General features: G+C 51.2%; 1 protein-coding gene across 2 annotated transcripts; it reads left to right on the top strand.

The window, feature by feature from the left end:
- The first annotated feature begins 15,062 nt into the window (after positions 1–15,062).
- On the top strand, positions 15,063–60,203 carry PTP4A3 (protein tyrosine phosphatase 4A3). 2 transcript variants are annotated; one of them, XM_074898360.1, is made up of 6 exons: positions 15,063–15,179; positions 47,158–47,961; positions 49,645–49,737; positions 53,899–54,029; positions 54,682–54,756; positions 55,410–60,203. In XM_074898360.1, the coding sequence occupies exons 2-6, from the start codon at positions 47,857–47,859 to the stop codon at positions 55,525–55,527; spliced, it is 522 nt and encodes a 173-aa protein (XP_074754461.1). In that variant the 5' UTR covers positions 15,063–15,179; positions 47,158–47,856; the 3' UTR covers positions 55,528–60,203. The 2 variants fall into 2 exon arrangements, with proteins under 2 accessions (XP_074754461.1, XP_074754460.1); XM_074898359.1 differs by lacking the exon at positions 15,063–15,179 and adding an exon at positions 46,616–46,787.
- Positions 60,204–70,245: the final 10,042 nt, after the last annotated feature.

Consider the following 70,245-nt stretch of genomic DNA (forward strand, 5'->3'; position numbering starts at 1 on the left):
GATATGCCGCTCCTCACTGGATCTGTGCTGGAGCAGAGTAAAGCCGAGATCCATGGGGCTGCAGGAAGGTCCTGGACACCAGTATTGCTGTCGCTCTGGTGCTGCGGGACTTCCAGGTGCACGGAAATGTGGTGAGAGCCCCAGATCCAGATGAAACACCAGAAGCTCCATGGCCTTGAGTGGGACTGGGCTGGAAATCTGTCAAGTTTTCTCATGAGATTTCCTCTCTCCCTCCTGGTTCTGTTTGGGCTGGAAACACCATGAGAATAACTTTCCTCCTTGCATTTCAGCAGTTTTGCTTCCGGGCCTGGGCTAAACAAGGAAGTGCAGAGGCGTGGGAACTGAGGGGAGACACAAACACACAAGAGCACGGTCTGAACTGCTCCAAATCTCTATGTGTGACTCGCTGCCTCTGTCAAGGCGATTCTCCTGCCAGCTTAACTCCTCTGCCTATGTTGACACCTTCAGGTGGAGATGGTTATCTCAAGCCTTTCCTGTAGGCCAGATCCTGTTCTCCCTTAGACAGCAAAACAATCCCAGCAATAGTCACTCAAATTTTACTGGTGTGAGACAAGAACTTTGGGACCAGCATCCTGATGCCTTTCAAAGACACTTCACCTAGCCCACAGTGGAGCAGTGGGACACAGAGCCCAGACCTCCAGAGAGCCTTGGTCCTTTTGCTGCCTACCACGAGGTGTGATAAAAGGGCTTGACTTCTAGATGCCCTCAGCATCTCAGCACCCTGAGAACAGAGAGCATTTCAGGTGACTGAAGTTAAACTGATAGTGTGGAGTACCACAAATCATCGGCACTTCAGGTGAGATTGACCCATTCCTCCAGGATCCAAATTTCTTCACTGCTATGTGCCTTCAGCACCCACTGACAAAACTAGGTGTGCCCACATGAGCAGGTATGGCATGTAGGGATGAATAACGCTCCTCTCACTCCATATGTATTTCAGGATAAAGTTCAGGCACCACCACAGGCTAACACACCACCTAACATACATTTAGACCAAACATTCAGCATCTCAAATCTACAAAGTTTGCGGAAATAGAAAGGAGTTTTTCCCATCCCAACCAGCTTGCAATTTAAGGCACGCTCTTTCCCATAAGTCTCCATCAGATTGGCATGGAAATCTCTTTGGGATTTTGAGGATCTGTTCAGTAGTTCAAAGGTTAATTCAAGCAACACCAGGGTTATGAGCACAAAGGAGGGGACAACTTCTAGCAGCAAGGTCACGGAGCTACTGAGAACATCCCTCTGGAGCATTCATCATTATTTAATTATTGCTGTACTAATAGCTAGTAAGATTCAAAGTATTCAAGGTCTCTTAGGCTTTGTGAAAGAAGCAAGCCTTTTGTGGTTTTTAAGGACCTCAAAACAGGGGATGGGTGTAGCAGCCTCCTAGCCCAGCAGACCCTGTCTCTAAGCACTGAGCACTTAAAGCAAATGACTGCACTTACTTGGCTATATGACCTCCAGGCAGGACCAGACCACGGGCAAAGAAGTTCAGGTGCACCTCAGGGACCCACAGACAGTGCCAGCACTGGCCAGGAGAAGATTCAGTTACTAGGGAGGCCACTTCCAATTTCATCTGAAAACCTGTCTGTATCTGCTATACTGCTCAGCATCGAGGGATCTCCGTCCTACCAGAGACTTCTCACTGAGCAGGTTACATCTGAATTTGAGCCCATCAGTCAGGGTTAGTACTGGCTGCAAAGCCACCTTCCCTTCCTGGACAGTACTACCTGCCCTTCCCATCACCTAGCCAGGTTCTGTTGCCCTCTCCAATACAGCAAACACCATCGTGTGCCTGCTCTGTACACTGATGTTAACTGCACAGCTGGAACTGCATCCCCAGTGGCATGTGCACAGCTTCTCCACGTCCTTAGCTCAGAGGGAGAAGCACAGCCCTAAGCAGTGTCCTCCTCTCCCTGTCAGAAGAAGCAGAGAGGTAGAGATGCACCCAAGAGCCATCCTGCGACTCTGGTCCCTGCCAGCTCTCTCTAATCTGCCCTGCCCAAGGCACTTTTCCCTGACACAGTCTGGCACATCTATTTCAGATCTCAAATGCAAAGGATTGCCACATATCACAGGGAATGAGAAACAGATTCCCACTGGGGAAGCAGGATCCTAGAGCACTGTGGCGTCAATAACATGCCCTTGAGGTTCAGAGAAGGAGGACCTGACTGCTTGTTAATCCTGCTTCCCAGCTGGTGATTTCTAGGGATAACCTAGCCAGGGAATTCTAGGGAAAACTTTAAAAGAACTTCTAGTAATGCACTGTGAGAATAAAATCCCCAGCATCGCAGCTCACAGGGAGGCAACGCTGCTCATTGCACAACAAAGCATGTGAACCACTGGACACAGATCCAAGGCATCAGGAAACAAGTAGGGAGTCTCTATGCCCTTCTAGCAAAATCACCTCTCTCTTTCATTGATCAGGATTAGAAACCTAGATATGACCTCCTGCGTTGGGGTAGATTACATGATGCCTTCAAGTCCACCTTTCAGTCCCATTTTCCATGATTCTAGGGTTTTGTCATGTTATCTTGTTCTGGGTGCTTTTCATCTTTGAAATAACTCATGTTCACATGTTCATCCCCACCTCATTCCCCTCCTTGCCCTTATCTCAGGCCTTCTTAACCAGCTTCCCTAGCCAGCATGAGCCTTCAGCCTGTTCTTTACCTCTCAGTATGGCAGTCGAGCTCTTTAGACTTTGCCTGTGGCTTTACCCATTCGCACTTTTTTTAATTCAAAGATATCTTGTCTTGGAGGAGAGAAAATACAGCAACCTGGAAGCACAAGGTAAGGCCACATGATTGCTCCCCCAGAAGAAAAGCACATGCTCAGTGGCCAGCTAGATGTTGCCTTGCATAGCCCTGCCAGTGGGGGCTAAGAAATGAATCAACAGGACAGTGTTACACCTTTACACAGGCAAGAAAAAGAGGCAGGGGTGAAGGTAAGTCATGAGATCAGAGCCGCATTACTCAGCATGGTCAGCATGTCATTGCATTGTGCGATCGACCACCTGAGTCAGAGGAGTGGAATTCATCTCACTTAAAATTAGACGTCTAAAACATAGAATCTTACGTCTGGCCACACAGCTTCAGCTTCTTTTATAGTCCATGATTCATCTGACCTCTCTGAGATACTGTTGTAGATTGAATCACACTCTGGTTCTTCCTATTTCCCTGCATTGGCAATAAAGGGAACCGACGGTGACTAGTTCATCTGAAGTCGCACATCTCAATGTTACATGCCAAAATAAGAGCAAAGGAATCCCACTCTGGGTATTGTCGTTTCTCCCTAATTGAAGGGCTTAAAACTTTCAAAGCAGAAGGACAATGACAGCTGAATTTGTGGTGGGGCTTTTCATGCCAACATTCAGAGACTGTTTCTTCTCTGCCAGCTTGCTCAGCTCAATTCATGGGAATGTCTAGAAACGGGAACCCCTGGAGCACAGCAAAAAATGAGCCAGGCTTTGGAATTTGTGTGAGTAACCAGTTCTTAATTATTTGACTAATACCAGCATTGTGTAGCAACCATATGCACCAAAGGGTCTGCAGAACTTTCTTTGCCACGAAGATCCACGTACAAACCTCCACATGGAAGGTGGGTCTAGTGTTTCTGCAGTGTTTCAGGTGCAAGAGGACAATGCCAAACTGCAACTCCTTTCAGGATGTTTCAGGAGTTTATAAGGTATAATGAATCTGCTCTTAAATGTCATTTGAGTCAGGAAGCATCAGAGAGCCAGCAAAGGTGGGTTAATGCTGGTCAACTAGGAGATGTATCACGGGCATGGTGCAAACCGTTCCATGTTCTGGAAAGGGCAGGAGCATGCTGGCAGCAGGAGTGATGGGGAAAACCACAGGAGTGGAATTTTCTGCATGGAAAGGAAACAATTACCCTGTGAGGAGGCTACAGGGCAAGGCAGCAAAGAGGCTTTCTGAGCCGTAAAGATGAAGGCAAAATTACTCATAAGCCCCTGGAGGTTGGATACCTGGGGAGATGGGGTTTCTCCCTTCATTAGGAGGTAGGTCAAATATGACTAGAAATGAGGACTTTATCATTTCAGCTCCCCACCCCCAGAAGTATTGCTAGCAGGGGGCTCTGAGGCAGAGCAGAGCCAGGAGGGAAGGAAATGTCTTGGGCTGTGCCCACGGGCTGCACTCAGACCCCATGGGGCTATGGCAGGGCCAGGAGGAGAGCACTGGGGAAGGAAGTCTTACGGCAAGGTCGGACAGCAGCTGTCTCCAGGAATGAATCCAGGAGCAGCGTCCTCCTGGGATGGGCCAGGAGGATCTTGTGTTGACTGACTGCCCTTCCTGAGTTTGGGAGGAAATTAATCTCCCACCGTGGGCTTCAGTTTATTTTTACATTGCAAGTTAGCCCAAAGGGGAAAAAAAAAATCATAAATTCTATTCCCTAAAAGGAATCACAAATTTCACAGCGACCTAAGGAGATCAGTCAAATCCCTGTGACCGTCAGCAGTTACACTTAGGTCAAAGACTGGCATAACTCAATCTCTGTGAGAAGAGAGGAGTGGCGTGGACTTCCCAGCTCTGCAGGCGGGCCAGCCTCTCCAAGAGGGCCCTTCTGCAATATTGGGAGGGAAATATCCCTTTTGCAGTCCCGCAGCAAAGAGGGAAACAGTCGGACTGGCCCAGAGTGCAGACAGCGAAAGGGTGCGTTATCTCTTGCAGATACCACAGTGAGACCTTCCAAGCTGGGAAGCGGGACGAGGACCAATTTCCCAGGCTAGGAGACATCAAAGGCTGTGTGAAACCTTCCGAAAATGCTCACCCTGAATTTCTCATGCATGGGTGGGCATATGGGATAACTCTCCATAGGGTCAGGGAAATGTAGAAAGTGGCGCAGTCGGGTTCTGATTCGCTTCTTGCTCTGGGGGAGAAAATGAAGAGAATTTAGCTCAAAACCTAAAAATAAACACGCCACCCGTAGGTTTGGTTTTGCACAAAAATTGGCCTGAGTTAGGTAACCTAGGGCCTTTTTTGGATTAAATCATTTCCATCCCCCAGCAAACATGTCTGTGTTAATGGGCTCACAGAGGCATCAGCCTTTCAAGCTGTGCATCAGATTTCATCCAGGGGATCAGTAATGTGTAGGAGCTGTGGTGCTGCTGCTGCAATGCACTCATTGAGCAGAGATGTTTCAGAGAAGGACATTGAGGACAATCTTTTGGATTATTCTAAGGAGATATAGGGCTTTCAGCTCATAGTCCAAAGTTTTAAAAATATCTGCCTCCCTCTGGGTGAGAGGAAGGACCCTCTTGATAGAAGCCCAACAGAAAGTCTGCTGCTCTGTTGTGTGACTACGCATTATTGCTTTACATTTGTGTCGTGAAGCCAAACAAGATGGGAAAGTCCACGGTGTCTGCCCTCCATTGCACAGAGGCAGGAGACTTTTGCGATTGTTTCCCTTTCCCTGATAAAGTCGCGGGTGCAGTTTTTAGAAGAAACTAACATTTTTTTTGCAATTCTTAGCTCTCCTCACAGGGAAGGTTGTTCTCTCATTGTGGCTTCTCTGCCGTTTGAACTCTTCCAGTAGTACCAGCCCTGAGGTTTTCAAAATTATGAGTCAAGAACTGGGAAGTCCTTACACTGATTTAGAAACTAAAGATTAAAAACAAAACAGCAAAAGACACCCCAACCACAGGGACTTTTGAGTTGCTTCTGGTCTTTGAGCTTTTAAAGGTCGAGAGTGGAACAGTCCTGTTGCGGTGTTTCCGGTACCATCACACCTGCTTTTCTATCTGCTGTTTCTTTTCTTCTGTTAAGAGCTCTCCAGGGCAGAAAGCATCTTTCTATCCTGTGAACGTGCACCATTTAGCACAAGGTGGTCTTCAGGTACGATGCAGTCTCCTGGGCACAGGGAGAATGAACGCAAATAGTTCCAGTCAGACATTTTACCTACAAAATATATAATCTGAGTGAAAAAATTTGGGGCGAAAGCAAGAGAGCAGATGGGATAAGGGAAGGCAGACAACACCATTGTTCACCACAGTTGCCAGCATTTTCAGTCTTTGGCATTTGCTCCTGACCTGGTGAGAGCTTTCATGTGGGGGCAAAAGGAACAAACAGTAAGGATGATTCCCATGTTTTTGGTGCACACAGAAAAGGACATTTGGGTCCAGTTTTTAATAGCTGACAATGAGGGAGACCCTGAAAGCCCTCTCCTGATCAGGTTCCTGCTTTGATCAGGGCTGTACCAACAAACAGGAGGATATTTCCACTCCCAGGTAACAGACTACATTCCTCTGAGGTGGGGCACAAAGCCGGAAACACGGTCCCTGCCTCTACATGTGGGAAAAAGCAAATCCAGTGAAGAGACACGAGGTTTGACAGCACCATGCTACGGAAAGGTCAGAAATGGAGCCAGAGCTGTGTGGCTGACTGAGACACGGGCAAGCTCTGCCCACATCAGGAGCAGCTCTTACTCCCAGGGGCCAGAGCAGCGCAGCCATACTTGCGCAGCACCACATCCAACCACTAAATCCGGTCAGACCTACTCCAGCCAGCCCTCAGATGTCTCTGCTCTTGGCCCTCCGCAAGGTCGGGTCACTGTGAGCTGGAGTTGCAGCCCTGCTCCTCGCCCTGCACTCACAACACGCACAAAGAGGACACAAGCCCTGATCTGTTTGACCAATTGATCTCTTAGTCATTTCCAGGAACCCTGTGAAATTGCCTTGCAAACTGCATGGTTTTGCCACTTATTTCTGCTGCAGATGATCTCTTCCAGCCCAAAATGTCCCTGATTCTATGATTAAAGCTTACTTTGATCTTCCTTTAAGGAGTGGTAGCTTGGAGGAAGAACTGAGGAAGCCTGAATGCTTCTGTCGGCTGTAATGACCTGACTTTGGAGACAGAAATGCAAGAGCTACTTAGAGAAGCAAAGTCTTCAAAATATTTTATCCAGATGGAGGAGTGGGATCAAGGTCATAATAGTGCCAACTTCTCAGCTGTACCTAAGTCGAGACTGAATTTGGTTCTGGACCTACAGAAATAATTTTTAAAAAAATATTCCTCCAACGTCAACACGAGGGGATGTCCTCTGCTATTCCTCTAATATCAAAATGAGCAAAAGCATGAGCTGGGCTTGGCACTAAGTGGGTTCAGGTTGGGCAGAGTTAACGTGGCCCTTTGCTCCTCATGATTTCACCAATCTAATATTTGTTCTCATGCATTTCCCCACCCTCCAACCCCCCAAAAGCTCGAAACACAGTTTCTGTAACTGGAAACACACATTTCATAGTAACATTTTCCAGACCACTTTGCAGGAGGTAAACCGGGATAAAATTTTTCAGCACAGCTTTCGTAGAAGCTCGCTGCTCTTACCTGGCCCCTCTGTGTCCGTATCCTGACAGATTCCTTCAGCAATCTTCAACTCCTCTTGACTTAGCCTTTTTGTGGTGTTTGTTTCTTTGCCCTTCTTAAATAAACCATTGGCAGTTACTATGGTAACACGCCTCATTCTTTCTCTCTCCTCCCTAAAAGTCTATTTCTATTTAACAGGCTTTCAAAAAGACTCTATTTATACTTTCTTTTGTTATCCTGCCCCTGCTCCCTTGCAGTCAGACAAGGGCAGGCACGGAGTAGTGCATGCACTAGCCTGCGTTACTAATAATGGCCAACCATAAACACAAGAGCAAGCCATGGGGATCAAAACTGTGACCTTCATCTGGAGATGCTCTGTTTCTTAGATGAGCAAAAAGGAAACCTGAGCCACGGCACGCTGCGTGCTTTGGTGGGAAGCGCTGCTAGCAGGGGCCATCCCCACCTTCCCACTCTCCAGCAGTGTGCAGAGGGGCTGCAAGTCCCCAGAAACAGTCGTCATGCGAAAAACAGCCTTGCTATCACTGCAGGCAGCTTCCACCTTTCCTCTTTTCTCAGTGTCAGATATTTGTCTACATTACTGGTAATTGGATAAAGAGAAAAATATGAGCTGTGGTCATTTTTGCTTCCTATTCTGTGAAAAGAAAAGCTCCCTTCCTCTCTATGCTTTTTCGTTTTCAATCTCAGGGCTATTAGCAAGCATCAAGGTTTATTTCCTTAAGGTTCATTATTTAATCATCATTTAAACATGCAGACTATAATTTTATCTTAACCCTTAGCTGAAGCAGTAGGTGTCTGAATTTTTATGATGGCAGATTTTCTCCTATTGTTTTTCAGGCATTTCTGCTAACAAAAAACAATGGGTCTGAAACAGTCCAAGTACAATTTGGTTCCTTTCTCCATTGAGAGGTTTCACTTGCCCAGTCAGGCTGGTGCCAGAAACCACATGTTTTTTGGTCATCTTTAGGGTGTTCCAGGAAACATATTGTCGACAGATCTCAATTTTTCAGTAGGAAAAGCAAGTAGAAGAAAGACTCCCCAGCCCTCCCCTTCTTTCCTCCACATAAAGACAACTTTCAGGATTCCTTTACTGATGAAGAATGATGCAAACGGTTGTAAATTCATTTTCTTCTCGCTTGTGATCTCTACAGCCTGGCCAGCACAAGAAGCCATAATGCCCTCAAAGTGACACTCCAGAAGGGGTTAAGGTATCTAAAACTACAGCCCCAATAAGTAGGCTCGCAGAAGTGTCCTGTCCCCAGGGTAGGATCAGTGTATGAGAATTTGCGCAGATCATGTAATGTTTGTAACTTGATTTCCTGCCGGAAAGCTTCAGTGGGTGGAGTTTCTGCTGAACCAGACAGAACTAGAACTATTTCCTTCTCCAGATTGCTTGTGCATGTCCAGTCAAGCTCAACTGAATTAATAGCAACCGGCTTGCTTCCCCCACACCCCCCCTTCCCATTCACCTCTTGCAGTGAAGATACGGGAAGTATGTGATAATCTTGCTGCCAGGGAAAGTGCCTCAGGAGGCGGGATGATCCCTCAACCTTGGGCAAGTCCCGTTCTTTCCCTGAACCTCTGGTCCATGTCTTGTTATATTCTGGAGAAAGGATGTCCTAATGACCAGCCTCCTGCCCTAGTGATTTCCTACATGACCTTGGGAAAGTCGCTGAACCTTTGCCTGCCTCCACTCCGCGTGAAACGGAGAGGAAACCAGCAGAAGGCTTGCTCACCCTGCTGCCACCGCCAGTATTACAGCAGGGCCCATGAGGACTGAAAGTAGGAACCTCTCCAGTATAAGCTTAAAGACCAGTCCCTGTTGTCTTCTGGAACAGTGCAGACCTGCGGTGGATCGCCAGAAGCACGTCTGCAAAGGAAAAACAGCTGTGTTACCTCCGACACTCCCAACTGCAAAACAATTCATTCATCCCCTCCCTCTGCCATCCCAAGAACCATGAGTTTCCTTCACATCTATCACCGGACTCAACCAAAACTCCTTGGAAAGGCCAGATCCTGCTCCAGCAGCTTGTTTTTTACCAAAGTTCTAGTTTTCACCGAAGTGGTCTAGGCTAAACCCCAGAAGATGCTTTCATCTATACTAAGAGCATCCACACAGGGATGAATGCATGCCTAGCTGAGTGAGATCCTGTGGGTCTTGTAGGAGGACAAATCAGATCTGGGGACAGACACCTGCCCTACGTACAGCTTCAGGACTCTGCTGCCTTCGAACGGTGACAGGTCAAGTTATTCAAGGTCCAGCTGGTAATCCAGACACTTCATTATCAAGGTTGAAATGAAGGTGGGAAAGCTCCCTTCCCTCAGTCAATTTTCAGCTGCACCTTTCGAAAATCCTTCCCAGGGTGAACTGTGAAGTCAACCCAACCAAAAGAAATGACAAATGAAAAAAATAAATGTTTTGGGTTTGGGTTTGTTTTATTTTTTTTCTCATGGGACCAAGGAGGAAACTCCTCTGATGCTCAGAGACATTTTTGAGTTCCGTGTTTCTCACCCTTTTCCAGTTGCTGTCTCCACACCAGCCTATCAGTCGCAGTGCTTGTCTTTGCTGGACGCCTGGGGCACACCCTCTCCTCCCCCCCCCCCCCCCCCCCGACTGATAGTATCATGTCCTTAGGATGTGTCTACACTCCCAGGTAGAGCTGGTTACGCAGAATAGTCCTTTCCTTAGGCCTGGCTAAGTCTGGAGGCCTGGGTGTGAGATAGAAAGTAGGCACTGCTCCTTATCATACAAGAAAGATTATGCAAGTATGTCCTTTAATGAGGAAAATGAAGGCTCTTTGAATAGGTATGCGGGGTTGGCTGCAGGTAAATTCTGGCAGCGAGCTGGGTTCTTGCAGCATGTACCAGCCCAAGTTTCCAGTGCCAGATGAAGTGGGGCAGCCAGCCGCCCCCCCAACAACCTCCTTAAACTAAATGAACAATTTTTCACAAAAAAGGACAAAACTTGAGGACCATACTATCACTGAAAGAACTGACACCGGGACCTAAAATTCAACATGTTTATCTATTATTGTTACTTCATCTCCTTTCTGATTGCTGGCTTGCAGGCGTGGGAATGCAATGTGTATGGTTTTGGTTTTCTAATTGCAATCATTTTGCAGACCACCTTCAGGCATGCTAGGGACCACCAGTAGTGCAGGGACCGCATGCGAAGAAGCCCTGCCCTAGGAGACCGATCCTGCCTTCCCTGATGTGGTTAAAATACCATTCCACGTTGTGGTGCCTGCAAGGATTTAACCACGTTCTCAGCCCAGAGGAAAGCCCTGGACTGTGCCATGTGCCTGAGAAAGCAGGGCTGAGCCTCAGCTGTGTAGGAGGGCAGCTGCAGGAAGCCAGGCTATCTGCAGCACTGGGTAGTGATCCCTTTAGAGCCTCCCCCATCCTTCTTACATGCAAATGCAACCTCTTATTCTCTGGGCCCAGCTCTTTCTGTTCTGAAGTCTGCATTGGCTATTAATACCTGGGGAATCTGTGAAGTAGGCACGCAAGGTTTTGATGAGTGTGGGAAAAAGAAAGGCGTTACCACGTATGAGTGAACTTCAGTTTCGCTCATGTGCTGAATTAGTCAGTGCCTTCAAGTGAATTTTAAGTGCTGGTCCAGCTATTAAATGACTCTTCTTGAAGACGTAAGTGCTCCATTTTGAGCCTTTCCTGAAGGAAAAGTTTACTTTAAAAATAAAATCTGAAACAGACCTATTACATAGGGATTTTTTTAATTTTATTTTTTACTTTCTTATCTCTGCCAGAAAGAAAAAGTACCCACTAGTCAATGTACAGAAGCTTCTGGGACCTCTGTAGGCTGGAGAAATCCAGGTTGTTTGTGGTGCAGGTGAACATGATGTCTGTGTCAGCACTAGTGACTGGAAACCTCATCCAGATGTTGAAGTCCCAGAGGAACATGATGCCATAACTGCTTCACCAAAGGAAGAGGTGCAGAGAGTCAAGACACAGGCTCCAGTGACTGAGAAACTCAGCGGAGGACTTGTTCAGTTTAAACAGTTAGTGGATGGGAAGGAGGCATCAGTGCTGAAACATTAACGCTGACATGTCAAGAATCCACGTTTCCCTTCCTACTCTGGAGGAGTAGTTCCTTCTGCAACCTTTCCTACCCAGAATTATCACATTTCTGTGCTTCCCTCTCCAACACAGCAGCTGTGAGAAGTGGTGTCTGCAGGTGGCAAAAAGGAGAGTAATTTTTTTTCCATCAGTTCAGTGTTAACGGTATCTTCCTTGAAGAAAGCTGCATTTGGCTGAAATGGAAATGACAGGAAGGGCAGGGAAGGACCATGGAGAAAAAGATTACAGAAACCCAGACAAAGCAAGTGTATGGATTGCATTTCCATCCTTTCTGCAAATATGGATGCTGCATGGGCTTGGTCCAGGAGAGTGTCCTAGCTGTAATAAAAGCACTTTGACAGGCACACATTAAAACATGTCCAGGCTTTCCACTAAGACAAATACAGCCCTCTGGGATTAGCATCTGTGCAGAGGTTACAATCCCTCCACATTGCTTTTCAGTGCATTACGCTGAAAAAAACATGCTCAAGGATGCTAACATGCACATGTCGATATTTGTGCTGAAATCCATTCAAATTCAGGAAATTATAGCTAACATGAAGCCTATTTGATCCTCTTAAGGCAGTGACCTGATTGTGGAAACATTTCTTTCTGTTTTTTTCTCTAAAATACAGAGAAACGAGGCAGGGCTTGACTGAAGATGGATTCAGGCTTGCCAGGAGACCTGAAGGTGTTCCTCAGTTGTATCGCATATCAATTTTTAATGCCTCTGTTTTCCCACCAGCTTACAGTGGACAAAAGTTCCCCTACCAAAGAGCAGCAGCAAAATTGGCATGAACTTACACCTTCGGCCAAGAAGCTACACTCTCAGGCACAGCAAGCCTTCAGCCTCACCCATGCAAGAGGGATCAAGCTGGGTTTGACGGCACTTCTGAAGCGACATGGTGGAGGTTCACGCTGTTGCCCCTTTTTCTTTTGCCAGAGCTGTCAAGCTGAGATTGTGCTCAAGCCCTAGAATTCGCCATGTGACATTTCAAATGGTAAGCAAAGAACAGCTTGCCAACCACCACTCTCAGGTTCTCGACTAAATAAAAACAGATTACTGGCATTTACTGCATCTGAAAGAAAGGCGGGTCTATCATATTCACAACCAGTAAAGGATACAGAAAAAACAAACGTATTCCCTCAGAGCCAAATACAGTTCCTCATCATGCCTGGGAATCCCCATGGAAGGAAAAGGGGTCACGCTGTTTTAACAAGAAAGGATTTGACCAAAAATACCCAACCAACTAGAGCAGCTGCAAAGTTGTTTTTCTTTGGGCTGAATTTTTTTTGTTTGTTTGTTTCAGTTTGCAATTTTTTGCTTTTAAAGAAAGCATTCGCCGGCGGGTTTCTCAGTCGGTCCTAGCATCACCAGTAAAAGCAGGAGGACTTCTGCCCTCCAGAGCTTTCGCTAAACTCTGCCAGACTGATTCTAGCACCACCGAAAGTCACGCTCTGAGTATTTAATTAAAAACGTTGATGTGAATAACAGATAATTTTCGCACTTAGAAAAAGTAGCAGGGAGTCAAACAGCAAAACCTAAATGTCAATAGCAAGGGAAGTAACAGTTTTCTTTCTGTTTTCAGCAGATGTCTATTGCGAGGTGTGAATTTGCTGATGTCTAACTAAGGTTAAGCTTATGATGTACTTCTGCCTTGAGAGGGGAAGGGGAAGGGGACAGCTAGGCCATGCTGATGGTTATCCCTTTTACACACCTCCCTGTTTTCAGACTTGAAGAAATCAAACGTCTCTAATATATCCTTTGAAACTGGTCAACAGATTCAAAAGTTTTCGCAAAAGTTTTATATATTTACACATATACACTGTAGCTGCATCAGATTCATCGCATCAAGAAACCTTGGCAATATTGACTTGTTTGCTTTACTAATTTAATTTTTTTTGGATGGTGCATTAAGAAATTCTGATTCTTTTCTTTCCTTCTTTTCCCCTCTTTTTTTTTTTTTTTTTCTGTTGGAAAACTCACTGTGCCAAATCAGCCTTTCTCAAGTTCTGCTGGAGGATTTGCTGTAGGTTGTGACAGGTTGGCCCTTAACCAAAGAGGCCTCCCAGCCCTTTTAACAAAATATGTCCTCAGAAACATAAAGGACTGTCAGATGGTTCAGGTTTAGAGGGCACCGTTTTAGTGCCTTTCAGGAAAGAGGAGAAAACATCCTTGAAATGCGAGCACATCTGAGGATCTCCCGATATTCAGCGGCTGTCCCTCCATCTCCACATATCTGTCTGATGCCTGAGGAGCTGTCTCACCTGTGTGCCGGTTTGTTACCCCAAAAAGCCCTGTCCTGCTACTCCTTTAGCCCTTGGCTGCCTCCACAGTGATTTCTGCTAAATGAGTCCTCAATAAATCAGAAATAAACGAGCTTGCGCTGTCAGGTGCTCTGTTCCTATTCCTCTGAATTTATGGTAGCCCTTCACGCCACAGATCTAGACGGGGATTTACAGCCACAAATGTTGACAACCTGAGGCGGAGAGCCCCGGTGCGAAGGGCTGAGCGATGGCAGCTCCTGAATCACCCGGTTCCTGGGCAGCGACCCGCTGGGCCTCGCGCGTACCCAGCGCCGCTAAGGGCGAGGTGTCAGATATCCCCCCCAGCGCCTCGGGAAGGAGCGGCTCCTCCCGCGCCTGGCCGGCCGGCTGGAGCCCCGTGGGCCTCTGCCCAGCCTGTGCTGCCTGCCCCTGCCTCCTCGCCTCCCTCCTTGCCTTCCTCATCCTCCTCCTCCTCTTCTTCTTCTCCTTCCTCATCTTCCTCATCTTCCTCCTCTTCCTCCTCTTCCTCTTCCTCTTTATCTTCTTTATTATTTTTCTTTTTTCTTTTTCTCCCTCTTCCTCTGCCTCTTCCTCCGCCTCTTCTTCTTTTTCTTCTTCCTCTTCCTTCTCTTCCTTCTCTTTTTCCTTTTTCTTTTTCTTTTTCTTTTTATTTTTATTTTTATTTTTATTTTTATTTTTTCTTCCTTTTTCTTTTTCTTTTTCTTTTTCTTCTTTTTCTTCCTTTTCCTCATCCTCATCCTTTTTCTTTTTATTTTTTTTCTTTTTCTTTTTATTTTTATTTTTCTTTTTTCTTCCTTTTTCTTTTTCTTTTTTCTTTTTCTTTTTCTTTATTTTTTTTTCTTTTTCTTCTTTTTCTTCTTCTTCCTCTTCCTCTTCCTATTCCTCTTCTCATGCTTTTTCTTTTTCTTTTTCTTTTTCTTTTTCTTTTTCTTTTTCTTTTTCTTTTTCTTTTTCTTTTTCTTTTCCTTTTTTATTTTTATTTTTTCTTTTTCTTTTTTTTCCTTCTTCCTGTTCCTGTTCCTATTCCTCTTCTTTTGCTGCTTTTCTTCCCCCTCCTCCTCCTCCTGCCTCCCTCCCCTCACTCCCAGCACCTCACTGCTCCCCCTCACCTGGCCCCGCCCAATCCCCGTGCGGACACGCCCCCTCATCCCCGCCCACCACACAGCGCCTCTCCTATAGCCCCGCCCTCCCCCCTTAGCCCCGCCTTTTGTCCCGCCCCCGTTTCTTCCTTTCCCTTTCCATTGGCTCCCCGCTGCCACGTGACGCCGCGGCGTGGGCGGGGCCCGGCGTGGGCGGGGCCGGGGCGGAGTGGCGGGGGGGGGGGGGCGGCGCGGGCGCGAGCCAGCAGCGGCGGCGGCGGCGGCTGCATGTGCGGGCGCGGGGCGGCGAGCGGGGCCGGGCGGGAGGCGCGGAGCGGCGCGGAGCGGGGCGGCGCGGCCGGAGCCGGCGAAGCAGGTCAGTGCGCGGGGCGGGCGCGGCGGCGCGGCGAGGGGGGAGGTGGCGGCACGTGGGGCCGCCCGCGCAACAATGCGGCCGGGGAAAAGGGGAGGGGGGGGGCCATGTGCTGCGCGGCGCGGGGGGAGGCCGCCGGGCGCGGGGTGATTTCTGCGCCCCCCCCCCCACCGCTCCGGGGGAGGCCCCGGGAGTGGGGCGATGGCGGCGGGGGAGGGTGGCGATGGCGGCGGGGAGGCCGCGCGCGGGGGGCGATCGCGGAGCGCGGGGGAGGCCGCGCAGGGCGCTGCGCGCTGCTGGCCCGGCGGGGGTGGGCGCCGTGCGCGGAGCTGCGGGGTCCGCGGAACCGTGCGCGGGGCTGCCCGGCGCAGTAACCGCGGTAGCGGTAAGGGGGGGGCCTTGCCGCGTGGGGTCCGGGCGCTGCAGGCACCCGCCCTCTCAGGGACTGAGCACGGCGCTGCGCACCGGCACGGCGGCTGCCGGCAGCGGAGCGCCCTGCCGGGGACAGGCTCACACGCTGGGGGTGATGCGGGGCGCGGATCAGCGCGCACGAACGCTCTCGGGCTCCGGGGGGCCGCGGCACCCTCAGGAGGTGCCGGGCACCGTGTTGCGAGGGGCCTGGCGGGGAAGCGCGTACTTGGTGCTGTCCGGTCTTGCCATCCCAGTGGACGTTCCGCACCTCTTCGCAAGAAAACGGCGTCAGATGCGTGGGGCTGTGCTCCCCGCAGCAGCGGTTGCGGCAGTGATGGCCACTCCTGGGCCATGTTTGAGCACGTTTCTGTCAGGCTAGTGAGCCTTTCGATGGCCTAGCCACGGCCTGGGGGCTTGGGCAGGCCGGTGGGCCCCCACTGCACGAGCGGGCGGGTCATGTAGCGGGAGGACACCCCACAGAACGCCTTTCTCTGCCGTAGGTAAAGTGGATTTTGCATGCGACTGGAATTACTAATCCAAGCAATTAGCTGGAATCTGGCAAGTTTGCGCTGCTGCCAATTCCCAGTTAATTCGGTTACGGCTTCATCTCTCTGCTCGAAGGAGCTGAAACGTAAACGGGGTGACTGAGCGTCTGGAGCTGCTGGGTTTGTGTTGTGTGCATCCTCCTCGCTGAAGGAGGATCAGCAAGAAAACTGAGCCTGAATGAAGTCATGTATTTATTGGTAGCAGTGCAAAAAGACTAGCGTGGATCAATGGACCTGGTGACTTGTATACTAAATGTCATGACTCTCCCTCTCCTGTTGTAATCTGGATTTAAATTCCACTGATTGCTAAGTTTGTGATCGTATCATTGCTAATAGCGTATGTTGAAAATGCTGGGGGCTTCATACACCCACCAATATTCTGCACCAATATTTATATACATCCAGGAACTTCACAATGTGTTGTCACTAGGCTTCAGAGTTAACCATCCAGATGCTGGCTAGTGAGAACTGTTGCAGCACAGTCCCCGACACAGCCACTTTTTGGGGATGTCAGACGTTAGTAGCGGCTGCCAAATTTGACATGTGGGCAAATGAAGGAAGAGACTTTTAACCTTTGGTAAGCACTCCAACCTGAAATTTGTTCCTTTGGGAAAGCGATACTCCTGTTAACTTTCACGAGGCTGAAAATAGTCTCATTACCGGAGCCCCACGAGCCTTCACCCCGTTGGCTCTGCATACAGAGAAGGCTGCTTGCAGAAGCAAAAAGCTTTCGTTACAGCTATTTTAGTTTTATTTTCATGTGTCTTGATAGCTCAAAAATCACTTGCCGGCTTCCAGTCAAGGCGGTCCTTGATGAGAAGCATCCGCTGGGATCAGCCTCTTAAGTGCATTTCTTTGATTTGACAGCAGAAGTGCCCGTAGAAACGTCAAAAAAACCTGGCATTTAGGCATGTTTCCAGCTTAATCATCCCCTGCAAGCGATGGAAATCAGTGGCTTGAAATCCAGCAGCACTCGATATTAAAATAGCAAACAGTAAACATTGGCTCCTATCAATAACTTTAATTATGGTTTCGGTGTTGTCTTAAATAGGCACACGCAGCCATAAGGAAATAAAAGTTTAGCATCCAGACATGCTCAGTGGCGTGGTAGCGTCTTTGGACATGGCGTGACGTGCTTTTATAGCATAAATTAAAATAAAATAGGGTTCTAGCAGCAGAGCATGCGGTTGTGTAAGAAAATTGGAAACTTTTGGGCTGAGACTGTGTGGTTTCTGGGCATGGTGCGCTGCGGCGTGTTGGCGGATGGTGTTCCCGGGCGGCTGTGGATATGGAGAGCGAGTTTTACCGCTCCGGAGCTGAACCCCGCTGGGGTTTTTCAACCATAAAACAAAGTGCAGGGGAAGCTTTGTGTGTGCCACTGATAGCCAAACTGAAAGCACGAAAAGTGGGGGTTTTTTGGTCATTGACAGCAAAGGAAAGTGCTGGTCCAGGGGTGGAGTGTGAAGTGCCACGTTCCCTACACTCCAAACCTGGGAACGCAGCACGTGGTCTGGGCATGCACAGCTCCCCCATGCGTTTTGCATCTTTTCTTTTTCCCACTCTGAATTTATCAAAAATTAAGGGAGGGAAACAGCACCCCTCAGCCCGTTAAATGTTCATTTTTGCCAAGTTACGCCACTTTGTGAGCACGAGATGGGACCGGATTCCTGTGGCAAGGAGCCCTTAAAATTTCAACAGCTCTACCTATAAATATAGTCACCGTGAAAGGCAATCCGGCTTTAAAAAAAAAAAAAAAAAAAAGCCACACTCTTTTTTTAGTCCCACTGTATCTGCCTGACTTTAGTGCAATGCAATGCATCTTGGACTGAGTGGTGAAGGCAAGGCAGCATGGAGCACTGAGTCTCTTCATTCCTCTTGCTAGTTTATGTGGAGAATGGGTGCAAGAAGAGAGAAAAAACAATCATTTTCGTTGTTAGGGGATGGTGAGGCTGTCTCTGTGAAGCCACACGGCTTTTGCAGAGGGACCTTTGCTGATTCCTTGGTCCCGGTGGGTCCCTGGGAGCTGCTGCATCACGGGATGATGCGGGACAGGGGAGGAAGGAGCCTGGAGCATCCCTTGGGTGTGAACAATGTGAAAATTAAAGAGGGGGAAGAAAAAATAAATAAATCAAGAAAAAAGCCAGCTGCCACCTCGCCCCGGAGGTGTCTGGGCTTACCCAGCTGCTCTCTGATGCAACCGTGGCTGCCTGGGGAGCTTGGGGGCTGGTTTTTGGCATGCCCAGGGTTGCCCAGGGATAGGTTGGCTCCTGGAGCAGGTACAGCATGTTCTCCTGGGCGCTCCTCGGCGCCGATGGGACCCCCAGCCAGCCCCACATGTTGCAGTGGGGTGATGCTGGAGAAGGCAGCCCTGTGCGCAGGGCTGGGATTTAGCGGCAGATGTAACAGGGAGGGTGGTTTTGCAGCTTAGCGATGCTTTTCTGTGTGCCGTGCACTTGCGCGGCAGAAATCCACCGTTGTGGCTTCGGTGTGAAGCCCTCGGTCACCTTGCAGCGCAAAAACCTGCCGGGGGTTTTGGGATGGGGCACGGGCTGGGAAATGGGTGAGAGTGGGGCGGGAGATCTCGACGCGGCAAATTGCTGCGTGTGCAGTTGGGCGAAGTGCTGAGCCGGGGCTGCGCGGGAGCTGCAGACAGGCTCCTCACGTGACCGTCTGAATTTCAGATGATTGCTGGACCACTTTGCCAACAGCCTCTCACGACTCATCAGCTGCAACATTGCTTCTTTTTTTTCCCTTTTTTTTTTTTTTTTTTTTCCTCCTTTCCTCTTCCCCACCCTGCCTGATTTCCAATTCGAAGCAGGAGGGATGAATAGGACACGGAGGGTGGCTGCAGCTGCACAGGGTCTGTATCCAAATGGTTTCCTGGAAGGCAAGGTGGTTTTTGTTTCGTTTTTTATCTTAATATTTTTCTGCGAGTCTTTTGTATCTGGGCTGTTTGGACATCAGGTTTAGTTTCCCATGACATGGAGCGATTGGCGGGGGGGGGGTGGAGAGGAGGGGCTGAATCTTTTTTCACACGCAGATCTCTCTGCAGCAGTATCGTAGCTGATCGATAGGAGATGTGTTCCCTCTGATCTCTGCGATAGTTGTTGGAGGTTTCCTCTCTGTACGTCACTGCCGTTAATAAGATGTTTAACTGGAGAGCTGGGGGCGATGCGGTGTGTTATCGTGTTGCAAGGAAGGGGAGGGGGGTGACGGGGGTGATGAGTTCCCGCACAGACTTGTGCTGGGGAAGATTGTATCGATGCAAGCTTTCATGCTGGGGAGAACAGCTGAGTTTGGAGTTAAACCGTTGCCTTTCACCCTTAATGAACTTGACCTGGCTGCATCTAATTTTTTAATTTTATTATGACAGTGATTATTTTTCCTTCTAATACTGAGAGAAGCAACTCAGTCCTGTGTATCTGCTGCATTGCCAGGAGTCAAGGGTGCACCCCTTGATTATTTTTTTTTAAGCAGATTGTACCTTTCTGGCTGGACTTTGACTTTTTTTTCCCTGTTTTTTGTGGCCCCCCGAAGCATTACACAGGACCAGTTGATGGCTTTTTTGTGGTGATGTTGGGGTGGCAATGCAGATGTGGTGCCTGAAGAGCCAGAGTCCTCTCCAGGAGGGTTGCTGACTGTGTGTTTTGAGTCCCGTGCATGTCACCGGTTGATTTTAGAGTTAAGAAAGCGTTGCCACTGTACACACCTTGACCAGAAATAGCATCCCTCCCTGCCACAGTTTACAAGGCCAGCTTGTTGAGAGCGGGCGCGTTGGTCAGTAGACACTCCGACTGGCACCCTTGGGAGTTTTGCACCAAAATGGAAATGCCTGTGTCCTTCAGCCCTTCCCTCCTTGCCAAGTTGTTTTCTTCCCCGCCTCCTTCTCCAACCTGCCACTCAAACCTTCTCCTTTCTGCTGTGTTTTTCCACAAGTGTCTTTCAAGCATGACAGCAGGGAGAGGAAAGCTGGTGCGGGGCCACGGGCGCCACGACGCAGGGGGCTGATGCCTATCAGCCCAACCCTCGCCTGTGGCTTTGGGGGGGCCCCCCCTTCACTCCGGGTGACTTGGTGGCTGCCAGGTGGCCCTGTGACACAGGTGGGTCCGCATCCGGCAGCGGTTGGGCATGGGGCTGCCTCTGCCTGCCACCAGACCCATCCCACCTACCTGCACCTCTTCTCTAGGCTTTCAGTCAGGTAGCCTGACCAGGATGTCCCCAGGTTGCTGTGGAACAGAGAAGGGCTCCATAACCCTCTCAGGGCAACAGGGTGGGCATAGGGGCACGGGGCTTTTGCAAAAGGAACAACCACAGCCCCAGTGGTGGCATCTTCCAGTCTTCAAGCAGGACCTGTCACTTGCAGCCAGTGCTCCGCCGCAGACTTTCTCGGTGATTTTGCTCAATAACCTTTTTTTTTTTTTTTTAAAACTTAAAAACAAAATGCTTCCTAAAAAGGAATGTGCCACCAGCACATTGGGACATTGGCATGGTTTTTTGGAGGGTCGCAGCCTCCCAGCGCTCCTCTTGCTCCAGGGAAGAAGCAACACAGTTGGGTGCGATTTTCAGCCCTAATAGGAACAGAGTCTTAAGAAACCCTGCCACATCTGAGCTAAGCAAGTTCACGCCCTCATTGCTGGATGCGGGAGTTAATTTTTCTTGCTCTGCCATGCACAACGTCCCTCTCTGCGCTGCTCCTGCAACTTGGGGCGAGGGGAAATTCGGGTGCAACGCTGGGCGGTGCCGGCCCAGCACATGTTCCCGAGCAGAGCGACCGCCAAGGGCCCCCTTCATGCGAACGGGGTCAGCAGCTGGGAAATTGCAGAGCAAAGTGCCTCCCTGGTAATTCCCAGCTGCCGTTAAAGCGGCTTTAAAATAAATTCCCTCAAAGAGCAATTCCAAGTATTTGAGGGTTTGAACTTTTCCGGAGAAGGGTTTGGGAGCTGCCGGCTTGCGCACTGCACCCTGGCACGCTGGGGAAAGGCACCGGGGGAATTGCTCTGATTATCCCAACCTCTAGAAAACACTTTTTAATGTATATATTATGTTTATGTACTAGTTGCATGGGCAACTGTGGTCAGAAATGGAGCCCTGCTGGAAACAAGGCTTGCATTAAACTGGGAAGATGGGTTGCTGAGCAGTGCCCTGGGCTGCAAGGCCCTCACTGAGCCATCATACCTGGCCACCAGCTCTTACCCAGGGATGCAGCCCGACCAGGCGCCCCTTGCCGCACATTCCTCAGCCAGCTCTGCTTGGTAACGTGGGCACAACAGAAAACAAACTTTGCAGTAAGCCTTGTTCTCCCAGAGCCCCTGAAGCTTTCTTTTAAAAAAAAAAAAAAAAAAAAACTTGGGAGCACTGTGGTCTTTTTTTTTTTTTTTTTTTTCTCATGCTCATGAAAATTCTCATACCAAACCAGTAACCTCCGCTGCCCCTGGTTCATTATTTTTTAAGGTGGTGTTAGGGAGTATTTAAGAGAAGACTTGTCCCAGCCTCTGCATCCTCTCCTCTCCTACAGCCCATCAGTGGCAAATCACAGCCTCATGCTTGCTTGTGTGGCAGGCAAAAAACCAGGGGTTTTTGTCAACCAACAGGAAAGTTTGTCTCATCTGTACTTGCCCACCCCTAAAGGCTCTGGATCTCCCTGCACTTGTGCTTCTCAGGTGGATGGGGTGGTGCATCCTCAGGGGGTGCAACCTGCTGGTCATGGGGATGTCCCCGTGGGTACCCCGAGCTGGGGACAGCCAAGCTTTTCCCTGCAGGAACAGTGCTGGGCTCCTGCCAAAGTCCCCTTTCTGGGGCCCTGCCACCAGTACAAGCTCAGCCAGGCTGAAGGCTGGTGATTAAACCAATGATCCAGGTCACCTCCTACCCCTCTCTCTTGGCACCCCAAATGATAGGGATGATGATAGCAGGGCCACATCCAGGTAGGGAGCTTGCAGCACTGTGTACCCATTCAAAGGGACTGGGGATGAACTGATCCATTTTGGGGTAAAACCACCCTAGAAACCCCATTGCAGTGGGGGTTTCCTCCCTGTGCACCCTTCATTGCCATGGCTCAGCCACTCCCAGCTCAAAGCAGTTTTGATCGTGTGTTGTCCTTTGCTCTGGCAACTTCTTAATTAACTTTCTATCACGTATTTAATTTTTCTAATTTTTTTTTTTTTTAATTACGTTGACATGGTGGAGCTGTCTCCTGAAGTGGGAGAAAACACATCTTGCTTCTTAAGGACAGGTAGGGAAACCTGCAAATTGCACATGGAGGTTTGCTGTGCATGGGATTGCAGCGGGTGCAGTCCCAGCCCAAAGTCGCATCCACTGGACCACACACTTAGTTCTCTTTTTTTTTTTTTTTTTTTTTCCTCCAAAACTAATCCCTCCAGCCCCTTAGGCTTTTTTGTTGTTGTTGTTGCTCCTCTCTGAATTCCTTCTAATTTGCAGGCTCACTGCCAGCATACAACGCGCTATAAAAAGGGGACTTGTTCTTCAAGCTTCCCTCCGGTACACAGCATTTGCACAAATAGCAACACGCTTGACAAGTAGGTCTGATTCCCTCTGCTGTTACTGAAATGCTTGTAGAGTGCTTGGGGAGTAGAGACGCTGTCTCAAGACAAGCCAAGTTGAATTTCACAGAGGGCCCTGAGCCCAATTCCCAGCCGGTGTTTAAGCTCCTGTCAACTGGAAAAACGGAGCTGTGCCTTTTTATTTTTCTCCCCGTGTAGCTTTCTTCTCTCCCAGAGCAAGTGGATGTGGTTTGCATCCCTCCGTGCCCCACCGGCGCAGGTACAGCTGCCGGACGGGATGTGGGCTGTGGCAGAAGACCCACATCCCGCTGAAGCAGCCCCAGGGCCACCACCAGTTTTTGGCTGCTCTGGAGACGGGTCCCCCCTGCTGTTATAGGCAGCTGCAATGCAAACCCCCTGCCAGCTTCCTTCTTAAAACTAATGAGCCGTTTGACCCTGGGAAGTCCTCCGGGAAAGCCGCGCCAGAGCCTCGCTGCTCACACGGATACAAACTGCTCTCGTTTCCAGCTTAAATTTATTTGTGGATGACTTGTACCCATTTGGCCTTGTTCTTCTTGTACCCGCACTGGCTTTTAGCTCAGATTGCTCTTTTCCCTGCTCTGGTATTTATGCTCTGGCGGGCTGTACCAAGTGCTGTGGGTCTGCCAACCTAAATAAGCCCAGTGTTCTTGGTTGAGAAGGCATGGAGGGGGCATTAGGGCATCAAGGTTTCCTCATCCTTGTGGTGGAGACAGCCCCAGTGACTCACATCTGCAGCTCATCCTCCCATTGACAGAGAAAAATCCACCGTGCCACCTCTCGACATCCTCACCAGGGATGGTCCCTGCAGAAGCACACCCCAGCCATCCTCTCCGATTCAAATCTGTCATCTAATTCCATTAGCGTACTTGTCTTTTGCAGTGCAAAAGCCATTTTGGAGAGGATGAGGGGTTTTTTCCTGATGCAGCCTTCGGTAACACCCTTCCCTCTCCTTTTGGTTGGCAACCTTGGGTAACAGTGCAACTGCTCACGCTCCCAACAGTGCTAATTTCAGCCCTGGTCTTCTGAAGCAGAAGTTTTTTATGCACGGCTGTGCCAGGCACTTTGCTCAAAGCTGAAGTGAATTTACAACATCAGAGACCATCAGAGCAAAATAAGCACGTGGCTCCTTACCACTGGTTCCCTTTCGGTTGTGTTGGACCATCTAGGATGCAATACATTTTGATAAAAACCCTGCTGAGGGGGTTTGAGGCTTTGTGCACAACACCTCTGTGCTCAGGGTGATGACTGGGAGCTTTCTCAGATATAGGAGGAGCTGTGAGGTGTTTGCTTTCCCCGCAGTGGTGGTAATTTCTCACCTTGGAGTCTCATTTCCCCCACTTGTTCTTTTCCCTGCCACATTCAGCATCTTTGCTGAGGATTTTCTTTGCATGTGGATTCCTCTTCGCACTTTCTTTGGAAGCTCTGTGCTTATTCCTGGTGGTGCTGAGACGCTGGTTTGCCCGTTCTGATTTGGACCTTTGCCTTCTCCTTGGCAGGTGGAGCTTGGTTGGCACCATTGATGGAAAGAAAGGTGCTCCAGGTGCCATCACTCACCAGCTCCTTACCTCCTTGAAGTTTTCCTTTAGTTAGGAACCTATTTTTTGTTTATTTTTTCATGCTGCCTAATCTAAACTGAATCAGCATGTGTCCATTTGAGGCAGGATTTTATAATCCCCTGCAGTGTCCTTCCTTCATGCCATGCCCTCATTAAGCTTCGTATAAATTGGCATCGTTGGGGAGGACCTGGGCTCTGCAGTTACTAGCAGGATTATTCTCATACCTTGTGTTTTCCAGTGAAGCTGCTTGGCTGGTGTAACTCAATTCGCCCTATACACTCATCTCCACTGTCAGGGGGAGCGATGCTGCTCCATCACTGAGGATCAGCAGCAGATTCCTGGGAGGAAATCAGCAGACCTTACACATCTTTCCACATTAAGTGATTTTTTTTGACCCCGAGCTCTTCTTCTCCAGGCCATGGTTGTTTAGTACATCACATTAGGCATTAACTTTCCACCCCAAGTCTTTTCCAAGCAGCCCGTGGGCTCCAGCATGGGAGTGTAGCGCATCATGCGCTCATATCGCTGGTTTTGCTTTTTGTTTCGTGTTTTCTCACTGCCTAAATTAGCATCCACGGATTCCAGACACTCATGGTGGGGTGCAGCTGGGAATTTTCTCCCTTTAGTTGATCTTCCTCATTCTTCTCTTCCCATTTATTTGATTTCTCACTGTGTATTTAAAGCCGGGGTGGTCAGTGTGTGTTTTGCAGCCTTCTGCTCCTGTTACTCATTTTGTAGAAACGAAGGGTGAAGAACCACAAGCAATAAAGATCCCGAGGTTTGAGGACTGGCTGTTTATTTGTCAAAGCTAGAAATGCAGTGGCTGAAAAGGACAAGAGGAAATCCTCAGTGCAGATGTACTTCAATTAAATTCAAGCTTGCAAAAGTTAAAACTGGGGGGGTGGGCATGGCAGTAGCAACTGGAGAGGGGGGATTTCCCCCTAATGCAGTTTTAGATGGAGGTATTAGCACTGCCGTTACTGCAAATAACATCTTTTTTTTGCCTTTTGCCTCTAATTTTTGCACCCCCCAGGCTGGCTTTCCTTCACCGTGCCCAGCTGGCACCGGGGGAGCAGTTGTGCCCATCTTGGTGGCCTCATGGCACCCCTTGCAGTGGGATTGCACGTGGATGGTGACAAATGGGTGGCTGTAAACCAGCCCCAGGGGTGCAAATGCCAGCGAGAAGGCTGAGGCCACCCGTTAACTGCTAGGGAGAGGGGATGAGGAGCAGTAGGGTGACTCAGATTGCGAAGTCAAAGAAGTTCCGAAGCCCCAAAAAAGACAAAAATTGGTGTCTAGATCATTCAGGAGGGTTTGAGGACCGCTCAAGATCTTCTCCTCGGAAGCAGCAATTACTAGATGAAAGGGAATGTCTTTGAACAGGCGTTTTGGAGCATCTGTTTTGAATTTCACGCATTTGTTTGGGGAAGTGGGGAAGGCTGCTAGCTGGGTTGGTGGCTGGGCAAGGCAGAGGGTATCCTTCAGGGAATATGGCTTGTTGCTTACGAAATGCGTTTTGACACCGGGAGTGATTTCCACATCTCTCCTCCTTTTCGGACTGCAATGTCAATAACTTTCCAAAGCACTAATGCTGGCCATGAGCCGGATTTTTGCTCACAGGAGGGCAAGGGGCTATCTCTGCACAAAGTGGCAAGTGAGGAGATACCCACACAGTTTTCTTTTTGTGTTTTGCCTGTCCTCGCTACAGAGGAGGCATTGGCATGTAATTACCACTGGCTTTAATCCAGCCAGACCAACTGTCTTTCTGGCAAACGCAAATACAATAGGAGCCAAAGGCTATTGCAAACCCTAAATAAAACCATTACAGCCCCAGGGCCTTACCCAAGCCCAGTCCACAAAGCATCCAAGACCAACTTGGTTCAGTCTTCCTGAGTCCGGAAGACTTAGTTTGATGGCAGTGACCCATAACTTTATTTATTTTTTTTTTAGTTTCCCCCTGCAAAGCCACCTGCACGCTTGTGGCCACTACAGCACCTGCCAGGAGTGGCACATCTGGCCAGTGTTAGCGAGTCTGCCACGGGATGCACTTGGTTCAGGATTTTCTTGCTAAAATTATTAGCGGCTTTAATTGAAACCAGAGGCGGGCGAAGGCACGTCATGCAGATGTGTGCTGCCAGCAGGCGTGCACAGCTCAGCCCGACGCGTGGTTATGACCAGCGTCCTCACAAGCTGCTGCCAGATGCAACCCGATGTTCTGCCCGTCGGGATGGACGATGTCAGACACCACGCAAGGCCCCGCTTGGCCTGGAGGGAGCACCCAGGAGCCAGTGCATCCCACTGGGCTTTTCTTCAAGCTACTGCTCTGAATTGGGATTTACTCCAAAACCCGGAGGATTTAACTTTCTATTCCTGAGCAAATACAGCCCAAAGTGATGCAAATGCATGACCTCGCCCAAATCTCAAGAAGAGGTAAATATTGCATCACGCTGAGCGTTCTCTATCCTTTGCCCCAGTCTGAGCAGCTCTGCCCAAGTCCACCCTGCTGCAGGGACAAGCCAGGCCAGGGAGGAGGTATGTGGTGGGAAAGGCTTTCTCCTCACCACCCAGTTTAATTATCAGTGTCTTGGTGGTTGCATTGTGATGGATGCTGGTCCTGCCCCCATGTAAGGCTGCTCTGGCTGCTGGCGGGGAGGAATTGGGTTTCACAACACATCTTTCCAGGCTCCCACAAGATTACTGGAGGGTGAGGAATGTGCCGGAGAAAATATCCCAACTGCTGTTAAAAGGCACAGCTTTCTCTGCCCCTTTCTGGGATAGCCATTCCTCTACCGCACCAGACACCCTCCTCCAGCTGGCAGTGCCCTCTGGAGCCAGCCCTGTGTCACCTCCCCGTGTCACCCTGGGGTGCCTTTGCCCTCCTGGCTTCCCCTTCATGTGCAAATAATTGCAATTGTGATAAGCAGGGTCTTTTATGAAGAAACTCTTTGCTTTTCCCCCTCGGTGCTCCTGGGACAGAGCTCAGTCACTTTATATCTGGACAATAAATCTCCAGGACACACCCTCCATGCAAGGCAGTAATGCCTCTTAAATAATGGGCCTGCCAGATGCTTGTTCTGTCTGGGTGAAGAGCACGCCAGCCAGTTGCAGCATCTGTAAATTATTTGCCAGGAGAGCCCAGGCAGGGTGGGAGTCTCAGTCGAATCCCTTTTGGCCAACCCTTTCAAATCACGGTGAAGGTTTCTGGGCTCTTGGAATGGAAGCATCTGTGACCCGTGGCAGCCCGTGGTCCCAGGGTGAAAGATGCATCCCACACGTCTGGGGAGGAAGGTGGAGAAATCTTCCTCCTTGGTCCTGCTGCTTCTGAAAGGTGTGAAATCTTTGCCAGGTGAAGCCTAAGGTAGTCCATTTTCTTGATCCCACTCTTTGCGTCTACTGTTGCTTCAAAGTGCTGGGAGCATCAGATGATGAGATGTGGTCCTGGGCAGTGGAGGGCACTAAGGAAGCTTGAACTGGCTTGGTGTTGGTTCATCTCTGGGCTGATGGGATGTGGAAAAGGCTGAAAGCGGGGATGGCTTTCTTTGATGTGTCTTCTCTGTTGGGTCTTCTTTCGGAGCTCCACAACCCCAGTCCATGTGTTGTGCTTCCACCAAGAACACCTTGAAGTTCTCCGCAGATCTCGTTGCATCTGGGGGTGGTGGCTGGTCCATTGTATTTGCCCTGGCTAGTTACAAGCCTCTTGGACTCTCTCAGGTGGCTTTGGCAGGGAGCACCTGCTTTCCTAGCTCCAGTGCCAGGGAGCCCCGGACACAACCATAAAGTCTTTCCCCAGCTATCGGAAAGCAGTTACGCTCCTTGTGTGTCTTTTCGTTGCCGGAAGCTGGTAAGTGGACGAGTCCTACACAAATAAACTTCTCAAGGGCAGGGAGTCAAAATATCCCTGGGCTTGTTTGGTGGAAAAAGGTTAACCAGCGTGAAGTCTATGAATTGCTGCTGACCCGACTTTGTTGACAAAATACGGTGTTATTAATTGGAGTTGCAGGCAAACTGCCTGGGGATATTTAGAAGGAGCTTGTCCATCACAAGGGCAGAGATCTCCCCAGGAGAACTGGCTGGGCTCTTCAGGGATGCACGTAGGGTCTTGGCCATGGCTCTGGTTTGGGGTTTTGTTGCTGAGGATGAGGTGTGTAGGGGTCTCAGTCTCCCCCAGTGGCCACGGGAGCATGGGGATTCACCACAGTGGAGCTGCAGCAGAGGACAGGAGGAGCCCACCAAGAAGCTAGGCACTGGGTGACCCCTTTAGAGTGAGCTGGAGTGGTCTCTGGATGTCCCTGCTCATGACAGGGGGGTTGCACTAAATAACTTTTAAAAGTCCCTTCCAACCCAAAGCGTTCGGTGATACTATGATGACTGTAATGAGATTCCTGGGTCCCTAAATTGAGGTTTCTGCTCCCATGATGAATCCTACCCACGGCATTATTGCCTGGGCAGGAGCAACAGCTTCGTGGTGAAGGTGAAATTCAGGAGCGTGACCTGTGCTTCTCCCAGCGTGGTCCTAAATCACAGCAGCTGCTGACGGCTGCGTTGCTCTGGGTAATGCTCACAATCTCCCTGCCATCCCCCCAGCCCAGTGACTTATTTTAGACTGTGGCAGGGTATTGGTTGGTACATGGCCCTGGGTGCTGTTGCATTTCAACCAGAGAAGAGCCACCGTCGTGGCAGCCGAGCACAGCAAGCTCCAGAGCCGGCTGCTCCTATCACGGCTGGCAAGTTTGTTCACAGCATCTCACGGCAGCGCGTGATGAACAGCTTGCTTCCCTCAGCCTGGAAGCGAGCAGAAAACCCGCGCTGGCGCTGGCCCAAGACAGAAGCTATGGGAATCCTCCTCGACAGCGTGACAGCAAACGCTCATCTTGAGAGGGGCCGGCGCTGGGAGGTTCTTGCCCAATGAGCCTGCAAGCAGAGCCCATCCTGTTGCAGCAAGTTTGCCTTGGGCTGCAAGGTTTCCTGCATCTGCGTGACTAAGCACACCAGAAAGCACCTTTGGTGTGTGCCAGGGTGGTGGAAATTCAGCTGCCAGTTAGCAGACAGGCCAGTGCATGTCCCACCGTGCTTTTGAGGAGGTGGGTAGCACCTAATGGAGTTGGGCAAAGGGATTGTGACTGAGACCTCTCCTTAATTTCCCTAAGAACTTGACAGTCACCTCCAAGGTAAGGTCAGCCACGTTTAGATGGGGCCTCATACAGATGAAAAGTGTTCCTCAAAGGTTGCCCCATCTCTGTAGCCCCACACCTTGAAGCCCCCTCTCCTGGGATGCTCAGCCGTGCCTAATTCAAGTTGTGCCATGTGAACGTGACCTGGGAGAGCCAACAGGAGCAAGATCCATACGCCTGTTCCTCTCACGCAGCCTCTCGGCACAGTCTTGCCCAGGGTGAAGTGGCCGCAGGGGTGGAGCAGTCCATCGGGAAGGAGTTCGGAGCAGCTTGACCGTTCTCTGCAGAGCAACCATGGCAAGCAGCCCACATTTCACAAGTGGGGTTTTCCCATCAGGCTTTCCAGCTGCTATAAATAACAGGAAATGTTTTGTCGTTTTCTGCTCTGGAGAAGGTCAGGAGCTGGATTCTGTGGTCTTCGGAGCTTTAATGAGGTTGGAGATTTATGCAGTGTACCCAGAAGTCCCCCGGAGCAGCCTGCCTGGGGCCATTTGGCTCCTTGGATGGAGAAGTCTTGAATGCCAGCCTTTGAGAAAGTTACCTTAGCCACCCTTGATGAGATATCAGGCCCTGCTAAATTCTTCATCTGCTCTTCATCTCTGAGGCCAGATGTTAACTCTTGGATTGCTGCAGAACCCTCTCACAAGAGGTTTGAATCATCCTACATCTGTAGCAGGAAAAGCCTCTACTGTGGATCCCAGGATGGACACAGGGAGAGCAGCTGCTGGTCTCGTGAGCTTGCTGGAAGCTCATCTTGCAGCTTCCCTGACATGTCAACACTTGACATTCGATCATGGTGGGCAGATACCTGAAGTTTTCTTTTTGCCTCCTCCCTCTACAGCTACCTGAAAGGAGGTTGCAGAGAACTGGGGATGAGTCTCTTTGACCAAGTGGTGAGTGATGGGACAAGAGGGAATGGCCTCAAGTTGCACCAGGGAAGGTTTAGACTGGCTCTGAGGAAGGATTTATTTGCAGCAGGGGCTGTTGGGCGTTGGAATGGGCTGCCCAGGGCAGGGGGGAGTCCCCATCCCTGGAGGGGTTGAAGAGTCGAGTTGACCCAGCGCTGAGGGATCTGGTGGAGTAGGGAATGGTCAGTGTGAGGGTCATGGTTGGACTGTATGATCTTCAAGGTCTTCTCCAACCTGGACGATTCTCTGATTATGTGATCAAGGAAGGTGGTCCTTCCTGAATCTCTCCTGGGGCTGATGGACCAGCTGTTTGACTCCTGGGTGGTTTGTCCATGATGGCCAGGCCATTGCATTTACCGGTGTGTTCCTGCCACAGGGGAACAAAGAGTCCCCAGCAAATGGCAGAAGACTTTAATCAGTCCTCAGTGCAAACTGATTTTCTAGCTTTTATTCAAATTAGAGTATTTGCCTTGCAGTATCCCCCCCCAAACCAATACTCAGTCAAACTTGAGATAAAACTACGCTTGCAGTGCTCTGCCATCTCCGTTATTGGGGTGTGCTCCTTGTGCCTGTCTCCTTCAGCTGGTAGGGTTCTGCCAAAGCTCTGGTTCTTCAAGGTTGCTGTCCTCCATCCTCATGGCTAGGACTTTAACACCATGGTGCCAAGGGGTGTTTGGAAAGGTCCTAAGGCATAAGAATGGTCTCAGCAGAAATAGATCAAAATATCCTATTTCCAGTGCAACAGATGTATGCACACCAAGGCTGGGAGTTATCTTACCATACCTCTTCAGGAGGCGACTGCCCCATGCTCCCACTGTAGTATAAAGGATGGGGAGACGCCTCCAGAAGTTGGTTTGCTGCACAGACATGCCCACTGCCCTTTCTCTCTCTGTTAATTAAAGAAGGAACAGAGTGCAAAGCCTGAAGGATGCTTGTCTGGGTCTAGCTGGCATGGAAGAAAGTCACGCAGCCCTTGTCTGGCTGGTGGCAGTGATGAGTCTCCACTGGGGTCATATTATTGCCCATTGGGCATCCCCAGCTCCTTTCCTCATGGTTTACCTGGCTTGTGCTTGTGGCAGGATGGAAACCCAACAAATCAAGCAGGAAGATCCAGCCCCAGGAGTTTGCTCAGACATCCTGACAGCTTTCCTGGGTCATGGGGAGCTGCAAGTGTCAGGTCTGTGCCGCCTGTTGCCCCAGCAGCTGTGCAGGGAGGAGACAGAGCCGCTGTCTGCCGCCTTTCCCGTTTCCCCAGCACATGCAGGAATGCTTTGATGTCCACTGAGCACCCAGCACCAGGATTAACCACCAGTCAGACCCCTCTACCGCCTCCAAATAAATCTACTAAACTCAGGCAAGCCCCGCTCAGAGGGGTCCCAGCATACCCTCTTGCATGGTGTTAAAAATAGTTTCTCCCCGTGCACCTGCCCCTTCAAAGCCAAGACTGTGTTTTATTTTTAGAGCCAAGATTTCCTGGTGGTTGGCTCCTCTCCTGGGGCATAGAGGACGGGGACAGACATTAAAATTAACAGTCTCAACGGTGCAAAGAAGGTAGGCAGCATGGAAAGTGCTCACAGATGGGTTGAAATAAACCCTTCCCACCTTAACCTCTCCTACCTATACATGCTTCGAAACCAAGGCAGAAATGCAGCTCCAGGGGTGGTCTGTAGGAAAAATACCAATTTTTGCTCCTTCTTGCATTTTTTTAGACGCCCCTTCAAGGGTTAGGAGAGATGCAAAAATTGAAACTGGAATGGCATGTTTGTGAGAGTGTTATATCTGCCTCTAAGGGGTTTTTGGGGTCTAAGGTAGCATCCCCCTGCGCAGATTTCTGAAGCAGCAAAGGAAGCCTGGCTCAGCCCCGATTAAATGGTTTCAGCGAGACTGAATTATTTTTTGTAAAAGCCTGTGTGTTTACATTTCATAAGCTTATTTTAAAAAACGCATGTGTACACAAGAGCAGGCTTATTTATAAGGCAGAATAGCCCGCTGTGTCCTTACCTGACTTAAGTGTCAAGGAAGTAGGGTTTTTTTTTACTTTTTACAAGCGCAGTTTAAAATAAAATACTGGTTTGCTGTGCGCCACTGAATCTGCCCAAGAGGAGGTCAGGGCAAGGTCTTGTTTTCTGACTGTAAAAAGCTATTTTGCTTGTTTACGGAGCTTCCTCTCGCCAGCCATCATTTTAGGTTAATCTGTTAATGACAGCTATAGGTAAAAAAACCTCATTTCTATACCTCAGACTCCTGGCAAGCCTGCACTGCCAAAATCCCAAACTAGCCAGGCTTCCCAGCAAACAGCATTTGGGAACTTTCCATCGGTAAAGCAGGATTTACTGGGTGACCCGTTCAGTCTAGGTTCTTGGCAAGGTTCCTGTTTTCAAGTCCCCCAGGGAAATACATGTGAAAGCATTTTGGGGAAGATCTTGGCATTTTCTGCTTCCCCAGGGGAAGGATTTTATTCTTTATTCGTGGTTTTAACCGTACAAATTCACAGCACACCAGCCCAGTGGCAGGAAGGTGAGAAGCACCTTATGATGCTGAAAGGCTGCAGGTTGGTGTTGAAGCGTGATGAGATGTTATGTATGGAAGATGGGGAGAGTGAGGAGAACCCCAAGGAGCTGCTAATTTCCACAAAAGCAAAGAGAAGCTTTGACTGGAGAATATGCAATTCATCTCACACAAGAGACAGAAAGCCCGCATGTGTTTTTATGCCTATGCTCAGAGATATTTTTCTGCTTCTAGCAAGCTTCCATGAGGCACATGCACCTGGTGGGTATGAACTTGAAGACCTAGGAGGCAGAGAGGTGAGCAAATGCCATTTATACCCAGGAAAGAGCTGAAGCAGATGTGGTGTGAGGGATGGTTTTCCATCCAGCGAAGCTGTAAACCAAAGCCCTGACCACTGGTGGTTATTTAAAGACTCCTGCGGCGCTTCCTGTGATGGGAAGGTGCTTGGCCTACGTTCAGGCTGGGCGACTGCTCTCTGCAAAGCCAAATAAACAGCAGCCACTTGAACTTTCCACCTTGCGGGCTCGGCCAGATGCCTCATCCCCTGGCCATAGCCAGCTCTGCGCCTTGGACAGGCTTTGCAGACAAGCCTCCTTGGAGGATTCTGGGTGATGGTCACGTTTTAGGGTTGAGGGGTGCTTTTCCCATTACCCGAAGGACTCCAAGGGAGGAGCTCGGTGCTGTTTGGAGCTGAGAGTGGGCATCTGGTAAGGGAGATCTGTGTCTCCAGAATGGGCTGGGATGTGTGGGTCCATGTCCTTCAGTGACCTTGGGCAGGCCAAAGAGAGAGGAAATTATATCCTTTAATACTGGACATGTACTTTAGATGCTAAATTCCCTGAGAGGAGCACAATCCAAGTGTCCAGAACCAGGAATTTCATTTGTCCATCAAGGCATGTTGGGAACATGTGAGTGTGGTGACCGTCTCATCTGCAGGGTGTCTGTGAAGTGCCAAGCATCAATGGTGAGATGCCCATGATGATGCTTCATCAGTTGGGGAGGTTGAAGGTGGTCCCTTCCAACCTCAGCCCTTCTGTGACAGGCAATGTGAAATGTCAGGCACTCGCCTGTATGCATTTTGGTGCTTTTATTGAGTTGTATTTAATGTGGTGCACGTCTCTCACCGCTTCTGACCCTCCCCTGGTGACCTGAGATGTTGCAGCAACACACATGAACCTCGCGATGGATGTTTCTTCCTCAGATCCAGTGGCAGCCCCTCAGCCTGGGAACTTTTGCAAGACTTGGCAGCAGGGCCATTGCAGGAGTATTTCACACAGGACCCAAAAATATTGCTGTCGGTGCAGCGTCGGTCGGCCTGAACGCAGGGTCAGGTCCCTAAGAAATCAGACTGTTGACGAACAAGCTTGAGCGTATTCAAATGTTTCGTCTGATTTTCTTGGACTGCAAAGTTTCCAAGGGAGCCAAAAAGCTGGCTGCTCTTCTTGTTGACTTTGCAGACCAGAAATACAGCTGGGTTCAGTGAAATAAGGAAGCTTGAATTCTTGTGCTGGTGTAGTGGAGGGAAAAAGCTCAATTTGGGAAAGCTCAGATGTCCACTTCAGAGATAAAAATAAAAGTCCAAGTCGTGTGCCCCGGCTCTGCTGCCTGCACTCAGCATAAGGGGTGATCGCTTGGGCACGGGGCAGGCCACAATATCTAGCCACAGGACCAAAATCTTTGTTTGACATCCCTCTGAATTTCTAATAAAGAAGCAATCCAGGGGCATTTCTCTGAATCAAGGTCAGCAAGGTGGGTCCACGCAGGCATTGGGCAGTGCAGATACAAGCCGTGTGGGTACATACCGGTACTGAGCTGGGACCAGAGCGCAGGAGACTTCAGGCAGGAGCAGAGCATCACTTCAAACTGCAAATGAACTCTGAAATGACAGTGAACTTGAAGCAAGCCCATGTTTTGGGCCAGGCTGGCCGTGAATCACTTCTGGAAAATGAAAGACGAAACTTTCTGACTTCAGTTCAAGTTATGAACTTATAAACTCCCAATTATCTGGTTTAATGGACGCAAGCCAGAGACAAACATTTTTCAAGGCGAGTGTATGGGACAGCTTCCTGAAAATGAACTCATTGAAAAAGGCGTGATTTGGAGACTAAAAGTTTGGCTCAAAATTTTGTGTTTTAAAAACCTGGGTTAATTTGACATGAAGTTATCTTGCTGTGGATCCCAGAACTGCTCTTGAGCATCCTCCATCCCTTTACTGCTCTTTGCTAAAATGTAGGGGCATGATAAATCACTTCCAAAAATTAAAGTTGAAAAAAAAAAATACCACTTTTTAAGCCCATCTCAATCATGGCAAATGTGCAAAAAGATTTTGCACAGGGCAGCCATATAAGCTTACTCCTTTCATCCTGAGATAACAAGCCTGGGCTGGCAGTGAGCTGGGGACAGGTGGGGACAGCGGGGCAGCCCATGGCCCAGCTTTACTATTTCATGGCACAGCTTTGGGGTGAGGGTTATAATTGGGATATCCCACATGTGGGTAGTTTTTGTCAGCAAATCTTAGTACTGTGGGGATTTTTGCAGATGCTATTCCAGAATAAGGCTTTTTTCCCTCTGTTTCTCTTTAAAATACTGATTTCTTTTCTCTGTTATTTTCAAAATGGCTGTATATTCCCCAGAACTGTCTTCAGGCATTAAGAAAATGAGAATATATGCCTGAAGCTCTGCTAGGGATAAAAACGCAGAAGAGGCGTCATGCACACAGCTGGGCAGCAGTTCCTCCTGTAAGCTGCTAAAATTGGCATCTGCTAAAGTTAGCAGAGATTTCGTTGAGCCCTTGTTTGTTTTATTGAAGTGGACAGGTCAAGGACCAGGGTTTTATCAGCGCCCTGACATCAAAGGGATGCACCCATGGTCCCAGCTGCTGGGAATCAACCTTGTCCTTGGGGCTGTGGCTGTAAGCTGGGAGGATGGCCAGGGTGTGCTGCTGCTGAGGGGTTGGTTATGCTGTCACCAGCTTTGGAGGCAGCAGTGCCCATAAAGGTGCTTCTGCTCAGCTCCTGCCTGCAGTTGTGCCAGCAAAGCAGGTGAGCTCCTTGGCATTAACCAAAAATCTCCTGTCCCTACCCCTCTGCAAGACTCCCCCGGTCTCCTGGAAGCAGATTTGGGGCAGGTGTCCCTCTGTGGTTGAGTTACGTGAAGGCATCGTGGGTGCATCCATCCAAATGCTGGTGGCTGCAGGTCCAGCTTCACCAGAGAGGTCGGTCAGTATTTCCAGACCCTGCAGGGAGGCCTCTTGGCGAGGTCCTCAGGTGCCGCCATCAGTTGGAGCAAATACAGCAGACAAGTAGAGCTTGAGGGAAGTCCTTCTGCTGTTTCTAGTAAATGCCTGCCCAGGGTGTGCTCCATCAGTCTGATGAACCACACTTACTGTAGATCTAGAAATGGGGCGGGGGTGTTCTGTTGACCAACTGATAAAAGAAAATGCCAAGGAAATTCCCACCTGGGAACCGCACCGTGCCTTGGCGTTTAATTACAGTGCTCAATTAGCAGCTCTTGGCTGCTGAACCCTGTCTCCATGCAGCCCACAGTGCCATGCCAGTACAGCCTGTTTTCAGGGAGATGGGCTGGGAACGGCTCAAGCAGGGAAAAAAAAAAAAAAGATTTTTTTTTTAATAATTCCACCAAGGTGAGATCAGCTCCCAGGTGTCTTCCCCAAGGTGGCTGTTGACATCTCGATGCCCTGGTGCTGGCAGAGCTGAGCCAAGCTGGGTGGCCACTGGCTGTGCTGGAGCAGATGAGCCTTGTGCCCGGTGGCTGGAGGGGACACCTTCGGTGCCCCTTATCTCTGCTCCCTCGGGCTGGACTGCAGTAAGACAGCCCATCCCGGGGCTGGTTTTGCTCTTGGTTGCCATGTGCAAGGCCAAATTTAAATTATTTGTAAAACGGCAAAACGTCCTTTGTGCTGGCTGCTGTGAGTACTCTGTGCACACCTCCCGTAGGGCGCTGTAGTGTGTTTTTTCTGCAAAGGTAGTAGAGATTTCAGCATGGAGCCAGGTATATTAATCGGAATGCCCTCACTTAGCTGCTTCTCTGTACCACGAGAGCTTGTAACGGTGGAATTGATCCAGCCCTAAGTCAGCGCTGGGAGTTTCTGCACTCCTGCAAGGTCTCCATAGATTTCCTCAGTGTTGCATTTTCCGTTCACTGCAGCCTGGCTCTTTAGGAAGCAGCATGAAGAGATGGAGAAAAACTCTCCCTGGAGTACAGCCGTGACAGGCAGGACTGGGAATGGCTGTCGGCTTCTCTCCCCAGGCTGAAACCATCTTGTGTGCCCCTGGGAGCGGAGAGGCAGGGACCACTCTGCCTGGATCTCAAAGCAAGTGTTTAACCCAGTCACTTGAGCTGCTCCTGATGACCTCTGATTCTGGCAGACCGGGAACACCCAGGGTAGGTCCCATGGCTCCCCTACAGAGCCCATACGTGCAGGAGTGCCCAGTGCCGCTTAGCAAGGAATCCAGGCGAGGGATCAGCGGTTCCTGGTGAGTGCAGTGGGGCCAGAGAGGAGAAAGGATGGTGGTGCGGCAGCCTGGATTTTTCCCCTACACAGCAGCTTTGGCTTTTTGTTTGTTATGGGGGTTGCTTTTTCATTCACCTCCTTTGCCATTCCTCTCACTGAAAGGCAGAGCACATGCATGTGCATCCCCCCCAAATTTATTATCTTCAGTAGCTGGCTGCTGGCTTCCTCATAAATGATGAATTTGGGGTTGCAGCTTAATTTATCCAGGGAAACTCATTTGCTTTCAACTTGGTTAGAGCCTGCTCCAGTGCAGCAAGGGTGGCCGGGAAATGCCACCCACGCCAGGGTGTCAGAATGCCTCTGAAACCACCCGGGGAGGGGGAGCTGAGCAGAGCCAGAGCAGCTTGCGTGTCTCCAGGCCATTAAAGCTTACCCCTGGGGCCCGGGAGGATGTGCAGAGCACGGATGAAACGCTGCGTCCTGCCTGTCCCATCCCTGCTGGATCCGGCTGTAGGAGCTGGGGAAGTTTTCCTGCTGAGCAGGGTGGGGAGGCTTCACATCTCAGCCTTTATTTAATTTTCAGGTGATAAAAGCATGGCTTCCCTGCCCAGGGCGTCTGAGCAGCCAGCACGTTCAAATGCTTCCCTTTCTGCAGAGAATTTGCATTTCCCTAAAGGCAGCACCGTTTTTATGCAAATACCCTGATGAAAGAAAGTCAAAACCAAGGTGTGCTGATGAGTAAGTGTTCCTGGGCATTTCTTGAGCAGTCAGACGATCTCTTGCAAACCTTTTGGTGTTTCGGGGGAGAAGCAGAGTGGTGTTGCCTACTGCAGGCTCCTCCAGCCCGAAAACTGCTGTGAGGTGGCCACTTCACCTCCACAGTGTTCCAAGAACAGTATCAGTCTGGAAAGGTGCTTTGAGGTTGCAGTGTCCCACTGCTGGATTTGCTTTTCCTGGGTGCACCGTTCCATGGGACGTGGCATCCCTGCTTGTTGCAGCGTTCACATGATGCTCCACAGCAGCGTTGTAGGCAGGATGGGTTTCCTCCTCTACCTGTCGTTACCCTGAGGACACGGACCTTCTCCTTCAGTGCTCTCCAAAATCACCTGGCACGCTCCATCGCAGCCAGCTGGGCAATGCTGCACAGCCACCTCCTTGCTTTCCCTGCTGGGATGGGGGAAGGACCAAGTAGCAGAATCCCATGGCAGCATCCACACATCTCCTGTTGGGGGCGGGTTTTTTGCTCACGCAGATCATTGCAGTTTCTCTTTCTGAGATGCCAGGGCGTTTTCTGGCTTTTATAAAGCCACTGCTGGAAATCATAGAATCACAGAATGGTTTTGGTTGGAAGGGACCTTAAAGATCATCCAGTCCCACCTCCCCTGCCATGGGCAGGGCCACCTTCCCACTAGCCCAGGTTGCCCAAAGCCCCATCCAACCTGGCCTTGAACCCTTCCAGGGAGGGGGCAGCCACAGCTTCTCTGGGCAACCTGTGCCAGTGTCTCACCACCCTCACTGTAAAGAATTTCTTCCTTATATCCAATCTAAATTTACCCTCTGACTTTAAAACCATTGCCCCTTTGTCCTGTCACTACAGGCCACAGCAAAAAGTCTCTGCAGTGGCTCAGTGTCCTTCCTCTGAAGTGATGCTCAATCTTCCCTTCTCCTTCCAGTTTGTTTCCCCATCTCCCATGTTGATAAAGGTGTAAATTGGGCCAAGGACAAAGGACAACTCTTTACATGCCTGGGCTCAGCAACGGGCAGGCTCTGCACAGCAAGCAGAGACACCGATGTCCCGCCAGCAAGAACAGCTGCAACTTTTGGTGTTCCATCCCCTTTGATCTTTTATTTGAAAGAAAACCACCTTTATTTGTTCTGCAAGCTCCTGCAGGTGGGGACACCTCTGGGCACCTGCCAGCACAGCGTCCCTTGGTGCTGGGTTTTTGCGCAAGAGTGGCTGCGGCTCAGACCAAAGGGTTTTGTCCCTGTTGCTGGCGATGACCAGGTACAGGCTAGGAGAGGATCTGGCTGTGCCAAAAGCTGTGCATCCGAAACTGGCAGCTTGGAGGTGCCCGCTTTTATCCCCGGAATTTTGCTGATGTGTTGCCTTTGCAGTGCAGTGGTCCCGCAGCAACCAGGGAGCTCTGCTGTGACTTTGCTGGAGCTAAGGAGGTTTCTGGAAGGGGCAAACCTCTGAAGGACCTGGGCTCGGGTAAGACAGGAGCTTGGCATGCCAGGGGTCTGCAGCATGGCTGGGCACTGCCACACCTTGCAGCATCCCATGTAGGAGCAGGGCATTTTCCCATCTCCCTTCGCTTGCTCCACGGCTTTTAATTATCTTGGCTGACACCCATCATGTTTCCCCCGGTGTCTTTCCATATTATTGGTAGCCCCAGGGGAGCACTTATTACCTGCATGCAGCATCTCTGCCCCATCCTGCTGGGAAGGGGACAGCCCTGGAAGGGCTTTTTCAAGGGGTGCTTTCTGATGGGGGGTGACAGTGGTCAGGGCTGGTGAGGACAAGGAGGAGCATGGGTTGGTGGCTGCCTTCAAAAGTGCTTCAGTGCCCACTACGAGGGACAGGGACAGTGGTGTTGCCACCCCCCAGCAGCCCGTCACAACACGTGTGGCTCTTGTCTCCATGAGGTGAAATGTGTAGACCCAATACTGGGGAGCAAAGGTGAGGTGGTTTGGGAGGACGGCCCCTCAGAGCACAGGGTGTGGATTGTGGAGGAAGCTCAGGGACCCACAAACCACATCTCAACCTGGTGCCATTGACGTGGAAGACCTGCCTTTCTCCAGAGCTTCTCTAATCAATGCTGACTATAGCTTGATGCCACCAGAGAACACCTTTCCATGGAGCTCATCACAGCCAGAGCATGTTTTCTTCTCTCCTGTGTTGCCATCCCCAGTATGTCATGGAGCAGGGAGTACTTTCAACACTATCTGCAGGTCAAAATCCACTCACTGGATAGAGTGAGTCCCCTCAAGCCCCCTTCTTTGTCAGCAAACGTCCATCAAAGCCACCACGGCCGGTTGGCGTTGGGAGTTGTGCAAGACACGGCGATGACGCAGAGAAGGCTGCCAGTGCCCTTTGGTCAGGGCTGCTGTTTGTTTGACGAGGAGGTAGGACCCCATGGCTTAGGGACATCTTCACATCGGGATGCCACCACTCACTGGGGACATGTGAAATAACAAAGTTCAGGTCCGGTGGAAAATGGGGCGGTTGAAGACCACTGGCCAAAACACCAGCGCTGGGGGAGGCGGTGGAAAAACTAAATGCAGGCTGCACCTCTCCCAGAAATAGCCTCGGCACGGGTTCAAACTGAAAGGAAGGTGACGACAGCCCCCCCATGCCCTTCCCAGGGAGCTGCCACTGCCCATGCTCCTGGTGCATCCCCCATAAGAAACATCCCCCCCACACACACCCTGCCCTGCATTTTGCCGTTCAGACACCTGCCACGAGTATTAAATTCACTCAAAATACTGTGAGAAACCACAAGAAAAGACGAGCAGATGTTCAGTTGAGCCAGAGATTCAGGGTGGGAGAGGCACATGGTGGTGGCAGTTGTTGGGGGGACCACTGGGCTCAGTTGACCCCCCTATGTGTGTTTTGGGGCGAGAATGCTGCTTTGGGATTTTATTCTTTCCAATGATGCTTTTGAGTAAGGCAGGAAGCCTGGAAATGCCCCATCAGATGCAGAATTGCTTTTTTTTCCCCGACTTCTCTGGCCAAAAGAAATCCCTGAAGGATAGGGGCGAGCTGACCCCCAGTATTTGGGGTGCCTGACTTCCCTGTGCATTGGGCACCAGAGCGTGGGGACTGGCCGTCCCCAAACGACCGAGCATTTCACCCCCCCAAAAAACCCCCTCCGGGGCACACCCTCTGCAGATCTGGGAGGCAGCCAGCCCAAAGCCTGCTATTATTTCTCCCTGTGGAGTTGGCCTCTCTTCCACCCCCCTCTTTTTTTTTTTTTTTTTTTTTTCCTCCTTTCCCTTCAAATCCGAGCCAGGAAAAGCTTCTGACGTCGGCACCACGGCTGCGAGCTCCTCGTGGCTGCTGGGGGAAGGCGACAGAGGGGATATCCCGGATCATAAAACCAGGATCTCTCTGTGAGCGGGGCTGTCACCGGCTGCCTGTGAGTTGTCCGCTGCTGGGGACAGGGTGGGAGGAATGGGTGGGGGACTGTGTTTGGCTGGGGAGGGTCCTTTTCCTCCCTGTGCTGAACGTTTGCTGCCTTTTTGTGTTTTTTATGAGCTTATTCTGGCGGCTGAATCTCTTACAGTGCAAGGAGTTAGATTAAAAAAAAATGCGATCTGTGCACACCTTGAATTCGAGCTGCTTGGGGTTGCATGTGAAGGGAAGACCTGAAATTGCAGCTGAAGGGCTGTTCAAGGGGTGCATGGAGCGTCTGGTGTTTCCTCCAGGGCATTGCCCCACGAGCACTGGACAGGAGAGGCAGCCCTGGCACCGGTGGCCATCACAGGCATCCTTGTGTCAGCACAGGGTCCGTGTCCCAGCAGGGTTGTGGACCAGCACCAAAGCAGGCAAGAGGGAAGAACAACTCCCAAAGGGCTGTTTTAGGCACTTTCCACACGGCGCCTCAGCCTCTCTTCAAAGAAAAAAGGTGCAAATAAAAGAGAAAAAGGGGTTGATCATGTTACCAGGGCCTCCGGTGCATTCCCAGTTTGCACAGTGCTGGGAAGACTGTACTTGTCTTTCTATCCGTCTCTCTGGCTCTCTGCCTCATCTCCCCCATTCCTCCCTCTTTCCTGAGCGCCTCCTGCTTGCAAATCTCCACGCCAGCATCATGCCGACGTCTGTCCCCACTGCCCAAATACCACCAAACTCCATAAAGCTGACTGGAGCTATAAAATCGGGGGCCCTGTGTCTCTTTTGTGCAAATTTATGAGTTAGCAAGCATTTACCACATACCAGAAAGGATGTGGCAGGAGATGCACGACCTGGTTTATCTTGCAGGTGCGTTTTGGCAGTCTGCTGAGAGCTCCCTGTTGCTCTTGCTCTGCACCCATGCAATTTTAATCCTCCTCGACATTTTGCTCAGAAATCATCCCCTGCGGCAAAAGAGACAAACAAGAAAATAACCCCTTGGAGGAAAAACCCTACAGTGCTTCCCCAGCAGACAGTACTGGGCGCTGCTTTGCTCCCAGCAGCAGATGCACCATAGCCACCACCACCTCCCCACCGTACCCAGCACAGCTTTGCCAGGGCATCCCTGCCTGCTCTTTCCAGCTCTGCACCTGGAGCAGGATGTGCTGGTGGCCGCTTACACCTCCAGACACCAGCTCCTGCGGTGTGTTTTGTTTCCATCACTCTCTTGGACCTTTCCTGTTTCCTTCCGCACGGATGCAGCCGGAGGAAATCTCAGTGCGTCGGCTTTCCTCTGGCTGCGGTCGCAGGCTGGGGACAGCACTGTGGCTCTCTGTGTCCTGAGACCTGTCCTTCCTGGCAGAGGTGCTGGTGGCAGTGGTGACAGCGGTGGTGGTGCTGGTGGGTCTCCTCACGTGTGCAAGCAAGCCTCGTGGACCTGCTCGCTGTGGTCACACATGGCAGCGGCAGTAGGTGTGTGCAGAACTGCTACGTGGTAATAACTGGGACTGTTCAGAAACTGGCATTCAGTTCTCAGGGTGATGGAAATGCTCGTTGTGGAGGTGGGATTGGGAGCAGGGGGAGTAGGACTTGAGTAGCCGTAAGGGGGGAGGGCTGGTCGGTGTCTTGCTGCGTGGGCTGAAACCAGGAGAGAGGTCAAGCAAATGTAACACAGATGGTTGTTTTGTTAGATTTTTCTGAAGGTGAACTTTGAACGTGAGATGTGCTCACTCAGGAGATAACTATATTTATATACGGGTAAGATACATATTGTTTGGGTGAGTAAGAGCCTTTGTTCCAAGTCCCGCTGCTAAAGCCCACATGGAGCGACAGTTTGGCTCTGCAAGCTTCCTTTTCCTTTGCTTGGGGAGCTGCTGTGTTTAGGAAAACCTGACTTCACAAGCTGCATCCCGCTAGCCTGAGTACCGGCAGTGTAGCCGTCAGGTCTGGCATCTGCTCACTGCTCCAGCCAAGCCCTTTCATTAACTGCAGTGAAGAAGACCTGGCCTTTACTTTGCATGAATGTGCCGGGAGGAAGAGTAGCCTCATCCGTGCTGTTGCAGGCTCTGTCCCTGGACGGCTGGGATGAGGTCAGTGTCTGTGTAACGGAGCTGCCGTGCTGCAGAGGAATCTTTAGGAGAGCCCCGTGATCCCCTCCACTTTGGGATGTAGGCAGGGAGGTGATGGCTCGGTGGATTCCATCCCCAAGACTAGCATCCTCCATTGCTCTCTTGTCACACCAGAGCGCCTTCGCCCTGCATCCTTGTCGGGCTCTTGGCTGTAAAACATCTTACGGAAGAACCAGAAATTTCCACAATCACAGTGAAAAACATCGTTGTGGCTTGCACAGTATGTGTGTCTTTTGGGGGCTTTGCAAGGAAGAAGCCCGTGATGGTGCATTAATTAATACTTGTGGAAATTCAAAAGCGAGTGTTGCCAGAGAAGGTTTGAGATGAGCTTGCAGGTGTTTGGGTGGTGGTGATGGGCACACTGTGGGAAGCTGGTGCTCACCCCTCCCTGTCCTTGGGCATGGCAGGAGGATGGCGGCAGAAGGATACCCAGCTGTTCCATGCTGGATTTCCTTCCCTGGGCTTCACCCTGACAGGTTTGAGCCTGAAATACCAGCCCTGTGCCGCTGAGCATCCTCATCCAGGGCTTCCTACTGTGTCCTCAGGTGCTTCATCCAAATCCCCCCTTAGCATTCAAGTCAAAAGGATGTTTATTCACTTGGCAGGTTATTAATGCTAGCTGAAATACCGTTTTCCACATTGTTCTGCCGTGCTTAATATGGTGATCAGCATCACAGCCTGTAAAGCTGGGGATGATTTGTGATTGAATATCCATTAGGGATTTATGGGCTTCGGGGCTGAATTGCCGGGACGTGCAATTGCCAAAATACTTGAAACGCTTCCACTGCAGAGGAGACCTTGTGGGAAAGTCGCTGTTCTGGTACGCAGGCGGTTCCCAGTGAACCTCCGTTACTGGCAGCGAGCACACCCAAGCCAATAAAAAAATTATATGGGATCCAGAGTGCCAATGGAGCATGAACCGTGTGTCGGATGACGATGGGGAGCAAGCTCCCGCTCCCGGCGTGCGATGCTGGTGCTGGTGCTACAGTGGCTTACAGTCCCACGGGGTTGCTCAGCGGGTGGCTTTCCTCCAGGACACGGTTAAACATGGGCACAGTTTGTATTAATATGACCCTACGGCCAGTTAAAACAGGGTGTGAGGTGGTTTGGAGGGGAAAAAGTTATTTGTTGCTGCTTTTCCTTGTGCATTGCAAGCACCTCTCGTGCTAGCGCATCGAGCCCAAAGGGGCAGAAGGCACGATGTCATTAAACATGGTTGAAGCTGAAAAAGCCAAGAGCTGAAGGTGTTAAAAGCAGAAGATCCTCAGGTCCTTTGCTTCAGAGAAATTGGGTTTGCAAAGGGATGATTTGAGGCAATACCTGCTTTCCAACAGCTCTTCGAGCAGGCATGTGTGGCTGCCCAACCTTCGCTCCCACCTCCCATCCCTTTAGAGGGTTTTAACCTCTTTTTTCCTTAAAGTAAATAAAGAAGGAAGGAAGAAGCTTTCTGTGGAGGTTGCTAGCAGGTTTTTCTTGGGAAGCATTCACTCACTGGGTTGCTGGCTCTTTTCGTGGCCGTACTGGCCTGCATCTCAGTGGCTGGACCTGTAGGAGCCACATAGCCAAAACCAGCCCAAAATTACCCTCCAGGAATACCACTTCTTGCCCAGCCATGGTGAACTCATCTCAGGGGTGAGCAGACCCCGCAAGCAGAGAGGTGGGTGGGGACGCCTCTGGAAAAGCATATCAAGCCCAGGGGGAGAGCAGGTTTCTCATTCCATCTTGGAGGAACATTGCAAGCTTTGAGCAAAGGTCCCAGCTGCCATGGTCCAGCAGGGGAGGGTGAGCTGCCTGGGGAGGGGGCGGGGGGGGGGAACATCACCTGGGGCCTGAGCTACTCTGAATCAGACCCAAAACGCTGCTGTGAGGCCGCTCTCTCCTCGCTCCCATCCCTCAGCCAAGCTTCCAGTCTCCATCAGGTGGTAAAATCTGATTTTGTCACTGAGGGCTGGAAAATCCCCCCTGGGATGTCCCTTTGCAGAGCATCCTTGCAGGTCTCTGGGGTAGCATTACCTGATGTTTTTACAGGGGGAAAAAAAAAAAAAAGAAAAAAAAAAAGAGGAGCAATGAGACATGATTGTCAAGGGAGTTTGGGGCAACTCAGGGGGACAGGAACACACAAGGGTCTGCTGAGGAGGGCTCAGTGCTGGAATCCCCTTGAGTTTTGGCCCTTTTCCAGCTCCTAGCCCCCTCTAAGCTCCTTTCCAAAATCTCAGCTGTAAAACCACGGGCGTGGAGATTCAGCGTGCACCAGGGCTCGCACATGCTGACAATAATAAATAATCAGTGCCCTGCCAGCAGGAAAGTCCATGATTTTAGCAGCTAAGCTGGGCACATTTAAGGGAGAAGCCCCATGTCCCCTTGCCACACATCCCCTTGCCACCTCACCTGGCTTTTTTTCCCCTTTGCTATTTGAATTTTTGCCATGTGATTTTTTCATTCTTGGGGACTGCTGGTGAAGCAGGAGCCGGCGAGCAGATTGTGAGTGTTGCTCAAGCATGGAGGAGCCCAGCAACAACATCAGCTGGTGTGATGAGGTGGTCAGTGCTCAGTGCACCTCCCTGCTCCCACCTTGTCTTGTTGCATCAGAATAAAACGACCCGGAGGGAGAAGTTTCTGGGCTCTGGGGCATCAGGAGGAGAGGCGAGGGGTTGCATGCTGGCCCAGCTCGGGTTACTTATGTGCTTATGGTCTATTTTGAGGCTCCGGCCGTGCGGCGCTAAGCAGCTGCTGACCCAGGGAAGGGACCAGCTTCAAAACAAGAGTCCGGCGGGTAACGACCCTGGGAAGTGCTGGATTTCCCTCATCTCCAAGCGGGATTGGCAGCACCCTCGCCTTCCCCCTGGGCCATCCTTTCTTGGGTTTTGGCACTTCCACAGTGAGAATCGATTTTTTTTTAATTTTTTTTTATTCTTCCCATTGCAAAGATGCCCCAGGTTGAGAGGCCAGGGTACTTGCCAGGGAGCGATGCGCTGGCAGCGATGGGAACGCGGATGAGCGAGCAGGGAGACACATCCATCACTAGCACTGGCAAAACTGCGCACCCACAACCCCCTCCTCTGCTCCCCCCCTCCCCAAGAAAGCTCATTTGCAGGCGGCTTAGTTTGCCTAAGAGCATTAGAGGTGCATTTGGTGGACATTAGCCGCTCGAGCAGCGCCGGGAGCATGTGGCCGATTAGGAGCAGCGGCAGCTGGTTTGGGGCAGAGCGCTGCATTTGGGGCAGAAATATTCGCCGTGCGTTCCGAGGACATGAAGGTGAGGTCTGGGGGGACAGGATGGGTGCTAGGGGGGTCAGCTGGCGTGGCTTGGGAGCTTAAATTAGCTGGGTGCTGATGATGGGTGGCATGAGAGCAAACTCTTTCCCTGCTGTGTTTTTTTTCCTTTTGCGGGGGAAATGTTAGTTGCCCCCCTGGCTTTCCAGTGATATTTCAGATGATATTTCAGCTTTTTCTTTAAATACCACCTCGCTTTCTAATCTATGGTCTCCTGTGAAGAGGAGCGTGGTCAGGGCTGTTTGTATGAGAAGCAGTGAGTGCTGGTGCGTTCAGAGGTACTGTGTCCCCCCCGAACCCCCCTGGTGAGGAGGCCATCCTCATCGCCCTGTTTCCTTTTCCCTCCCCTGCAGCCTCGCTCTCCGCTGGGATTTATGGAGGTGCTGAGGAGCAGCTCTGAGCCCTGCAGCCCCCGGCAGCCCGCCCCGTAAAGCAGCGCCCGGCCACCTCGTCTCGTCTCGCCCGGCATCCCGACCCTCCGACTCAACCATTCAAGGCTCCCGTGCATGGATCGCCCCAGCGAGGGACCGCTGCCGGACGCCGCTGACGCCGCCCCGTAGGCTCCCGGCCCCCCGTGCCGCCCCCAAGTACTCCACATACCCCGATGGGGTAACGTGACGGGGGTCACCCTCCCGCCACCACCACCCCCCCTATATGCAGAGGCCTTTCTAGAGAGCCAGGGAGCGTGCGGCACCGGAGGCGGCAGCCGCTCGCCGTCACACACACGCTGAGGACGCCGACACTACAGCAAAGGGATTTTTTTTTTAATTATTATTATTATTAATATTATTATTATTATTATCATTAATATTATTTTTCCCCATCTGGCTTTTTCCCCCGGGGGGGCTTGCGGTGTGTCGAGGAAGCCGGCGCACTCCCAGGAGCTGGGATTATTTGCACAAGTCTGTATATTGAGTTCTCTATCCCGTTTTATTTTTATTTTTTAAGCGCAGAGGGGCTGTTGTTTTTTTTTCCCCCTCCACACCACACTTTCCTTGGGTTTTTTTTCCCCCACCACTGTCAACACCACCTCACCCTCCTCCCATCCCACCATGGCCCGGATGAACCGCCCTGCGCCGGTGGAGGTCTGCTACAAAAACATGAGGTTCCTGATCACCCACAACCCCACCAATGCCACGCTCAGTACTTTCCTGGAGGTAAGGAGGAGAGGCTGGAAGGGGGGGACTGGCACCCAGATGTCTGTTCTGGGGCTAAAAGATGATGTTGAGATGCAACAGGGATCAGTCCTGTGTCGGTTGAGGCAGTGACACATCCTCTTCGGTACCACAGCTCCCCGTGGCATCCCGGGACAGTGGGTACAATCACCGACAACTTTTGGGGGACGGTTGTTTTGAAGGACCCCAAGTATGGTGTTTGGGCACAGCAGAGATGGAACAGAGTTTCCCCACTGCTGTTGCATCCCCTGCCAGCTCCACCAACACATCACATCGAGGGGCTTTACAGTGATACGCATGGATTCACGTATCTCCCTGCACCTCAATTAGGATTTTTTCCTCCCAAATATCCCAGCATCTTTCCAATGCCTGGGTGTGTTAGGCAGTGCACAAGGAGTTGGAGGGCTCTGTGTTGCATGAGCCAGCGATGCTGCCCTGCCTGGGAGCGCTGCCTCGGCCTTGGCAGCAGCTGGGAGTTAGTGGGGGATTAATGGATGCGTGTCCGTGGTCCGAGTCGAAAGACTTGCTCTTTTTGTCAATGCCTGGGGGAAACACCACGTCCTGCGGGTTCAAGTCAAGCCAGCACAAGCAGCTTCTCTTTGCAGGGAGTTGGTTTGGGATGTCACTGCCTTCGCCAGTGGACCTGGCTGGGGCTGAGCATCAGCCTGGCGAAGGGTTTTTGCCTTAGAATTAAACCACGTTGAGGTCCAATGTGCTGGCATCAGAGGCACCCTCCGAGCTCAAGGAAACCCTCCCCAGCCCAGTCCACACCCCAAAAACCACATGAGCACCACCAGCTCAGCTGCAGGAGAGTGGGGACAGCCACCCCATACCCTGCACGCTGTGCGCAAGGCACCGGTGGGAAGGGGGCAAAATTCCCTTTGCCTCCAGCCTTTTTAAATTTTTGGACAAGCTTCCAAGCGTGTGGGGGTTTGCCACGGTCTGGCGGGCGCACACGGGGAACGAAGGAGATGGATCATTGAAGGGGATGATCTCACACAGTGCTCGACGGGGCCGGTACGCTGGCATGTAATCCGGGAGCAATCCTTGCGGCGGGCGATAAGCCACGCTGGAAGCAGACCAAGTCCCACACCCAAGCCTGCAGCACGTTGGAGTGATGACAGGATACAACAATGAGGTCAAGAAGGAGCCCCTGAGCCATCTGCAAGATGCTGAGCGCAGTCGGCAGGATGCGCTACGACACCCCCCCCAGTGATCTCAGTGCATTTTTGCAGAAGGAGTTGCGACCTCGCCGGGCACAAATAATTTCTCCTTTCGGGGGACTTGTGCCTATGTTGGGGATGTTTCTTTGCCTGGGGTGTAAAGTCCCTGCTGGTGTGGCTGTCAGGGCTTAAAAATAAATGGCCCTTTTAGCACTCGTGACTCCAAGGAGTGTAAATCCTATTGTATAAAAGGGTAAAAAAAAAAAAAAAAAAAGTTAAAAAGAGAGTAAAAATCCTCCTGTGGCCACGTGGCTTTGGTGCTCTGGGATCTCATGCTTCCCAGGCTGGATGGACCACAGGGGGTTCTCTTGAGGGTCCAGAGATGTGGGATGCTGCTGTTTTAGGGTCTATAGTGGTCATAGTAGGGCTTGGATGTGTTGGAGTTATCTGGGCTGCAGCTGGCAGGGTTTTTTCAAACCCCTCCTTCTCCTTCCCTCTGCAGGACCTGAAGAAATACGGTGCCACCACGGTTGTGCGAGTGTGTGAAGTGACATATGACAAGACCCCCCTGGAGAAGGACGGCATCACTGTCATGGTAGGTGGGCAGCAGGATGGCCCCCCCCCGTTTAAATACCCCTGTCCCCAGGGTCTGCTACACACTGTGCGGGTCAGATGGACCGAAGCAGCATCACGCTTGTCCGGGAGCAGGATTTAAACTCCAACATCCTCCTCGGGGTGAGGCAGGCAAGCTCCCCTCTCCCTGGGCTGAGATGGGGCTGGTGCTTTAAAAAAAGAAAGCGCTGCCCACGCACCCGAAACTGTGACTCATATGGTTGAGTCGGCAGCTGCCTTCCCTGCCTGTCGCTCAGGCTTTAAAGTATCCAGGGGATGAGAGCGCCTGATCCCACGTGGAAGATGCGCGTGGTTCCCGTTACCCCCCAGCATTATCTTATCCGAGGCTGGAGCTGAGGGGGGGAGTTTGGGTTTTTTTGCTCTTCCAGCAGCTGGCTGGTGCAGCTCTGGGGGATGAAAGGGAGGAGGCAGCAAGCAGGAAGAAGCAAGGAGGCAGAGCAGGCAGCTGCCTGGGCTGCATCTTGGCTGATAAGTAATTGGAGATGATGTCAGGCGTGATTGCCCTGCCAGGGAGTTCAGCTCCAGCTGGAAAGTGAGACTCTGCTCGTTATTTAGAAAAGGGTTTGGAAGTGCCTTGTGTCTCCTAGGGTGGTCCTCTGTGTTTGGGTCCTCTCGATGTAGCTCTCTCTGTATAATGTATATCCTTATATATGAGAGCTGTATCCTAGATCCTCTGGGACATGGGTAGGTAATAGATCCACTGTCCCTCCAGATGCAGATCCTTCTCAGTGTAGATGCTATGTCTCTATAGGATGTATCTTACAGAGAAAGATAGCTGTATCCTACGTATAGAGTCTATGTAGGGTAGCATATCTGCTTGCTTACACATTGAATTCTGCCTTCTACCCTGTTTCTGCCTGGAGTCCTCCCATCTGAGTTTCTATATCTAGGATATACATACTTCTCTACATACTTTATAAAGAGATATATATAGATATATATATATATCTCTAGGATGTTTTACATAGGGAGGTACCAATATCCTAGATACATAACTATATAAGACACTACAGAAACTATATATCTTCTATAATAAGTCTCTATTACTATATAGAAACTATATATAAGGTATGTCATATAGAGAGATATCTATATCCAGTGTATCTATGGATAGATCACAGAATCACAGAATTATTCAGGTTGGAAAAGACCCTTGGGATCATTGAACCCAACCCTCAGCCCGACTCCATGAAGTCCTCCCCTACCCCACATCCCCCCACATCTCATCTAAATGACACCCTTAAACACACCCAGGGGTGGTGACTCCACCCCCTCCCTGGGCAGCCCATTCCACTGTCTGAACACTCTCTCTGTGAAACATTTTTTCCTGATGCCCAGTCTGACCCTCCCCTGTGGCAGTTTAAAGCCGTTCCTCCTTGTTCTGTCACCAATCCCCTGTGAGCAGAGCCCAGCCCCAGCCTCTCTGCAATGTCCTGTCAGGGAGCTGTAGAGTGATGAGGTCTCCCCTCAGCCTTCTCCTCCTCAAACTAAACACTCCCAGCTCCTTCAATCGCTCCTCATAGGATTTGTCTCATCCTGGACACACTCCCTGGGTGGTTTGGGTGCCTCCTCTGCTTTTGTCTCCTCTGTCTTCCATGGGGGATGCCGAGCAATCTCTAAAGCTGGTGGCAGTTACCAAGTTGTGCCAGACATGAGTGTCCTGTGCCATGGACATCTGCTTGTCAGCTCTTCCAGCAGGTCGGAGATGGGGCAGAAATCCTACCAGAGAACCGACACTGTGTGGTTTTCACTGTAGGCAGGTGTATGGTGCAGGATGGATATGCTGTATTGGATATACCAATAGTGTTTAATATCTTCATCAGTCACGTAGACAGTGGGATCGGGTGTACCCTCAGCAAGTTGGCAGATGACACCAAGCTGAGTGGTGCAGTTGATACCCTAAAGGGACAGGATCTCATCCAGAGGGAGCTGGACAGTCCTGAGGGCTGGGCCCATGCAAACCTCATGAAGTTCAGCAAGGCCAAGTGCAAGGTCCTGCACATGGGTCAGGGTAATCCCCAGTATCGGTACAGGCTGAGTGATGAATAAATTGAGAGCAGCCCTGCGGAGAAGGACTTGGGAATACTGGTGAATGAAAAATGGGATATAGGCTGGCAGTGTGTGCTTGCAGCCCATAAAGCCAACTGTACTCCGGGCTGCATCAAGAGCAGTGTGGCCAGCAGGTCAAGGGAGAAGATTCTCCCCCTCTACCCTGCTCTCTTGAGACCCCACCTCGAGTGTTCAGCTCTGGGGTCCCAGTGTAAGAAGGACACGGCGCTGGTAGAGCCTGTCCAGGGGAGGCCATGGAAATGGTCAGCGAGCTGGAACACCTCTGCTGTGGAGAAAGTCTGAGAGAGGAAAGGTTGTTTAGCTTGGAGGTGAGAAGGTTCTGAGGAGATGTTATTGCAATCTTTCAATATGGAAAGGGGGTTTATAAGAAAGGGTGAAAGACTTTTTACCAAGGCCTGTAGTGACAAGACAGAGGGTAACAGTTTTAAACTGAAAGAGGGTAGGTTTAGATCGGACCTAAGGAAGAAAGTTTTTATGATGAGGGTGGTGAGAGTCTGGAACAGGTTGCCCAGAGAAGCTGTGGATGCCCCATCATTGGAAGTGTTCCAGGTCATGTTGGATGGGGCTCTGAGCATCCTGATCTAGTGAAAGTTGTCCCTGCCCATGGCAGGGGGGATGGACTAGATGATATTTGAAGGTCCCTTCCACCTCAGACCATTCTATGCATTGATGATTTTGTGGTGTGGTGTGTGACCCCCAGTGCAGGCACAGTGCTCTGTGCTCATGGCTGAAGTGGTGCTCTCTGAGCACCGTGGGGAGGGGATGGTCTTGCAGGACACAACAGGCTGTGCAGGGTGGGCTGGCTCAAGCATTAGGACACCCTGAGGCCCGGCGTGCTCCTTTCCTAGCAAAACCCAACTGCAGTCACATTACCTGTTCAAACTCTGAAGTGAAGCCGCTTCTTTTGCCATCTTACACCAAGGATGACTCCAGCACAGCAGCTTAGGGACTCACTCCTCAAGCACAGGGATTATGGCCCTGTGCTTCCCACCCACCGGGACTCACACACCACATCCCCTCCAAGGGATGCTCCCCTGCCCGTCCCTCTCTCCCACTGCTGCAAAGCCAGTGGCCATGCTCCTGCCAAATCCGTCTTGGGAGAGAAATCACCATTTTCAGAGAGACATGCAGCCTCAACTGGCTGCCAGTGCCCATGGGGAGCGACCATCCTGTCCCCAAAAGGCTGCAGCAGACAAAGGCAAGGGGGGGACACATTTTTTGCCCATAGCAGAGTCCAGGGCTGGGGGGGGTGCTTAATGCAGCACCCATTTCACCCATTTCATCACTGAGCTCTGATGTTGAGACTCTGCAGCTTGAGGATGAAGCTTGGAAGAAGATGGGCTTTTTTTTTTTTTTTTTTTTTTTTTTTTCCCTTAAGAGCCTTTCCTGAAGGATTCTGCTTAAATGGCCCCGTTTGGAGGGTTCTGTCTCCTTCCCTCCCTTCAGCTCTCTCTAGGGCTGTGTTAGGGGGTTCCCAGAGCATCTTTTCAAGCCTTGTGTGTTCACCTTCCCCTCCGTGTGTGGCACCAAGCTGAATTTCAGCACCACATTGGGCCCTGAGATTTCAGCCATTGCCAAGCCACCTTTGCTCAAACTTCCTGCAAAGTGTCTTTGCGCTGCCAAGCACTGGATTTAGAACGGGAGCTGGTGGGGAGGATGATGGGAATTGCATCTCCCTGAAGCTCAGTGTGGTCATTGGAATGGGACAGGCAATGGCCACTCTGGTCTGCAGAGACAGGAGGACATGGGGACCATGTTGCAGATCCTGTAGGTGCTCCTGAAGGCTGAACCTGTCCTTAGGAGACAGGAGGACCCCAGACCTAGACTTTTACAGCTGCAAACCCTGAGCCAAAGCAGCTAGAGGATTCCAGCATGCTGGATGGTGCCACAAAACTCCCTACATCCCCACAGAGCTGCTCTGTGAGCCCTGTTCCTGCACACATCCACCTCCCCGCTGCCAAGGTCCCAAACACCATTGCCCTGAGTAAAAAGCAATCCCCTGAGTTTTTCCCCAGTGTCTTGAGAGTGGTTTTTCCTTGCTTGGGCCTTGCAGGATTGGCCGTTCGATGATGGAGCGCCTCCTCCCAGCAAGATAGTGGAAGATTGGCTCAACTTGTTGAAGACCAAGTTCTGCGAAGACCCCGGCTGCTGCGTGGCCGTGCACTGCGTGGCCGGCCTGGGTCGGTAAGTGGGAACCCAGCACCCCAGCTACCACCCCACGCATGAAGGGAGGAGAGAGAAAACCATGCCCGCTCTCCTCCCTCCCTTCCCCAGTCCCCCTTTGAGCAGGGTTTTTGCATGCAGTAAAACCTTAGTGGGAATAGGTGTTGATGGGGGGGCGCTCTGCTGTCTGAGCTTCTCCTCACAGTTCTTACAGCCAAATCCTGAGCACCGGGGTGGGGGGACACCCACCCTGCTCGGTGCTGTGCTGCCACTGCCCTGCGGCTGTTTTGCTAAGAGCTCATCTTAGTGGAAATCTTGCAAAATGCTTCCTGCTACAACCGGGAGCTGACACTTTCTGAGAGCTGCTGCATCTGCTGCTCCCCCTGCCACGGGTCAGGTTTTGCATGTGTATTTACATCCACTTTTCCGATAGATTTGCCTCCAGATGCTCATTAGAAGAGCAACAAACAGCTGCCAACCCTGTCCTAGGGGTTTTACCCCAAAATGTTCCTTGGGGCAGTGCTTGCAGCCAAATGGCAAGAAATTACAAACTTAAAAGCCACGGCTGATAAGTGCCCGTGATGCCACCATCCTGTCCCCTGCCCCGGGACAAGGATGTCAGCCTCTGGGCTGCATGACCTGGGGAGTGACAGCCACTGCCGTTGCCTTGCAGCGCTCCCGTCCTCGTCGCGCTGGCCTTGATTGAGAGCGGGATGAAGTATGAAGATGCCATCCAGTTCATACGACAGTAAGTTGAGCAGCATTTGAAGAGATATGGCTTGTCACGGGGTTTTTTGGGGGCATTGGGGTTGCTTTTCTTTCCTTTGGCAGAGGAAAAGGGAGATCACAGAATCACAGAATCATTCAGGTTGGAAAAGACCCTTGGGATCATCAAGTCCAACCATCAGCCCAACTCTACAGAGTTCTCCCCTACCCCACATCCCCCAACATCTCATCTGAACGACCCTTAAACACACCCAGGGGTGGTGACTCCACCCCCTCCCTGGGCAGCCTGTTCCACTCTCTGACCACTCTTTCTGGGAAACATTTTTTTTCCTAATGTCCAGTCTGAACCTCCCCTGTTGCAGGCATGGCTGGCATCAAGCACCCTGTGCCTTTGCATCAGGGCTGCAGGAGGCTGGGCCAGCAGCTGGGAGCATCCCTGGGAGGCTTCTGGCAGGTACCCCACATGTTTTCTCCCCAGCTCCATGCCCTGAGACACGCAGGGCGGATGAGCAGGAAGAGCTGCTGGGGTCAGTGGAGGATGCACACAGCCACAGCCTCCAAAATCCCTTCCTGCTCTAGGCAGGGGGCGTTCAGCACCCCAATGGGGTTGGGTTCAGGGTGGGGGGAGTCTTCGGCCACACTGCTGACTGCGCCGGCCCTTCTCTGTCTCAACAGGAAGCGCAGAGGAGCCATCAACAGCAAGCAGCTGACGTACTTGGAAAAATACCGACCAAAGCAGAGACTCCGTTTTAAGGACCCTCATAACCACAAGAACAAATGCTGCATCATGTAACCTCAACGACCTCTTGCCAAAATCCGTGCACACAGACACCCGGGCACTCGCACGCATCCCACCCCCTCACCTCCTCGCCCAGCCCCGCGCACCCCACATGCCGCCCCACTGCCAGGGCTGGGGTGGGGAGACATGGAGCACCACCAACGTGTTCCAGCACCCACAGCACGGTCGTCTTGCCAGACCCCTGAAAAAGGCTGCTCTCTCCAGCTACAGCCCCGAAGAGAGAAGGCAGCACTGCCCTTTGACTCTTGGCGTTAGCAGGCAATGAGTTCATGTGACGGTTCTTCATCACCTTCCTCCTCCTCCCTTTCCCCTCCCGTTGCACTGAGAGGGATGGGCGAAGGGTGCTTGGTTTGGGGTGATGCAGGCAGGGGTGTACCAGCTGAGAAGGGATGGGGAGCAGAAGGGCTGGAGCACCCACAGAAAAACCCTTTCCCACCTCTTCCCTATAAATAATGGCTGCAGCAGCGGGGACGGAGGTGGGGATGGTGCAGTTGCCTTGGGGTGGAGAAGATGGTGATAGCAGGAAGAGGTGAATGGGGCTCCCAGCTTGGTGCTGGCCTTGTGGCCACAGGAAGGGCTGAGCTGAGTCCCCCTAACACCATTCCCTTTCTCCTGGCCCTTCTGCCACTTCACCGTCTCCCCTTTGCCTCTATGCCAGCCAGGATGCTGCAGATGGGGTGTGTTGGGGGCTTGCTGGGAAACCTGGGGACCATGGCAGGGCTTTGAGGCACGCAGCTTTGCCAGGGTGCAGGGTCTGCACTGGGTCCCCCAAAGTGTGGGGTGCTCTTATTTATAGCTTCCAAATTCAATGCACAGGGTGGTGGGTTCTTTCCTGTCATGTCCCTGTCACTGAGCTGTGGTGCCCTGGGGACACAATGTGCATCTCAGGGCACATCTGTGTCCTCCACCACTGCGTTTGCTGGCTGAAGGGCTGGGCTGCAGCTTTCCTAGGGATTTTGGGTGCTCCTGGCAAGAGCACGTCACCAAATTTTGCACCTGCCTTTCCCACACCTGTTATACGGCGCCCGGCACCCCAAAACCCCCCGGCGCGTGCCCTGGTGGGGTGGACTCAGAGCTACCCCTGAGCTGGGACATTAAACATCTCTCAACTTTCTGCCTTTGAATGCTTGCAGCAGCTGGAGCGGTGGGCACGTAGGGGGCATGGGGGTGTTTTTTCTTTTGATGAGGATAAGAAGAAATTTGCTAATTAAAGGAAAAAAAAAAAAAAACTTTAAAAAAACCTAAACTGTTTGTCTTCCGCATGTCCTCTGGCCTTTCTTTCTCCCATTGCTGCCCAGTGGAGCCCGGGAGGTGACCCGTGTCCCCCCAGACCAATCCCTGGCACTGGGTCACAGCTGGCTGCCATCCACTGTCACCAAGGCCTATGTGTGGCCCAAAGGATGCTCCAGGGATCCTTTGGGCTCACTGCTGCTTGCTGCCTCAGATGCAGAGGATTGCAGTTGTTGGGGCAAGGAGGGCTAGTCATCCAGCATCTCGTGGTTTTAGGCTGCCCAACTTGAGATGCCTTCAGTGCCCTGTGTTGGGCATCTCCAAAGGTTTGTGTGCCTTCCAAAAGGTAGATTTTTCCAGCGATTTGCTTCAGAGGGTTCATCTCTTGGGATAAGCGCTGACGATGGCTGGTTAGACACCTTCGGTACCTGCAGAAAGGTAGGGGACAGCTTCGTGTCACCACGTGTGGGCAGAGGAGGAGCTTGGAGCCGTTTCCAGCACCACTCCTCTCCCCATGGGAGCCAGCCCCACTGCACGGCAGGGGTGGCCATCCCGTGGGATGGGCTGTGGTGCTGAGTGGGGTAGGGACCCTTCAGTTGTCATACTGCACACCTCTGGCCTGTCCAAGCCTCCACACTGTGGGACAGCCCTCAGTCCCTTGAGTTTCTCCTGCCCCGTTCCAGGCTGTTGATTCCGATGTCTCATGGAGAAGGCAGCAATGCTCAAGGGGTGTGCGTTGGTTGGGAAGGGTGAGAAATTGGGTTCATAAAAAGGCCTGACCCTGTATTCACAGCAGTCCTGCTGGGTGGATCATCACCCCCTTCCTGCTGGGTGCATCCTCCTGCTGCTAAAACCGGTGCTGCTTCATCCCCAAGGGCAGTGGGAGGTGGCTTGGCATTGGGACGGGGACAGCCCCACTCCCTCTTAGCCAGGAGACCTCATGGTCCCATGTGCTCCCCGGTCACAACAGGCTGTGCCATGACTTGTAAAGAGTTTAGGATAAAGCAGTAGGAATCGTTGCTTTGCAGGCTTGGAGATGTTTCTGCCCTGGCAAGAGGGGGAGAAATGTTTTCCTCACCCATGCTCATGGGAGCATCATGTGGCAGATGATAGATTGCCCAGGGCTTCAGCCATGATGCTGTTGAGTTGGGGTCAGGATGGGGACAGAGGGGCTCAGCCTCCTTTTGCCATTGGAACTCTTAAGCCTCCTCCATGCAGGGTTTGATGGTGGAACTGCTCAGTGCTGGGCTCTGATAAGAGTACACTCAAATCTCAGCTTGGTGGGCTTGGTTTTGGGGAACACGAGTGGGAAAGGCTTTGTAGTGCTCCTTCGCTTTATGTAGCATCAACCCAACCACCTTAAAAATAGGGAGCTTCTAGGGTAAGAGCAGTCCTTGACCTGGTACAATCCATGTGGCCAAATCCTGAGCACCTCTGGCTGGCAGAGCAGCATCTTAATATCTTCAGTTTTATGAGTCTGCAAAAAAAAAAGCCCCAAACTATGCTGGTTTAATTGTCCTCCTTTTTTCCCTTTTTTCCTTTTTTTTTTTAATGGATATGTCCACCTTGCCCTGGAACTTGCTGTCACCTCCCATGTGCTGCTCCATGGACAGGACACCTTGGCAGCCCAGGAGCTGCCATCCTTGCATGGAGGACTTGAACCTACTCCAAGGTTTCTCTGGGTTGGACTGACAAATACTTGGGATTTTTTTGATATGGATTTGGCTCCTACCTCTGAGGTACCAGCCTCTTGATGTTTCAGCCTCGAGAGGGTTGTAGAAACATAACAGGCTGGGGAAATTGAGGGGCCTTCCAACCAGGTTTTGGGTTAGAAATCACAAAGAGCACAGTTCCCTTGTAAAAATCTTGAGACAGTTGGGGAAGAGGAAAAGTTGGAGCTCAGTAGACACGTGGCACCAGAGTGCAGCTTAAGAGACCAAGGGCTTATGGTTTGGGCTGGTTTTGGGGTCTGTCCTTGTACGGTAATCCCTGTTTCACCCCAGATGCCAAGATGTTGAAAGGAGAGCCTTAAAAATCTGACAAAATTTGGCAATTTTGTTACTTCACTTCTTTCCATTGGGTCTTGTCAGATGTCATAGGGAACAGACACCCCCATGGCTTTGGCTACAAACTTGCCACCTTCTCCTGCCCTTTTCTGCAGAAGCAAAGACAAACTGGGTTTTATGCCTCCTCACCCCTATCCACCTCCCTCACCCACTCGATGGAAACCCGCCATCCCTCCACAGTTTGCAGGGCTCCAAACTGGTAGCCAGAGCTTTGGAGACACAAGGGACAGCAAAGCAGAGATGCCCTGACCATCAAACCAAGAGCTGGTAGGGTTTGCCCAGGAATCAACCGTGGCTGAACCTCACATGGAGGAATACATCTGAGCAGGAATCTGTAGGTGTGTCCTCTCACCGGTGGCACACGTGTGCCCTTACCTGCATTTCGGTTGAGAGGCTCCTGTGTCCCTTCTGTTTGTCAATCGGATGGAGCGTGTGGTGGGGGCAGCGGTGGGAAGGAGGGCAACGCACCCATCACAAATGGGCCAGCTCTTTTTTTAAGAAAGGTCTGGTGACATGTGTTTAAAGACTTTGCATCTGTAAATTCACTTGTGAGTCTTGCAGTAAGGCTGACACTGTGGTGCTTGGGCTGAGAGCTTTGGATGAGGAGGTTTATGAGTAACAGATTTCCCGAGGAAGCAAAGAATCTTGCTCTATCTACAATAGAATGAGTAGTTTTCTTTTTTTTTTTTTTTTTAATGGGGTTTGTTTGTTTTTTATTAATCCCAGTGGGAAAGCACACAGGGAGATTCGTGACTTCCATGCAGTTTCCAGGGTCTTATATCTTTATTTGCTTCCAGCGGGCTGGGTAGGTGCAGTTTGGCGGGTGGATTTGGATGGGATAGTGTCTGATGGGAGAAAAATGTGGCTGGTTTCTTTGCGCAGCGGGGGGGTCACGGGTCGGCTGTGGTCCCGCTCGCAGGCTCTAGCAGACATTCCCGGGGAGGGGGGGGGCATTTCGCCGCACTCGGCTTCCCTTTAGACGATGATCTCCCAATGAACTCTCGACTTCCATGCTGTTTCTTTCTGTGCAACAAAGAACTGCATATTTTCCTTTTTAACTCCATGGGCAATCGTAGTAGTATGTAGATTAAGCCCAGATGACTTTTTTTTTTTTTTTTTCCAGTCTGAGCCATAGCTAAATTATTATACCCAATGCTTTTTGTATCAGACGGCATCACTTTGAATATGCAGATGAGGTATAGGATCTTGACACTTTATAACCTTTTTAAAAAGAAACTTGTCTGTTTACTTATGTCTTGTGTAAAAAGGAAAAAAAAAAATGTATGCCTTTTAGTAATCACTCTTTTTTTGAGTTTTATGAAATTACGGTGGTTACACTCCAGCAGCGAAATAAAAAGCATTCACTGTTTTGTACATCCCTGTGTGCTGCGGTGCTGCTAATGGGGGAGCTGCCAAGATGGGGGAGGCAAAGGCAGAGCTGAGCTCTGGCCAAGGGATAGTGGAGGGGTGCACTGCAGCGGGGGGGGTTTGGGTCCTGCTGCCTCCCCTCAGCTGGAGACCTCAGCCCACTCCCATCCCATCCCAGATGTGTCCCAGCCATTCCCCGAGTTATTTCCCTCCTCTCATCCCGTTCCCCTTTCCTGGTTGCTCCCAGGACAGGCAATGGAGGTGGCTGGGAAAGGGTTGGACCTACTACAATTAGATGATGAGCTGCAGCCAGCTTAAAGCGGAGCCCAGGGCAGAGAGAAGTGATTTGCCCAGTGCCAAGACAGGTGCTAGGGTTGCACCCAGGGCTCCAGGTCCTCATATAATTCCCTTTGGGCTGCTTTCTGTCCCCTCCAGCATCGTCACTGCATGTTCCATCTCCAGCCCTTCCTTATCAAAACATCATGCAGGTGTTCAGCAGTGATCGCCAGACCAGGCAGCCTCCACTTCCAGCAGGACCCCAGCATACCCACCATGATCCCAGCAGGGTCAGGAGCCAGCACCTTGCCAGAGAGAGTCCAACCATCACAGCATTTACTTCCAATCCAAGCAAGGTCTTCTCCAGAAGAGGGTCTGGCAGTGGGGAGACCCAGAAGCTGTTCTGCAGCAGTGGACTTGCCTTGACTGAGCTAATTACATTGTTCACTTACCAATCTGTGTCATGGTTTTTAAGTACCCACCTCATCATCAAATAATTGGCATAAGCAGAGCCCATACACACCCTGATCCTGTGTCCAGCATGTGTCAACTGATATAATTGGATAAAAGATGTTGTAAGGCTCAGAGACGCTTTTTATCCTGCATGGAAAGAGCTGACTCCATAGCGAGGCTGTAGGGTGCTGCTGGACAGGCTGCCCAGATGAGGGTCCCTGCTGGGTCCCTAAGAGGCCATGGCTAATAAATCATAGCATGCAAGAGCCTGACCAGTGGCAGTGGGCAGCCTTTGACCAGAAACACACCAAACACCTGGACTGACTATGACCAGCCTCTCCACGCTCTGGCATGAAGCAGCAATGGGAGGAACCAGCTCCTAAATATGCATTGTCTGATGGCACAAACGCACCTGCCAGGAATGCCTGGGTAAGGGAGATCTTGTAGCTGGAGATCTGATGGCTGCTTCACCCTCCCTTGCTGCTTCTCCTATTATAGACCAGTTTAACAGCTAAATGAACTGGGTGGGGAGCAGCTGCTCAGTGACTGAGGTCTTAGGGCAGCCGTCTCCCAGTTGAGCAACATGAGACACGTTGACCTCAGTCCACCCAGGAAGGTAGACTGGGTGGACTGGTCAGCACACCAGCAAGGAGAAACCACGTTGAATATTAGGGTAGACTTTCTGCTGGTGAAATGGACTTATGGTGGGAGGATGTGGTGTTCAGGCCCTTGGAGGACTTCTGAGAACAGGGGAGATGTTTTGTGCCATCCAAGGTCAGGATGAGAGGATGACCTCTGTAAGGTGATTTTTATCCCTAACCCCACAAACGCTTTGTGGTCAGCTGTGGTCCAGCCTAGCTCTTCCTCAGGCTCAGAACCAACTGAGCAAGTTAAAACTGTGGAGGCAACTGACCTAGGCAGGACATGGGATGCTCAGAGACATGGCAGGTACCTCAATATTTCTGCAGGAACTGGCATATCATCATGGGATATCTTCCCTTGCCTGGGAGAGGGAGAAGGCTGAAATGACCTGGACTCAATGTTTTCTGCAGAAATGTCCTGCTAGAAAAGGAGGTCTGATTTGAAAGATGCGAGATGGGTTTTACTTATCCACTCTCACCATCCAGTTCTAACTCGAGACCCATCAGTCGCCATAGCTGGGACTCCTGGAGGAACCAGACACTATAACATACCAGCCAGGCTGCTGAAGAGGTGGGCTCTTGGGAATCATCATGGCTCAACAGAGCCAGCAGATCTTGGGGAGCTTTTGACCTTCTCCAGTGAGTGTTGTCCATAGCAAAGTTCTTCCAGTGAAAAACATTCAACCAGCTCAGCCCCCAGGTTAGGGCATGGGGCACAGGCCAGTGGTTTGCTACATGGCCTGTTATCAACTGCATGAGTTTCACTAAGGGCAAATGCCGGGGGCTGCCCTTGGGCCACAACAACCCCCAGCAGGGCTACAGGCCTGGGGAGGAGTGGCTGGAGAGCTGCCAGTCAGAGAGGGACTGGGGGGTTGAGAATGAGCCAGAGTGTGCCCAGGGGGCCAAGGAGGGCAACGGCATCCTGGCTTGTGTCAGCACTGGTGTGGCCAGCAGGGACAGGGAAGGGATCTGAGCCCTGGGTTCAGCACTGGGGAGGCCGCCCCTCGCTGAGGGGGTTCAATTCTGGGCCCCTCACCCCAAAAAGGCCATTGAATGACTCGAGCGTGGCCAGAGAAGGGCAACGGAGCTGGGGCAGGGTCTGGAGCACAGGTCTGCTGGGGAGCGGCTGGGGGAACTGGGGGGGTTCAGTCTGGAGAAGAGGAGGCTGAGGGGAGACCTCCTGGCCCTCTGCTACTCCCTGAAAGGAGGGTGCAGAGAGGGGGGATGAGTCTCTGGAGCCAAGGAGCCAGCGCCAGGCCCCGAGGGAATGGCCTCAAGCTGCCCAGGGCAGGGTCAGGCTGGCTCTGAGGAAGGATTTCTGTGCAGAAGGGGCTGTTGGGTGTTGGAATGGGCTGCCCAGGGCAGGGGGGGAGTCCCCGGGATCCCTGGAGGGGTTGAAGAGTCGGGCTGAGCCAGCGCTGAGGGATCTGGTGGAGCTGGGAATGGTCAGTGCGAGATTAATGGTTGGACTGGAGGAGCTTGAAGCTCTTTTCCAACCTTGATTCTGTGATTCTGTGACTCATGGCTGCTACAAGGTGGGCACGGACATTACTGCTTCAAATTCAGGAATGTGATCAGATTTCCTTACACTACCACTGCCAGACTTGATGGTTCAGTATTAGTCTCAATGATTAAACTATTTGCAACAGGACTTTTAAGGCCCGTTTGTCTACCTCTCTACCCCAAGAATTTGAATCCAATGACTGATTTAACTCTGCAGAGCATAAGAGCTCCCAACAACACCATGTTCCTACAAAACCAATGAAAGTAGCAGGTAAAGGAAAGATCTAAGTGGTATGTCCAGTAGAGCATGGCCTAATCTTGGTTGGATACCCAAGAGTCCACCCAGAGGAGACATTACACACACCCCACCCATTGGCAATCTGCTCAGTGCTTCACCACTGGCAGAGACCACCCATCAGACACAAAAACAGCCTTTTCTCATTAAACCAGTCAGGTTTTGAACTCTGTCCCCCCATGACCAAGGCAGGAAGGCAAAGACCAGAGTCTCCATGGAGGCTGAGGAGCAGGAGCTTGCATGAACAGGCCGGTAAGAAAGGAAAGCTGACACTAATTTTGTGAGCTCCTGAGTAATTACAAGGGGTTGGGTGAGGTAAGTGGGGAAGGGGGGAGGAAACTCCCCTCATGCTGCTGTAGGCTCAGGAAGGCTTTCCAGTGAGATGCCAGCTTGGAAGAGGGGAGGGCTGCAGCAGGGTGGCGTGGCCAGAGCTGTCCTTGAATCGCCCCAGCACTCCCCTAGAGCTCTGCAAGGCAGATCCTTATCTCCTCGCCCGCTTTGAACCACTCAGCTGCAAGGGGCACTGCCTCCACGGTTGTGCAATAAGCAACTGGGCCTTAAATCAGCCTAATTGCTGCCTCACCTCCCAACCAGGAGGGCCAGGGGGACTTCTGAACATGGGTGCGTGTGCTGGAGAAACACCCGCCCGCACTCCTGCCTGTACACGCTGTCTCCTACCTGCCTGCATTCCTCCTTGCTCTCCGTCACCGAAAAACGTGTGCCCCTTTGCAGCTGAGACCTCGAATCTCTGTGTTGGGCTGTTGCCACTCCATGCACACATTCCTGCCCTCCCTAAGAGGAACACTATGAAAGTCCATCAAATTGGGATTTTCTGGAAAGGTTTAAGTTGGCCACTCACAGGTCCTGGGATCTCTTCCCAACTCGTGCCATGGTCTGCAGCGCCTTAGCCCATTCTCAGCCTGCAAGACCCAACACAGCCACGTATTGCAGTGCCTTCAGTCCTGCCAATGCATAGAGATCCATCAGCTCAAGGTGGGTGTCCACAACGTGCTCTCATCCCTGACTCCCTTTCCAGTCACCAGAGATCAAGTACAGCGCCAGTACTGGAGATCTGGGAGGGAACGATCTCATCCTGGCATGGACAATTCTTTCAGAGCTCCACCACCACAGAGGGACACAGAGAGACACTCAAAGCCTTGGGAGATGTCCCATGGCTCAGAGCTCACCCTGTCAATGTTACTAATCCATCTGAGAAAGACAGCTTTCTGCAGAGCCATGGAGGCAAAGCTTGCAGGGTCTTCCATAAAGTCTAGACCAGCCATGGTCCAGGTTTACAAGATTGCGTAAAAAATTCTTTTTTAGGGCTGCTTTGCTCCCTGTTTGCTACGTCTTGAGCCATGATGAAACCTTTTCTTGCTTGTTTTGGACCACTGCTGGCTGTCACAGCCAACACTGGCTCTTGGGCACAGCACAGCTCTCATTACTGCTCCCGTCAACCTGTCTGGGATCCATCCTTGTGTAACATCTCCCCACGAGGACATTGTGCTGTCTGAAAGGGGTCTTCCAACTTCCCTCTGTGCCCAGGGAGACATGCACCATGAGGGAGAGGCTGTGCAGCGATGGGAGGCTGCAGGGGTGAAGGTGTCACTTCCCCCCATGATCTGGGGGACCCTGTGGGTCTGGGCACCAGGCACAGGAGGGTGGGAGGTGCTGCCCTGCTTGCATCTGCAGTATCTGGAAACACCCATGCTTATGGATATAAAAATGTAGGGCAGAGCTTGGGCTGGGAAGAAAATTAAAATGTTCGCAATAAACGTAGCTGAAAAGTCGAGTGGGGAATTAGGCACTGCTTGGCAAAAGTACAGTAATGCGGAGCGCCAGGGGTGGGTTTTGCCCTGGAAGCTTTCCCTGCAAACAGAGCAAAGAAGGGAAGGAGAAACTCTTTTCCCAGACTCATACGACCACCCCACAGTTTGGAAAGGGGGTTCTGCAAATCACTGCTTCATGCCATGACCACAGCAAGGAGCTCTGCTACCCTGCCTGAGCCACTCACTGGGCAGGACCTCGGGGCAGAATTTGTTCTAAGCATCGGAGAAAGCAGATATTTGAGTGGCAGGAGGGGAAGAGGCTTGCACAGAGCCTGGAAAGGGCTGAGTCACTCGCTATCGGCATCAGCAGCCGAGGGGAAAGTGCGGCTGCCAAACAGCCACCTGGAGCTTTGTCAGCGCATCCTTAAAATAAATAAAAAAAGCAAAAAACCTCAACTGACAGCCTCTCCCGCATCCCACCGGAGAGCTACTTGTGCTGCGTGCAGCCAGGGAGTTCCCTGAAAAAGCAGTGGCTGTGGAAAATGCCCTTCCCTGGCTGCAGGTGCTGGTTTCTGTTGCAACATCTCCCTTGGGGCTCTCAGAGCAGAGGAGGGTGCGTTGCTCTCCCACAGCAACCAGGCAGCCTCCAGGGACATGTCACGGCCAAGCCGGGGCTCGGTCCAAGGACTGGGGGCGTGAGATGATTAGAGACCTGACGGCTTGGCGCTGGGAGAAGCACAACGCAAGAGCTGCCTCCGCCTCGCAGAGATAACTGTGAGGCTGGCAGCGCTGCTGGCTTCAGCTGGGGACTGACTCACCTAAGCCAGGGCATCTCGTCTGGATATCAGGTGGAGACAGGGAGAAGCAATGCATTTGAATGAGCTTTGATCTTTAAGGCAAACAACACCGGCTTGTTTTGCAGCACTCAGACAGCCATGGGTGAGAGAGAAGGATGGCCAGATGGGTTTCAGGGTGCCCCAGTTCAAGGCACTCGTTTTCGGTGCCTGGTCGCTCAGCACTGAGAACAAGGGCTGTGATAAAGGGCTATCATGAAAACTCACTTGGTGCTGCCAAATACCGGGGCCAAACAACTTGGGGCTCTTTCTGGGTTGCAAATCTGCTAGGTTGAGGGACACAACACAGCTCGGTAGTGCAGAGACACACGTGTCTGTAACTACCCCAGCCGTCGCCAAGTGGCACATCTGGGGAAGTGGAGTCCTGGCTACAGCTCCTCAACTTGTTATATCTGCAGTCTCCATCCCAGGAGGGTTTCAAGGTAAAGCCATGAGCAACTGGGCTGACCCCCATAGCTGACCCTACTTTGAGCAGGAGACCTCCTGAGGTCCCTTCCAGCCGGAATTATCCCGCAGTCCTACAATGATCTCAGAGAAGAAAATAATACCTTACAGCTCATAGGGTGCAAAACTGTGTCACTGAAAAAGACTCCAGAGGGAGACTCCCCTTGGGACATGCACCTTCTCCTGACACTGCAACTGTCTCCTCCACCTTCTTCTGTTAGGGTTAAGGCGTCCATAGCTGTGGAGGGAATTATGTCCAGACTGCATGCTCCCCACACAGACAATTCCGTATCCTCCTCTGTGGACACCAGAACTATATGATGTACCCAATTACAGACTCCATCTAAAGCAGTTAAATCACACATCCTCTACTCAACCTGTCATCTGTTTTCTATTGAGAGTGTTTCTATCACGGGACACAGATTTACCAAACACAAAGCCCTGCAGAGATGCCTCTGTCTCTGTCAGCTGTCACCACGTGATCTGTCATGCCGTGAAGAGGTTGAGCCGCAGCCCATTGCTCTTCGATCCCTCAGACCACCACTGGCGTCCTTTTCCAGCTGACTGGGCTGAAGTCCGTGTGGAAACGGCTTCATAGCAAGAGGGACTGATCAGTCCCTGTGGCTGTCTGTCCTTGTTCACCTCGTTTTTGTTCCCTCCCAGCTTCTCCAGGAGTAATTTTGACTTTATTTCCAGCTCACTGGTGGAGAAGGCTTCATGGCTTTGGGCCTAGGATTTTCCACTGAAGAAACAGATCCAGTCACTAGTGATTCCCCATTGATCACCACTTTTTGAGATCTGTCAGTCAGCCAACTCTTAGCTCATTTAACATGTGCTCTACTGATGTGTGGTGCTTTTTTCCCCCACTGGAATGCCACGCTGTATAAATCTAATATTGTACAAACACATTGCATATGCAGTTATGTTTATGAACTAACGTTACAATCTAGAAGACCTAAATCAAGTTGGTACAACAAGACTCCTTTTCCATAAAACCACATTGACTGGCATTTATTCTGTTTCTGTTCTTTATGCTTTCATGAATCAGATTCTAGATCAGACTGTTATTATTAACAATCAGCCTGTTATTATTAGCCTGACATCACTCCTAGACATGTCTGGCCCACAAAGACAGTTGAACTGCTCAGCAGGCTCCTGAGGCTTAGCACCATGTTAGTATGGGTACTGGAGACCAGGAGAAAATATTGGCCCATGCATCAAAGCCTTTGCATCTTTCAAGGAACTGAGCTCTAGTCTTGCTTGGGTTGAGCCTGAAACAGCTGCTCTACTTCCAAGAACCAGTTTCCTTATTGTATCCTGAAGCTTTCAGGAAAGCTCAGGTAGAAGATAGATATAATCTAAGCATCTAAGCTCGCAGGGGCTCACTGCATCTCCCTGTGGCCTTACACAGTGGCCAAGGAGAGGAGGTGGTTGTGTGGAGCCTGGCAGGATACGCCGGGGGAGAGCTTAACTCACCTCTCCGAGATGCTGGAGATGCACATCCATGGTGACCCTGCAAACTCCTTCCTGTGTGAGAGCAGTGTGTCGTGGTCTTTGACCCTTTGGGCTGTGGGACAGCAGGGACCAGGCTGGGTGTGATGCACAGCTGTAGGAAGCTGTTCCAGCCCTAAGGAGTTTAGGAAGCAACAGCACCATTTCTAAAACAACATCCCTACGCAAAATCAGGGGGTGAAGCTGATCTGATAAGGCCACTGGACCACACTGTCAAACCCTACTTGACCATTTCCATACAGACATTTCTGTTGCCTCATCTCAGGCTCTGTGTGGGGCTGTTTGGCAAGGGACCGCCCTCATTTTATTCCACGTGTGCAGCTTCCTGCACAATATGTGTGTGAATTTCTGATCCACCGGGTCCCTTGGAAAGCCTTAAAGCTTCAGCGTGAAAGAGAAGATGCTTCAGGTTTTGGACCTGGTACTACCAGAGCCTGGTGCCCAAATCCACCACTTTCTCACACTGAGCTTACTCCAGCCTTCTCCTCTCGCAGCCTGTGCTCGATCAAAATCGTCTGTGCACTAAAACCCCTCCAGCACAAAGAGCCAGCCGCCCACCCATGCTCTCGGCCTGCCACCGGGGTAGAGAATCCCGTCCTTAAGGACGCAGCCTTGAACAAAATCCAGGGAAATAAAAAAACAAAACAAGCTCCTCTGCAGCCTGACCTTTTATTGTCTGTAAGGGGCTGCCAAACCAAACTGCGCCGTGGGTCCTTCCCTCTGTTTGCATCTCGTCCGAGATTCCTCCCCGCCCTGCTGCGGCTCATGCGGTCGCAGCCCAGCTGTGTCATCGGGTCTCCCCAGGAGTGAGGAAGACAATGGGGGGATCCTTGGGGTGGTGTGGGCAGCTTCCTCTGCCTCCATCCAGGGAGGGGGCCCTGGAGGGGAAAGGCTCAGTGGAAGGTGGGATCTGCAGTTCCTAGCAGATGGGACAGTGAGAGAAGGTGGAAGAGCATCTGCAGCCTTTTGGGATTGACCATGTTGGAAGGACCAGAGGGCACACGTCATGTTTAAATAATCTCCTCCCCTCCAGGGCCCATTTGGGCCACTTCAGGAGGAAAAAAAAGGAAAAAAAAAAAAAAAAAAGAAAGAAAAAATAATCCCCCTGCAAATGTCTGGTGCTTGCTGCCAGAAGAAAAGCTTGGCTCTGGGCTGTGCTTGCCCCAGCAGAGCCAGCCTCACTTCTGCTGCCCTTCACATTTCCCCACCACCCCCCCGCTCGGCTCGCGAACTCCTGAGGACACGAGCAGAGCTCAAGCATCTGAGAGGCCTTCGCCTGGACGTGGCAAACCATGCCCTCCCTGCCTGCAAGCACACAGCTGGGGCTTGTCCACATTAGACAGAGCCTGCTGCCTCTAATTAGCAGTGGGTGATAAATCCAGAGGGGAGATGACAACCTGGTGGGATGAATCCAAGCATCCTGCCCTTTCAATTCTCTTCCTCCCATCACACCCGGCTGGGCTTGCCCAGTCCTATCATCTCCTGTGGCAATAAGCCATCCCCCCAGATGGGGAATAAACTTGGTGGTTGTGTCTGCAGCCCCATCTCATGGACTAACCAAATGGGGCATTTGCTTTGTGCCCTCCTGTTGGGACGCAGAGGCTGTCCCGGTGTCCCTATCCTGTTGGTGGTGGAAGATGCCGTGAAGTCTCCCCTGTTAGACCATGGAGGGGTTCAGCTATGTTGTCCAGCATGGACATGTGGCACCAACTGGCCTGAGGCCCTACGCCAAACACCACTTCTGTCTGATAGATGGTTTGGGGTGAAGAACCACATGGTCTCATGGTTTACTTCATTGTGTCTCCTCCTGCAAAACAGGCTGTTGCAATTGCAGACGCAATCTGTGGACAGCCACGAGAGGTGGTTCCCAGCTTGCACCCTTCCATAAGCCTTGGTCCAGCCCAGCATGGGAGACTGGGAGAGACTTTAAAAGCCAGTGTGCCATGCATGAAGCTGCATGGAGACTCCAGCACCCAGAGCTGTGTGAGCCCTGGCACTAGTGTGACATGCAGGAGCCTGGCAAGGGGCCAGGTATGTTGAGGGGTGGGACATGAAGCCAAGCAGGTTGGGAGCAGGACAGTGGCAAAATACAGGGTTGTATGGCACTTCTGCCAGCCCTCTGCTCCGCAGCATGAAGGAACAGTCCATGCCTGCACATAGATGCATCGTCTAGGTGGAACCTCATACCCAAAGCAGTGCTCCCACTTTACCACCCGTCCTTGCTGCCAACCCACCCTGATATCTTCTGCTCACTGTACATCCATGCCCCTGCCACCAGCCCCTGCTCTCCCCAGCCAGGAC

The sequence above is a fragment of the Athene noctua genome, chromosome 2 (assembly GCF_965140245.1).
Source record: "Athene noctua chromosome 2, bAthNoc1.hap1.1, whole genome shotgun sequence".
Classification (NCBI taxonomy): domain Eukaryota; kingdom Metazoa; phylum Chordata; class Aves; order Strigiformes; family Strigidae; genus Athene; species Athene noctua.

What these genes read in the sequence shown, in the direction of transcription:
- PTP4A3 (XM_074898360.1), top strand. Translation starts at nt 47,857, where the DNA reads ATGGCCCGGATGAACCGCCCTGCGCCGGTGGAGGTCTGCTACAAAAAC. An exon ending in CGCTCAGTACTTTCCTGGAG is followed by an intron (nt 47,962 to 49,644) that starts GTAAGGAGGAGA and finishes TTCCCTCTGCAG; the next exon opens with GACCTGAAGAAATACGGTGC. An exon ending in TGCGTGGCCGGCCTGGGTCG is followed by an intron (nt 54,030 to 54,681) that starts GTAAGTGGGAAC and finishes GTTGCCTTGCAG; the next exon opens with CGCTCCCGTCCTCGTCGCGC.